This window comes from Thermobia domestica, chromosome 5, assembly GCF_964235325.1.
Source record: "Thermobia domestica chromosome 5, izTheDome1.hap1.1, whole genome shotgun sequence".
NCBI lineage: Eukaryota > Metazoa > Arthropoda > Insecta > Zygentoma > Lepismatidae > Thermobia > Thermobia domestica.
In genome coordinates this window covers 286,745,063-286,817,151 of record NC_137458.1, presented here as the reverse complement: position 1 = coordinate 286,817,151, position 72,089 = coordinate 286,745,063, and the positions used below count along the sequence as shown (strand labels likewise).

The 72,089-nt window shown below is 35.9% G+C and overlaps 2 protein-coding genes and 1 pseudogene across 3 annotated transcripts in view; all 3 read left to right on the top strand.

The window, feature by feature from the left end:
- The window catches only part of LOC145685577 (uncharacterized), a 25,406-nt gene extending 24,006 nt beyond the window's left edge, over window positions 1–1,400 (top strand). The window contains exon 4 of the mRNA XM_081757966.1: window positions 1,146–1,400. Coding sequence (XP_081614092.1) covers window positions 1,146–1,400 — 255 coding nt within the window. The remainder of the gene's footprint in view (window positions 1–1,145) is intronic.
- Window positions 1,401–38,426: 37,026 nt separating this feature from the next.
- On the top strand, window positions 38,427–45,422 carry LOC145685576 (cuticle protein 19 pseudogene; annotated as a pseudogene). Its single transcript, XR_014131458.1, has 3 exons — window positions 38,427–38,441; window positions 41,808–41,870; window positions 45,174–45,422. The product of XR_014131458.1 is annotated as a cuticle protein 19 pseudogene (transcript).
- Window positions 45,423–63,786: 18,364 nt separating this feature from the next.
- LOC145684903 (uncharacterized) overlaps window positions 63,787–72,089 on the top strand; it is a 23,692-nt gene continuing 15,389 nt past the window's right edge. The window contains exon 1 of the mRNA XM_081757256.1: window positions 63,787–63,923. Within this exon, the coding sequence (XP_081613382.1) occupies window positions 63,873–63,923 (51 nt within the window). The 5' untranslated portion in view covers window positions 63,787–63,872. The remainder of the gene's footprint in view (window positions 63,924–72,089) is intronic.

The window sequence follows — 72,089 nt, the reverse complement described above, 5'->3', positions numbered from 1 at the left end:
TTATTATTATTATTATTATTATTATTATTTACTTAATATATATTCAAAATGCCTAGTTTCATCACTATCGAATGATTTTCCTGAAGAGTCCTGAATAAACCAAACATTATAATTAATGAATCATTTAATCTTTGCCTTTCGCTACCGACACAAAAAATTATACTTCCAAAATGCACGAACGTCTTATATTTGGGACGGATTGGTTTTCACCAAGGACCAGCGTCCCATATGTGAGACGCTCGGGCTCGTTCTAGCAGATGGTCTGTGGGTAAGGTAATTTTCTTATGACCGGTCTATAGTGGCGGTTTATGTATATGAATCGGTCCCTCGTAAAATCCGCTGTGTTCCATATATGGGACGTTGGTAGCCAACGTGTTAAAAGAAAACGTTGCTTTAAAATATAAATTATTTTACGCAAATAAAAAAAATGTTGCTTTAACATTGTACCATATTCATAAAAAAAACACTCTTTTTGAGTAGAGTTGATTTCGAGTTTAACGTTCCTTTCAGTAGCGAAGCTATATGAGGCGAGGCCTACTGATTAACGTAGAAACCCAACTATATGAGCTCCCGCCGGGAATCAAACCCTTGTCTCCCAATAAGTTATTTTGTGTTTGATTTATTATTATTACTATTATTATTATTATTATTATTATTATTATTATTATTATTATTATTATTATTATTTAAAAATTTTATTCCAACCGCATAATAGAAAACATTTTAATCTGTAGGATTTTAGAAAGCTATAATGAATGCATATCTTAAAATATGACTTTATTTTAGAATTTTAAATATAACTTAGTAGGGCTTTTTTTACTTTTAATTTTTGACACTTCTTTGTTTTAATAATTGACGTACACTACACTGTCAATGTTTTTATTATTAATAATTTATGATATAGGTGTAAACATAATTTTATCACTGGTACTGTATATTCATTGCTAAAATATTGTAGAATAAGACAAAGTGCTGTATTTTTGCTGTATTTTAGCTGTTCTCAGCACGTAAAATAAAGTTTATTATTATTATTATTATTATTATTATTATTATTATTATTATTATTATTATTATTATTACTATTATTATTATTATTATTATTATTATTATTATTATTATTATTATATTTTCTATTAATTTGCCAGGCCTACCCCAGATATCAGTTCGGATACGCTGTAAGTGACCACCTGACAGGAGACAACAAACAACAGACTGAAGTACGAGATGGTCCTGTAGTGAAAGGCCAGTATAGTTTGGTGGAGCCTGATGGCAGTGTACGAGTAGTTACTTATGGAGCTGATGATATTAATGGATTCAATGCTATTGTCAAGAGATTAGGACCTAATCTTCATGCTGGCTACGGAGGTTATGGTTATGGGGGATATGGATATCTAGGATAATCATAATGCTGATTAATTGTTAAAGCCAATGTTTATGTTTCAATAAAATTAAATAAATTAAGTTTTACGCCAATTGCTGTTTTATTAAGGTGAAATCTTTTTATAAACTAACAGATATGGTCATACAAGCTAAACCCTACTGCAATAACTATGAACGTTTTTAGATTAATTCATGGGCAAAGTAGAGTAAATGTAAGTCGAATTCTCCTTCATCACACACTATAAGTTGAAGGAATTTAAAAATTAGTCCTTAGATCCCGAAAATGTTTTTTTTTATATATTTTTTTAAAATATGTATTCCGCATTGAAATTATACTGGAATATGTTATATACGTAGAAACTAGTAGGCATTTTAGCGAGTATCGAAATCTTAAAATCTGGATAAAGGACAACGTTCAGTTATTACTGAAATTACATTTCAGAAAAGAAAGTTGGTTTGTAAGTATTACATGCTTCATAAACATATTTTTATGTGATACTATTGCTAACATATTTCTTACATAAAAGATTAAACGTAACTCACTAATCAACATCGATACCATGCTACTATCCGTAAAAAATTAAAAATAAAATAAAATAAAATGTGAATAGCTCGTTTGTAGCTATATAAGATTAGCGTACTTGTCTTTAGTTAGGGAGATCCCATCTTTAATCTTGGTGCAACCTAATGTGGTTATATTCCAAGTTAATATGTACTTCCACGCCATATATAGCCTTGGTGCTTAAATGGAGACAAAAAATCTCAAACCAACATGCCAACATAAAAATATTTTATTTCTACAAGATACTTCGTTTGTCACGAAAACTGGGATAAAGTTGAAAGTTTTAAAGACGTATCTGAAAGGACGTAAATGGTGGTTAAATATTAAAGCAATAAAGGATTCCCTGAAGCTACGATGATGAAACTCAGCACTCATCATAGCTCATATACTTCTCATTAAAATTACAATATGTAAACAAACGGTACTATTAAAATAAAAAGAAAGTGTTTAGAAGGTATTAGTATTAATTAGTAGAGGTTTGGGACTGATACATGATTGCAAGTTAATGTACAATTGTGTTTATGTATGATATTTACATATATGTTTCTTTGACACTTGGAGACAATACGTATTATAAAATCGAAATTTGAAATATTCTGGAATAGATATCCATAGTTGACAGATATTTTGAAATGACATACGACAAAGAACTTAAATTTATAGATAAAATTACTCCATAGGTCATCATATTTTAAAAATCAGTATTACAGTAATTGAAGACTTTGGGGCAAATATCCGTCAAGTTCAAAAATTGAAAATGTAGAGGAGATAACTTCACAAGGGTTTCTCGTCATCCGATTTTTTCAAACTTGGCACATGTATATTAGTCCGAAAATAAATCGACCTGTATTTTTTTGTTTCTTTCGGAAAATAGGTTAAGGGGGCAAAGAGAACCTTTTCAAACAAGGGTCCTCCTGATTAAAAGGGCTACTTTAAAGGAAGGAAATTCTGCTGATGCAAAGATGGCGTCAAAGTAGGAAATATGGGTTTTGTTGTTTCTGCGAGAAAAGGGTTGCAGGGGCAATGCCCCCTTCGAAATAACACAGGACCCCGCATAATCCTTATGGAAATTGGTGTTCGGTGGAATTACATAAAACCATGATATATTGTAGATATGGTGTTCCTGAGAATAAGTCTCAATGGGAACAACCACAAATCATTGACCGTTTGGCCACTACAAGCCACATTTTTTAAAAGAGCAGAAGGTAACGTTATTCTGGATTTCACGTAATTTCTTGAAACCTTTATATGTTGTGAATATTGTGATCCTGAGAAAAAATCTGAAGAGGTACAGCAATCCATCACTGACCGTTTGGCCACTATAGGGCCACTTTCTTTTAAAAAAATGAGCAGGAGGTAACGTTATTCTGGATTTCGGTGTAATTGATTGAAACTGTGATATCTTGTAGATTTTGTGATCCTGATAAAAAAAAATCTCAATGAACACAACCACCAATCAGTGACCATTTGGCAACTACGGGGCCACGTTAAAAAAAAACATCAGAAGTTAAAGATACTCTGGAATTTTGATAGAATTGTATGAAACCCTGAAAAGTCCGATTCCACAACCCGGAAAAAGAGATGGGGAGAGTAGCAGCCAACATCATATAAGCATTGACAACATTCAGAAGTTCAACATGTGGGACAAAGGAAAACCCTGAAAAGCTCTAGACAATTTTTCTCAGGATCACGGCATCTACCACATATCCCAGTTTCATTCATTGACATCGAAACAAAAAGATATCGTTATATCCGGCTGTATTAAAAAATCTGGACCTGTCGTAGCCAAACGGTCATAATTCGATAATTCGATGGTTGTGTCCATTAAGACTTTTAATCATGATAAGAAAATCTTCAACACATCTTAGTTTTACTCAATCTTACCGAAATCCAGAACACTGTTATACTCTGCTGTTTTCAAGAAAGTAGCCCTGTAGTGAGGGAATTCGTGTTACTATTCGGTTCAAAATCTCTTGTCGTCGCGAATTCTGTCGAGGAATTTGAAGCTTAAAATATATAAAACGATAATCATGCCTGTTGTTCTGTATGGTTGTGAAACATGGTCACTTACTCTGAGGGAAGAACATAGACTGAAAGTATTTGAGAACAGGATCCTGAGAATATTCGGACCCAAGGGGAACGAGAATGGGGAATGGCGGAAGCTTCATAACGAGGAACTACATAGTTTATACGGTTTACCCAACATTGTTAGGGTCGTCAAGTCTAGGAGGCTTAGGTGGGCAGGTCATGTAGCTAGAATGAAAGAAAGTAGAAACGCTTTCAAAGTCTTGACTGGTAGACCCATCGGAAAACGACCATTAGGAAGACCTAGGCGCAGATGGGAGGACAATATTAAGATGGATCTCGCAGAGATAGGAATACAAAGTAGAAACTGGATGCAATTAGCTAAGGATAGAAGTCAGTGGAGAGCTTTTGTGAACGCGGCACTGAACTTCCGGGTTCCATAGGCCATAGAGTTAGTTAGTTAGTTAGCCCTGTAGTGACCAAACGATTGTTGATTTGTGGTTGAGTCCATTTTGTCTTTTTCTCAGAATGATAATGTCCACAACATTTCACGGTTTCGGTCATTTTCACCGAAATCCAGATTCAAAAAGGTAACCTTGTAGTGGCCAAACGACTGTGATTAGTGGGTGCATCCAGTAAGACCTTTCCTGAGGATCACAATATCTACAACATGTCATAGCTTCAGTCATTTTCACGGAAATCCAGAATATCACTATCTTCGGTTACTTTCAAAAAAGTGGCCTCGTAATGGCCAAACGGGTGCCCATTAAGACTTTTCCTCATGGTCACAATATCTACAACATATCACGGTTTCAAGCAATTCCACTGAACTCCAGAATACCGTTAACTTCTGTTTCCAAAAAACCGACCATGTAGTTGCCAAATGGTCAAAGATTTGTGGTTATTCCCGTTAAAACTTTCTCTCAGGATCACAATATCTACAACATATCACAGTTTCGGTCATTTTCAGCGAAATCCAGAATATCACTATCTTCGGCTGCTTTCAAAAAAGTGGAACTGTAGTGTCCAAACGATGAGTGATTTGTGGTTGTGCCCATTGAGATTTTTCTTAAGAACACAATATCTACGACATGTCACGGTTTTAAGCAATTCCATCGAAATCCAATTTCCATAAGAATTGTGCGAAGTCCTTTGTCATTTCGAAGGGGACCATTGCCCGTGCAACCCTTTCCTCGCAAAATTGACAAAACCCGTATTTCCTACTTTGAAGTCATTTTTGCATCGGCAGTTTCGTTTCTTTAAAGTGGCCCTTTGAATCAAGGGGCTCTTATTGAAAAGGGCCCCTTGCCCCTGTTAAAGTATTTTCCAATATATATATATATATATATATATATATATATATATATATATATATACGTATATATATATATATATATATATATATATATATATATATATATATATATGTATGTATGTATGTATATATATATATACAACATACATTTATTTTTGGTCTAGTATATATGCGCCAAGTTTGAAGAAAATCGGATGAAAAGAAACCCTTGTGAAGCTATCTCTTTTACGTTTTAACTTTTTGGACTTGACGGCTTTTTGCCCCAAAATCTTATTCCTGAGACTAAGATAAGACAAAAAGGATATACAAGGATGGGATCACAATTGCTTTCTTTCGACTATGGCCAGTCGAAACTTTGTCAGAAAATGTAAAAACAGTCATAACTCGAAAACAATTTTTTCCAATCGTAGTCGACTAAAAGGTAAAATCCATTTTTTTTATTAATATGTTCCATTAAGGTTTTATTGAACGTACTGTAGAAGAAGAGGGTGCGCAAGGGTGACCCCTCAATAAAAGTGGAAAATTTCAGGGGTATTTCATTAAAAGTTGAATCACGAAATTAAACAACAATCCAGTACAGTATTTCAAGAAACCACAAGAATATTATATTGTCTAATTTATAGAAGAAAACCGTCAGAATTCTTTAAAAAGCGGAAACACACATGTTTGTTTGATCTTGATTCCAATACAGAAAAACTGTCAGAAGAACTGAAATGAATCAATATCTTTAGCATCTCATGATTAGATTTTTAAGGCCAATTGAGGCAGATGATAAATGAAAGTTAATTGTTCCAAAATAATTACTGTAATGAAAATGCAGGAGAGATTTCAAAAATCCTGAAAAATCACAAACATTATATTGTCCACCACAACTTTATTGGTCTGAGATTATACAACGGACACATCCAGGCCCGTATCCAGGGAGTCTAAGGGGGGCCGCCCCCTCTAAAATTTTCACGGTAGCTTTGCAAATGGACTATAATATGGTGATGAACTATAAATGGTTGGATCGGGCATCCCTAACTTCAGCCGGACCCCCCCTAAATTTTTGGGCTGGCTACCGGCCTGGACACATCACACCAGAAAGGAGCTTTCTATTACTGAACAACTGTACACCTAGTTTGTAAAAATCAAATGGATTAAAATCTTTCAGTTTAAGTTCCATGATTATGCCCTTTAGGCTAATGGAGAGAAATGATTGAGACAAGTAAATGATAATGGAAGAATTAGTGGAATGAGAAATTGAAAAAAAGAAACGGGAGCACCCGAGAAAAACAACGGACACGATGTTGTCCTCCACAAGCTTACTTCGCCAAAGATCGAACCATGGACCAGAGGTAAACGCTCTACCACTTGGTTACCGTGCTTTCATCCCGCAGTATGAGAAAGAAATATGATTCTACTGAGACGCATTGCTCAAATAAATGCTATGGGTGATAAATCAATGTAAAAAAGTACTGACGCTAAATGTGTGTAAATATTTCTTCGTTAGGAGATTTTGAGAGGAGCGGGTCAAAACTCCCACACTCAGTTAATGTTAAAACGCCATGCAAACGATTATAACTCCCACACAAATGAACAAATCTCTCAAATTCACGAACAGTCTTAACTCCGACAGCCAAAACTCCCACACATAGCAACGGTCACAATCCCTACATAAATGGACAAATCTGCCACACAAATGGACAACACTCCCACATGCAGAAATTGTCACAACCACCACAAAAATGGACAAAACTCCCACACTCAAGAAATGTCAAAACGCCCACACAATCGGTCATAATTCCCACACAAACGGACAAATCTCCCAAATGCACGAGCGGTCAGAACACCCTTGGACTTCTTTTTATTATTTTCAACCTCTTTAACTTACAATACGTGCAACCAGGATCATTTCAAAGTGTGGGAGATTTGTTCGATTGTGTGGGACTTTTGTCCTTTTGTGTGGTGATTGTGACAATTTCTGCGTGTGGGAGTTTTGTCCATTTCTGTGGGAGTTTTGTCCATTTATGTTGGGATTGTGACCGTTGCTATGTGTGAATATTTTGGCCATTTGTGTGGGAGGCATGACAAATTCTGTGGACGTTTTCACATTTCTTGAGTGTGGGGGTTTTGGCTGTGGGAGTTATGACCGTTTGTGCATTTGGGAGATTTGTCCGTTTGTGTGGAAGGTATGACCGATTGTGTGGTCGTTTTGACATTTCTTGAATGTGTGAGTTTGGGCTGTGGGAGTTTGGACTGTTCGTGCATTTGGGAGATTTGTCCATTTGTGTAGGCGTTTTGACATTTCTTGAGTGTGGGAGTTTTGGCTGTAGGAGTTTTGAACTAGACCTATTTTAAGTACATTTGCTAAGGTGAATTATTCTTAATTGGTAGACCATCTCTCCTCATCGGGTCGCGGACAGATTCTAAAGTATTGCAATCAATATTTATATTTCTACTATTGCTATAGCAGTTGCTATAACTACTGCTTAGCCTGTAAAACATTCAATGAACAGTAATTTAAATTCAAAAGAATTTGAAACATGAAGTCACTTAACAGCGACGATGTCAGCTTGGTAGAGAAAGTAGAGAGACATTTTTTGTTGTTGTTGTTGGCTTTAGGGGAGAACAAACTCTTGTATATCGAAAAATGCACATTTGCATATTTGTATTACTTGAACTACATTATAATACAGGTCTGAGGGCAACTGTCGTCACCGAAGGGCAGCGTCCATCTTGTTTTACCTCTGATGTTGTTATTGATTCCTATTTGTTTCACAAATTCAGGCATCTAGAACCAAGAAAGTAGAAGTGCATCGCGAAGGAAACCCAACTATGAAACTGAAACTAGGCAAATGTCAAAATTGAGAGAGTAAGAGACACTCAGATAATCATGAAGGAAAATGTCATATAATAAGAAGTTCAATAATGCATTACTTCAGGAATGTAAACACATCTCAAGGAAATATTCTACAATTAAAAAAGGGAAGAGACAAATTAAAGTGACAGATTACTCATAAAGTACAAAATATCCCTAATAATTACACTTACAAAATCTGTGTTCCCCGCATTATACATGTTTTATGATTTTTCGTAAATGATGTTACACACTTAAAAGATGTATCAATTGGAGGGACAGATCCTTCCCAAAAAGAACATTAGACAAAGTTGACCAATCAAATGTGTGTAACTCAGTATCTAACTAATTAACTAACTATAGGCCTATGAAACCTATGTTCAATGCCGTGCTCACGAAAGCTCTCCATTGACTTCTGTCCTTAGCCAAATGGATCCAATTTCTACTTCCTAAATACTTACCCATTTCAAGTCTGACTAAAATTGTATTTCCATTATTATTATTATTATTATTATTATTATTATTATTATTATTATTATTATTATTATTATTATTATTATTATTATTATTATTATTATTATTATTAATAGCTTGGGGATTGAGATTATCAGGAAAGTGTATTTTGTCGTTATCCTGGTTGTCAGGGAGAGAGAAAAGAGAACATATCTAAAGATCCCTGTAAATGTTATAAGGGGAAAAGAAATAGTGAAAATAATAAAAGATCAGGAATATTTTATCAATAGTTTGTCCACTTTTCTTACTTGTTGCTTTTCTTGTTCGCCTTCTCTCTTTCTTTCTTTTTACTTCGAAGTTATTTATTGTGTCTAGCCTGTGTTATGAATTTAAAACACCAAGTTAAACCACAAAAATGACCAGAAACTGACCTCCTAACTTCTTGAACTGAAAATTGTTTGGGCCTAAGATACGCTTTACTTTCAGTTTATTTCAAAACCAAAGTTTTGAAAAAAAAATGCTCATCAAATATTTTGTTTGCTGAATAATAGTTTTCTGCATCTAGGTTATAATAGACAGGAGTTACTGTTTAAAGTGAAATCTGAATAAGTAAATAAATAAAAGGTTTTATTCAATGTCTCGTACACTCAACAGAAATTTCTTAATTTATGTTAGCATTTGCAACTGGACAAATAACTACCAATGTTGTTTTCTGTTTGAGTGGTCTGGGAAAAGAAACTATCTCGATATTTAAGAGAGTTACCAAATCCATTTACAGCCATGTTTTGTAATCATTGTACAACCAAAACGTTATACTTAGTAGATGGAAAATTAATTATGTTACGGATTTTATACATGATTATTAAAAAATGTGTCAGTATTGTAGAATACGTCTATTCTTTAAAAATGTGTCAGTATGATGTGGTCCATAGTCGCACGAAACTTTGTCGCGACTTCACATGAAACAGGCATTGGATCTGTTTCTAACCTACCACGCTACTTATATTTCAGTCCTAGTTGCATGGATACTATCTACAGAAGGATCATGGCGAGCTCAGTACGGACATGGAAATATTCTACTTATATTCGATTTGCAACATGCCAGCCAATTGTGCCAGCCAAGAATGCTACGATATCCATCGTTTGTCAAACATAGGATCCTATTCCGAATATCGAATAGACGAAAATGATTTGTTGGTGTGGGTATATCCAACATACTACCTGGTTGCGGCAGTTCAGTTACATCTTGAACTTGGGTAAGAACAGAGTGAACATGGGACCTACACAGAGCGTCATAAAGTGGTGTATGCTGTACGAAACACTCAAAGACGCACCACGTGCCGAAAGACTAACACATGTACAAAATGAAGATCTTCGGGTAGCAATTGAGGCAAAAAATGGCCATACATGTGAGGAACAGGGACAGTGTGAGTGGAGAATCCATTCAGCAGCACCTCTATCAACTTGGAAAGCACTACAAGTTGGGTCGATGAGTCCCACATGATTTCACCGCGAGGCAGAAGGCAACGCGAGCAGACACCTGTGTTTGTTTGCTATTTCGTTTGAGGAAGGAGCCATTTCTGGACAAAATGTTGACATGTGATGAGAAGTGGGTCCTGCACAAACCTCCAGGACACCATCATCATTGTTAGCATCCCATGAACCGCTCCCAAAGCAGCCGAAACTAGCACTGCACCAGAAGAAGGTTCTCGTGGGTGTTTGATGGACTGCTCGCGGCATCGTGCATCAGGAACTGCTACTAGCTTGTCAGAGAATCAATGCAATTGTGTACTGTCAGTATTTGAGGCGTTTTGCAGAAAAATTCAAACCTCTGAAGCAAGCAGTTCTGAATCGCAAAGGGGTCATCCTGTTACAGGACAACGCTAATCCTCACGTGGCTAGGATGACCTAAGACACCATTCTACACATTGGATGGAGAACACTATTGCATCCGTCATACTCCCCGGACATTGTACCGTCCGATTATCAACAGCTCCATTCTTTGGACAGTTACTTTGCAGGACACCAGTTCAAATCTCCGGTAGAGGTGCAAAATGCACTTGATACCTTCTTCACTTCATGGCCTACCAAGTTTTACCGCTATGGAATCCATGCCTTTCCAGATCATTGGCAGAAGATGCTAATGGTTAGTATTTTTGATCTTCCAGGTACGTCTTATATGACATATCGCTATGGCCTACCAAGTTTTACCGCTATGGAATCCATGCCTTTCCAGATCGTTGGCAGAAGATGCTAATGGTTAGTATTTTTGATCTTCCAGGTACGTCTTATATGACATGACTGAAAATTAGGATATTTGTTCCATTTGGTGGCCTACATAATATATCAAAAGTACTAAACTTTATCCTGTATGCGTCAAAGATTTCCAGGTGAGAATGCCTGGAGCTATGAAACCTAAGTTATCACAGGAATTGTTGTTACATGCAAGTGACTAAGCGCAGAGATCTTAAATGCTTGTGTAATTTTTGGAAATAGGAATTAATACTGGAAGATTTACTTATATAATGCTGTATAAGTCAATGGTTCGTTCTGAATAGTCAACACCATCAGGACAACCCTTCCCTCACATACACCGTTTCACATATATCTCTATGAGCCATAGATTCTCTTTAACTGGTCATTATTTCTTAAAGATAACAGTTTATGAAAGTTCACACAAGTGTAATCTAAGTTTATTGCTGTAATTAACACAGAATCTTAAAGTTTTGACTGAGAGAATAAATTTTTAACTTGTCCAAATATTATTCATGATGGAGTACACTCACTCTGCCGGTGCATTGGTTCCTGGCAAACACAGGAGAAACTCGACGAGGTTGATCAAATTCGAATAGGATATTTTAAAATGGGAGATAGGCGTATTTTCCATATATCGCTCACCTGATTTTCGCTGAATTCCTCTCATCCAACTTATCAAGTGTGGCAACTGATTTATGCACACAAATTCATCATTCAGCGCACATTCATCAATCGTGAGTGAAGACAGAAGTGTTTGAAGGAATTTAACATTTGTCTTTTCTATTTCTTCCCACCTAAAAGCAGTTCTGAGGGTTGAAAGCTTGCAAATTTTCTAAAGATCCAATCCACTTGATCAAATAATCTAGTGTAATTTAATAAAATACATGGTCTATTGGCAAAACTTGTGAACTTCGGACTGAAGCCCCTCCTCTAACTTATTAAGTATTGTTCTTGATGATGACGAGAGAAAGCGATCTTCAGACAGAAAGGAGGTTTGGTTTCAAGTTGTTGTTGCTTCAATAACTTCAAAAACAGTGACACAATGACTCGCAGGTTGCAGGTTGAAAAATGGAGGTCTGGTTATGAACGAAAAATAACCAACCATCCGACGAAGGGTTTTCGAAAAATAACTTTAAGAAAAATTAGCATTTATCTTGAGACTGAAAATACGACTTCAATGGCTCAACTATTTTTAGTAGTCACTCTACAGCAGGAAGAAAGGCGAGTCATCTTGTTTTTCTTCAATGAAATACAAATTTATTTAACGTAAATTTGATACAATTAGATTTTATTGGTTAGATTACAATTTTTTTTAAAGAGATAAAATAGAATATTTTTTTTTATAAAGTTTACAATAATTTACATAGTTCATAGGTTATCTTCCCACAGCAAATTGTACGTGTTGCTTTTTCGTCAAATAGACCTAGAAAAAAATACCATCATCTTCAGAGTACGATATGGTGACGATGACATAAGTAAACTTAAAATTATTAGGTTAGAAGATCTAGATTCTTCTATCAATAACCTTAAGATATGAGTAAGAATTACAATCCTAAGGTTCAATAAACTTTAAACTAAAATGTGGAACACTTGTCTTGGCTTGTCTCTTTAAAGGTATTTTTCTTTCCTGGATTCAAAACATTCTTCAGAAATTCTTCAAAATGGTGTCAGCCTCCTAGGATGTGTATTTTCGTCTTATTGTGGGTTATAGAAGAAAGTAATGTGCCTAAGATCGATGATACTTTCCCTCGCTGGATGGCAATGCTGATGCGTTGGGAAAGGAATGCAGTAGCTCGGAGATCACTAGCTTTGATCGCTATTCAATGACCAACTTCATTCATGAAATTAGATCCCTCGTGACTCCAAGACGCAGTAGTTTCTATTGCTACTTTTACAAACCAATATTGGTCCAATAGGTTTGTGTATTTTAGTCTTTTGTCGGATTCTCTGTGAGCGGCGACGAGACCTGCCTGAATTGAAGAATGGAGTATGTTGGAAGGAGCAAACGTATCGGAACATGTGAAATCCCAGACCATTGCTTTTGCGTTTTTCCACGATACCAAGGTCGTGCCATCAGGCCTTTTACCATCAGAGCGGCAACAACCATTTGGTTCTTTTATTGAAGGAACTTCCGCTGATACGAGGGCTCTACAAATGATGTCGTTCACATTATGATGTCGAGATTGTCTTCCTGCATTTCTTTTTACATGAAAGACCACGTAATCCTTTATTATCAACATATGCGTTGCAAACAGGACAGTAGTGAGGCTCACAAATATTAGCACCTAAGCACAGAGCTGTAGCAATTCGAAAGCTCTCATTAGCAAGGTGTAGGTCGAGTGTGTGAGCAGGTAAGGCTTGAAGTTATGCTCCGTTTTTGAAGGAGGAGACAGCTAACAGCCTGGCTTTGTGATCTGGGTTATTAGTCGATGATAGGAGGGAAGATAAATGAAACTTGACTATAGGTTCATCCCAAACAGACTGGACATGCCTTTTGTCGTTAGGTGGGGAATCCATTACAACCAGACTAGTCCATTTATCGATGCATTCTTGTTTATCTCGAATCGAGTCGAAATCAATTTTCTGTTGAAGAAGAGATCCATAGTCTCGTGAACTATAGAATGATGCGAGAAAAGAAGGTATGGCGATATCCATGGCTCGATGAATCCCAAGGCCTCCATTTTCAATTGGTAAGGAAGCTTGTAACCATGAACTGTCTTTCGAAGAACAATTTAGAATGGATTCCAGTCCTGTTCTAAGAGTGTGGATTTGTTCTGTTGTATCCTAAGATTTTTTATATTACTGTTCCACAAATTGACATAATTTCTTGAAGTGTTCTACTCGCACGATGAATAAATAAATAAATAAATAAATAAAAGATTTTGAAAACGATGTACTCAGTCTCAACTGAAAGTATGTCAAAAGCAATTCGAATTGTGTTATGAATAATGTGAGCTGAACATACCACACCGAAATGAAAATGAAATGAAATCTTTAGTTTTACGTCCCACGATTATGCCGGTTAGGCCAAAGGAGACGGTGATGATGAGAAATAAATGAATTGGTGGAATAAATAAAGTATAACCCCGAGAAAACCCACGAGCACAGAGTTTGTCCACCATATAGTCCACTTGGCGTGAGCTGGGGTCGAAGCAGAGACCCCAAGCACCGGAGGTGAACGCTCTACCACTGAGCCAACGCGACCCCCCGTTCCATACCGCGTATATTGTCCCAAGTCCTGTTTCAGTTTCTTGAACACGTTGTACACTCCTTTCCTAGAGGCGCCAAAATTACAATTAATGTTAACAGCACAAAAAACAACAATTTTCTTACTTGCATGGATATCTTTCAAACACTTGATTAAGTATGTACACGCAATATCAACTGTTTCCCTAAATAATGATTTAACTTCTAATAGTTTTACCTGTACATCTTTTTCACTGTCAAAATATCTCAGTAACAATGGAAATATTTTAATGTTTTTATAGTTTGATGCATCCGTCAAAACAAATGATGTCGGATTTACGTTCAGGTGTAGCATTGGATGTTAAAATGTTCATCACAATTGCCTCGGTTTCAGTGTGCGCACAACTAAATTTTGGTTCAAACACATACTAAATTATTTTGGAAATGCAGTCCATAGATTTAAAACTATAGTTGTATTTTGCAGTGTGGTACGCGAGCGTCCCTTCTATTGCAGCTAATTTGAGCTCCTTTTCGCTAAAACGGGAGGAAACGGGAGAACCCCGAGAAAACCCACGAGCACGGTGTTGTCCACCACAAACTCCACACTTCCAAAAAGCCACTGTCAGGAAGGAGCTGACACTGTAGCACTCACAGCATTTCTGTGCTTTATAGTGTTCACTGTTTAATGTCTGACCGCTTGCCATGACTAATATTGGATGTTGAAGAACATGGTTACAACGTACGTCAGAATCAGAAATAGTTCTCTTCAGAAATGGATATTTTTTCTGATGGACATCGTTAAAATCACACATTTTGGTGCCTTGATTGACACGCCAAGTAATTCAGCAATTGTGAGATCCTTGTAATTGTCGTACGTAGCACAGGTAAATGAAGAAACAAAGAAAGAGAAGTAGTGCATTCGCAGCACGAAGCTTCCAATAAGAAGGAGTAATTAATTGCAAAGCCACTTATTCCTTTCTCAGATACTTTCTGATTACAATGTTTGTTTTTGGTCCTACAAAAATCAGCAACACAGTTGCTTACAGACAAAGGACACTTCAAAGCTGTACACAGCTCGGTGTTTGTATACGATACAAACAATGATTTTTATAATAAGAGAGTGGCTAGTTTTGTTTGTTTGTTTGTTTGTTCTGGAAAGCTTTAGAAACAATAGTTAAAAACAACTATGAAGGATTCTTTTCCAATTTAAAGTATTTTCTATACAAAGAGCACTCAACGTGTCCCAATGAATGTTTAAAAAGTTCGGGACTTTCTTACGTTCCGACTGCAGTCTGAAAAGCTCGGGACAGAGGTTGGAAAGAAAGAACTGTCCCGGATAAATTGCTAGATGCCTCTGAGCCAATATTGGTAGGTTTCCGTAAGAAAAGTTCCCTCGACTGACAGAAAATTCCCTTTACTCTTTTAAAATCTAATTTTCTCTTCTTCGCTGGATGTTTAATTCCTATGACATATATTATGTGATAAAATTAATTTATAGGGAGCATTTCCTTAGCTATATTGATGCAAATGCTAAACACATTTGCTTTTTACTTCTATTTCTTTTATTTTTCTCCATCACTTTTTCTCACAAGAACAGATGCACACAAATATACTCAGTGTACAATGAATGGATACACAATAATCTAACTTAATTGACACACTTAAATATCAACAATTGTCCGCAAGAATTTCCCGATGTTTCATTTTTTTTTTTTTCTAAATTTACATACGAAATTTCCTTAGATTAGGACTATTTTGCTCAAACTATGAACACTGTTCTAAGCTCATTAGTTTCTATGGACGTTGATCAACAATTTTTATCTTCTTTCTCTTCGAAAGTGCATGTGAATGAAAGAGTGTGACTGATGTTAATTACAATCTAACCGGGGGAAATATGCTACGAACAAAAGTGTCATTTTATTTTTATTTTAGCAAGTATTTTTATTACGGAATCGAGTGATTACATGTTTATTTGTAAGCCTAAAAGACAGGATAATAATTGTGGATTTACAGTTAATACGGTAACAAAGGGCCTTATTCCGTATCAGCCTTTACACAATTTACGGACCGCAACTCAATTATTTTTGAAAGATTTGTTGATTGGTCGGTTGATAAGAGTTTAGAGAACGTTTTAACAAGGAGGCTATATGAGGCTATATCTACAGCTTAAGGTAGGATCAGAACACAGGCTTCTACAGAAAGTTAAAGTCAAGTCGTTTACGCCGAAGACGTAAACACTAACGGCCGTATTCAGAGTCGTTCTGACGGGTGAGTAGCGCCATACTAAAGAGTTCGACTAATAGGTTTAATGCAGTAGTCAGGTCCTTAGAATGACGTTAATCACACGCAAAAATGACGCTGAATACGGTCCTAATTGTCTAGCCACCAGGAACAGTTTCCCTTTTCAGAGAACTATTGTGTTTAGTCTGTGATGGTACTTGCGGAGGATGGATTACTGTAAAAGACTACATTTTCGTTGCTAACGTCATATCGCAAAATCAGTATGTAATATGAAAGCTAGAATGCGAAGTTTGTGTTACGTGACGCAAACCTTTACTTAATGAGGTAAAATATGGTAAGTGTATTATTACTATTATTATTATTACAGTATTATTATTATTATTATTATTATTATTATTATTATTATTATTATTATTATTATTATTATTATTATTATTATTATTATTATTATTATTTTCAGTGTTTCAAAGTGATAACGAATATCTACTTACTTGACCTTTTTCCGAATGTCGAGATTTTTAAGTCACATTTTTTTCCTCGTATAATTTATTATTTCTTCTGTGTGGTGTAACATGTCACTCTGTTAGTTACAAAAAAAAAAAAAAAAAAAACTTGTAAGATATTATATAACTTCATTCTATTTCGAGTCTTCGATAGACTTGTTTCGTTTGTCAAATTTTGAATTTAGCGCCTCTAGTGGCGAGTGTTGATACTTCACCCAGCACTTGAGTTATCCTCATCAGATGTGTGCTGGAAATGTACTCGGTAAAACCTTGAAATGGTTAGCTCTATTTATCGGAAAATTAGTAAATTATTCTATTAGAGTTGTGTGTATATTACAAGTGAATTCACTTTGACATTCCAAAGTGTGGATTGTTATTTACTTAATAATCTGGTGAGTTGTATAATAATTTTCTTAAATTTAAATCAAATTCATATATGTTCTAATGGAAACTAATCTGTTTGATTAAACGGGATATAGACAGTTGTGTGTTAACCATACTTATAACTTCCTGTATTCGATATATGTATATACGTATATTTGAAAACTCGGTACAATTATCCAAATCTTTTTGGTTGTCGAAGAACACGATTAAGTTGAGATTTATTGGGACTCATATTAATTTCACTGGCATTTGATTTAATGTGTCCAATCAGTATCAGCGAGTTTAATGACTTGTTAAGAAATTTGTAATTTTCGATTGATTTTGTTATAAAGAAGAGCTTCCTAAATCATTGACTTATTACTTAACGAAACTAATATCAAAATCCTTGACCTATTTATGGATTTGCGATTGTCCTAATTTTGGGGAAGGTTATATGGTATTTATATTTAAGTTGATCATATGGAAGTACTTAGGATTTGTAGTAACTATTCTTAATTTGAAATTATGTACATTGTTTCTCAAATGTGGCGGGACTTCACCGGTGGGAGACCCGTACCGAGTAACGAGCTCCTATCTAAATAGGAACGTTACACAATTTTCCAGCACACATCTCACTCCGTTCTTTAGATTAGGAAAAAAAAAATATCGTTTCAATTTTCAGACTTAGTGACGATACGTTATATAGGTGGCAGTAAAATAGATTATTTTGGTCGTACTGTATATTGGACTGTTCTTTAATGACAGGTTGTGAGGTGTTAATAGTTACGTATTTTGTAATATTCAGTTATTTAAATTGTGAGTTAGTTTTTGGGTCTAATAGCAAAATGCACCGTGTGGGAGATAGCCCAATTAGGCCCCAGTTAGTTTTGAATTCGTTTCCAAATGGAGATACCGGAATCATAAAACATCCTGTGGATTATTCTATGCTGGATTTGTCATTTTTTGAGAGTAGCCCGGTCATGACGTAAATGTTGATTCCAGTATGTTTAACACAAACGATCGGGTTGTGGACACTACTGCATATCATGATATAGCTAATTCACGATCTTTATCTACCAAGGTCGCAGGAGCAGGTGGCATTGAAGGCGATAAGGAAACGCATGCCAAATCAACTTGTTCTGTATTTGTACAAACTAGTACACCTGACGAGGTCATTGCTTTCGAAGAAAAAGAAAAAAGAGTGGGGGAACACTTCAGCCAGCGGACAGCTGATTTTCGTAAGCCATTCTTTTGCGATCTGAGCAAAATAACTGTGAATGCGGCTAATGTTGGTTTTAATGAAGCTTTGAAACGAATACCATTTGGCGATGAAAATGATCATTTAAGTTTGTTTAAATTTTTGTGTGCGGTGTTTGATATCATAGATCAGGATGTGTACCCGATCCATGCTGTAATCGTTGGGGTTTTGGGTAAGTCTTCCACTCGATTGCATGCTAAAATATTGGAATTGTACGAGTTAAGTTCAGACTGGGTATTCATTAGTAATAATATTATAGAAGAATTGATGTCAGATTTAGGAAAAATGGATATTGAGAACAGGTTTATCAATAGATTACAACAGCCACATGAAAATACTTGGCAATACATACATAGTGTAAGGAAAGCATATTTATTGTTGTTTGGAAGGTTTGATTATGAAAGGAAGGTGCTGCGGGTTGTGCTTCGAGGGATGAGGCCTCAGGTTCGTTACGAACTTTTTCGTGGGAACTTACCTAATGATTTAGATGAGTTGTTATCTGTTGTGGAACGATATGAACTACATTGCCGAGACTTATTAGTGTACGCTGGACTTACGTCGGTAAATGTTGTAGAAAAGAAACCCAAACAGTGTTATGGTTGTTTTGGAAATCATCTTTATAAACAGTGTCCCTTAAAATATGAAGTAAAAGGAGCTTCGACAGTTAATGAACCTATTCTGAGCCGAGCTTGGAATAAACCTAATTCCGGGATTCGACGCTCTCAGCCAGTAGTGCAGTCGACGCGACCAGTGATATCGTCAGCGATTAATGTAAATAAACAGACTGATAGTGAGTTACCTGATACTGCATTGAGCGATAAAAATGTTGTTGCTGTTTTTGTGTGCGGATTTATTATGGGAAAAAGGCAATTTGGGGCTGTAGATTCTTGTGCCTCTATTTCAATGTTACATAAACAGCGATTTGTTCAGTGGAATGAAACTCTACCGCGTCCATTGCAGATTAGGAAGGAACATTTCAGTGGTATTGGTGTTGATAATAAAACTATCGAGTTTAGTGAGACTGTAATAGTTCCAATTAAATTTCGTTTTAAGGTTTACCATTTAAAGTTCTTTTTGGTCGAAAACTTAAAACCAGTGTTTATAATAGGAATACGTGAGCTTCGTCAGATGAAAGCCAATTTGGATCTAGTTGCTCATAAATTATTTTTGACTTTAGAAGGAAGACAATTTGTCCCCCTAACTTATACTCCTCCCCCTCCCCCTCAAAATGAAGAAAGTGATCCTGCTTCCAGTTTTGTTTCTCATAGTGGTCGAAAGAAGGGAAATGAGGAGGAAGAGCGGAGTAGCGTTCTTCAACGTACCAGTCTGCAACGTAAACATACCCGGCAACGACAACACAAGGGCGGCTCTGAGGCACGTCAGCCAGCACAAAAATCAACTGACGGGAGTTTGGAGAGTACAGGGAAGGAGGCAAATATTTTTGTTAACCCGCTTATGGTGGATCCCAAGTTTTTGGAGCAAGATGCTTCCTTACAAAGGTATGTAGACAATTTAGTGGCTGGGTATTCCGATGTATTTACAAATAAAATAGGTTGTATTAAAAATGTAATGTATGATATACAGTTAAGTGATGAAACTCCGATTAAGCAAAAAGCATATCCTCTCTCTAGGAGTGATCAAATTAAAATGGATGCTATTTTAGATGATTGGCTTGAGAAGGGTATTATACGTCCTAGTACGTCCGCTTGGGCATCACCCTGTTTTTTGGTGAACAATAAATCGGGAGATAAGCGTTTAGTTATTAATTTCCAAAAAATAAATGAAAGATTACATGTTAACCCACAGTATACTCCTCGGATAGAAGAAGTATTATCTGAATTGTCTTATGGTGCTATTAGATCGTCCTTAGATATCAGGAAAGCTTATCTACAAGTAAAATTGACTGAGAGGTCATCTAAATTCACTGCCTTTCTTACTCACCGTGGATTGTTTGAGTTTTCTGTTTTACCATTTGGTTTAGCTAGTGGTAGTCATGTATTATCTAAGGTAATGACTGATATTTTGTATCCGTTAAAATCAGAAGGGGTACAATATTTTTTTGATGATGTCGCCTTGTCTACGCCGACAATTGAACAGCATAAAATTCTTTTAGAAAAGGTGTTGAGTAAATTTCGAGATGCTGGTATAACTTTATCTATTAGTAAATCTACATTATTCCAAACTAAATTATCTTACCTGGGCTATATCATTGAAGGGAATGATATGTATATGGATCCTAGTCGTTTGGAAATAATCCGCCGGTTACCTCCACCGAAGTCTAGAAAGGGAGTGTTATCTCTGTTATCATTTTTGAATTATTATTCTCGATTTATTCCAAATTTTCAAGAAGTTGTTGAGCCTATTAGTAGATTAAGGTCTTCTAAGGTCAATTTTGAATGGAATTTAGAACAAGAGGTGGCTCTTAAGAAAATTAAAGAAATATTCGAGACTCATATAGTTCTTCGTTTGCCAGACTTAAATAAAAAGTTCATTGTGTCGTCTGATGCTTGTACTCGAAGTTTAGGAGGGACGTTAGAACAATATGATGATTCAGGGGTTCTCAGACCTATTATGTATTTTTCGAGAAAGCTTAGAAATCATGATTTTAATAAACCAATATATGTTCTCGAACTTCAGGCGGCTGTGGAATCAATGGAGAGATTTAAGCCATTCTTGCATTCTAAATTTGAGTTACGAGTTGATAATCAAGGTCTCGCTTATGCAATTAGAAATATTAGAAAGATAAATAAATATGGCAGCTTATTATATCGATTATTTGGATTTAATTTCGAGATAAAACATGTACCTGGAATTTTAAATCTTCCTTCAGATTTTATTTCTAGAATCCATGATACGGAAAATTTTGAACCGGTAGAACTGGAACAACCTTGGTCAGAGCAGGTAACAAATTATTGTAAGGTTAATTTATGGAGTCTTCCATTTGCAAATGTTTCAGTGTATGAACATCAAAGAAAAGATGTAGAATTAAGTAAATTGATACAGCAACTTGAATCGGGGGTAAATTTACCAGGATACAAATTAGTAAAGGGCATATTATGTAAACATACTAGGGCAGTTAGAAATCCCTATAAGGTATGTTTGCCTAAATCTTTGGCAAATTCAATTATTGAATATTATCATTCTTATTTACTTCCGGGAAGTCATCTAGGGGTGACCAAGACTACCAGTAAAATTTGTGCGAGGTATCATTGGAATGGTATGTGGAAAGATATTCGAAATTTCGTGTCTACCTGTAAGGACTGTCAATTAAGCAAGAGCTCCAATGTTAAACAGATGGGGCAACTCGTTTCTCAATATGAAAAAGTGATTAATGCTGTGTGGTTTACAGATTTGGCTGGTTCTCTTAGTCCTACACGCTCTGGTCGATATTGCCTTATAGTGGTGGACTCGTGCTCCAAGCGTTTATTTTTAGAACCTATAAAGATTTTAAATAGCAAGACTATAATAGATAAACTGTACAAATTAATGTGCAGATTCGGATTCCCACATTGTTTATCGAGGGATAACCACAGTGTATTTGTGTCTAAAGTTTTTACAGATTTCTTATATAGCCAGGGTATTAGGGACATAAGGATTAGTCCTTATCACAGTGCCTCAAATAATTCGGAAAGGTACTGGCGTTTGGTGAAGGATGCCCTGAAAATATATTTCCATGATAAGCAAACTCGTTGGGATGAAGGACTATCGGAATTGGAATTTTCCATAAATTGTGCAGAACATGAGGAATTAAAATGTTCGCCGATGGAATTAACATTAGCTTATAATGTTTGTGATCCATTGGATATTAAATGGAAAATAGAAGAACTAAATTTACGTAAGCGTGATCCCAATATTTTGGCCAATGCCATGAGTAACATGGCGAAGGCTTGGAGAAGGCGTAAGCAAATATTCGACCAGCGAAGAATTCCTGTCACCTATGAAGTTGGAGATAAAATACTTATTAAATCCCAGTATAAATCCTCTCTAGCTGAAAAGCTTAACAAATCATTGATGTATCGCTGGGAGGGCCCATTTCAGATCTTGCGCCTTTTGAACGCAAATAGCATTCAAGTAAAATCTCTAAGCAATGAGAATGACATTCGTAAGACCCATGTTGCTCTAACAAAACCTTACAGGGAGAGACGAGAACAACATGTAAATAATTGTACAGCAAGCAAATAAAAGGTAAAAAAAAAGAAAAAAAAGAAAATCAATCCATGGTTTAAGGTAGCATTAAAAGTTAAATTTATGTTTGATATAGACCTTTTTGTTTTTAATCGAACTATCGTCACTCTAGTCATTATGAAATTTCAATTTATTAATATATATATGTATGAATATGGACAAGTTTTAATTTTTATGTTTGTATCTATTATATGTGAATGTTAATATCTGTTTGTTGTTTCCAGGCCTGGTATTGTAGCTCGTCCGTATATGTATGTTTAATATTGTGATCGGTTGGACTTCACTTCTCTATGTAAACTTGCTGTATGGAAGAATAGATCTGCCGGACGGAGTCTATTCCCGCATAGGTATCACAAAAAGAATTGTCAAACTGTAGTGTTACTACTGTTATATATTATTTGTTTTAGAAAAAAAAATATCCCATTTGTAAAGAATGGTTAAATTTAAATTATTCTTGTATCCACACTTTCAATATAAGAGATTGTAAACTTATAAATTATTTTGGATATGGACTGCCGACTTTAGACCTACTAATCATGGTGTTAGATCGGGTGAATGAGAAGGATGAGTGATGGTGAATGTTTTATTCGGGGGAATTTTTTATTTTTAGTTTAGTTTTGTTTAGTTGGTATGAATCCTGAGCGGAAGGTTATTAGTAGAGAGACTTAGACTAACTTACACCTGGACAAGTTTTCAAAATAATTTATAATTCAAAATAAAAATAATTAGCATTATTTTTATTTTTCCTGGCTAGGACGAGTGTGTAACATGTCACTCTGTTAGTTACAAAAAAAAAAAAAAAACTTGTAAGATATTATATAACTTCATTCTATTTCGAGTCTTCGATAGACTTGTTTCGTTTGTCAAATTTTGAATTTAGCGCCTCTAGTGGCGAGTGTTGATACTTCACCCAGCACTTGAGTTATCCTCATCAGATGTGTGCTGGAAATGTACTCGGTAAAACCTTGAAATGGTTAGCTCTATTTATCGGAAAATTAGTAAATTATTCTATTAGAGTTGTGTGTATATTACAAGTGAATTCACTTTGACATTCCAAAGTGTGGATTGTTATTTACTTAATAATCTGGTGAGTTGTATAATAATTTTCTTAAATTTAAATCAAATTCATATATGTTCTAATGGAAACTAATCTGTTTGATTAAACGGGATATAGACAGTTGTGTGTTAACCATACTTATAACTTCCTGTATTCGATATATGTATATACGTATATTTGAAAACTCGGTACAATTATCCAAATCTTTTTGGTTGTCGAAGAACACGATTAAGTTGAGATTTATTGGGACTCATATTAATTTCACTGGCATTTGATTTAATGTGTCCAATCAGTATCAGCGAGTTTAATGACTTGTTAAGAAATTTGTAATTTTCGATTGATTTTGTTATAAAGAAGAGCTTCCTAAATCATTGACTTATTACTTAACGAAACTAATATCAAAATCCTTGACCTATTTATGGATTTGCGATTGTCCTAATTTTGGGGAAGGTTATATGGTATTTATATTTAAGTTGATCATATGGAAGTACTTAGGATTTGTAGTAACTATTCTTAATTTGAAATTATGTACATTGTTTCTCAAATGTGGCGGGACTTCACCGGTGGGAGACCCGTACCGAGTAACGAGCTCCTATCTAAATAGGAACGTTACAGTGGGTTATAATTTCTAAGCCTATCTGCCTGACGGGAATCCTGATCCCCTTTCCCTCAGCATTGTTGAGCAACAATATAAGCAAAATATATTTTTATATAGCCTAATGTACCCTCAATTTAACGTAGTGTACTATAACTTACTATCGTATCAAATTATAGTAGGAAAATATAATTCAGTCGGAAAAGGGTTAACAAAGGGAAATCTTGCATGATAGGTCAACAATGAAAGAAGCTCTAGAGGGAAGAGACATCGGTAAAAATTAAGATTTTATCCTTACTAGCTACAAAATGTTAACTGACAGAGACACTTTAGTTACGACAGTCAACAGTAATTGTCTACGCAGGGCTGCAGTTACTCAGCGGTACAGTGCTTCAGGTATAGGTGGGGTCCCTGGTTCGATTTCAAATCAAGCCAGATAATCTTGGTGGGGGGCAAATGCCATTTGCATGAGTTTTCTCGGAGTTTTCCAATTTCTTTCCATTTTCGTTATTTCGATTTTATTATTACCCATCTCATCATTACCGTCTCCCTTAACTTAAGTGAATATTCAAGTGATGTTAAACTAAATAATGATAATAATAATAATAATAATAATAATAATAATAATAATAATGTATTGTCAAGTTCAGTGGTAGTCCAAGACGTGACAACAATGTATTTACTGATATATATTAATGTCCCGACGTAGACCTTCATAACGGTATACTTCAGTATTATTTTTGTCGGTATGGTTTCTCAATATTCTCAAAAAATCTGCATGAGCTTTTATACTAATATCATTTTGTTCAGCTTAAACTTTTCTATCGACTGGAGTATGCCTGATCTTTGAACACACACACACACACACACACACACACACATATATATATATATATATATATATATATATATATATATATATATATATATATATAAAACTCTATGGCCTATCGAACCCGGAGGTTCAATGCCGCGTTCACAGAAGCTCTCCACTGACTTCTATCCTTAGCCAACTGGATCCAGTTTCTACTTTGTATTTCTATTTCTGCGAGATCCATCTTAATATTGTTCTCCCATCTGCGCCTAGGTCTTCCTAATGGTCGTTTTCCGATGGGTCTTCCAGTCAAGACTTTGAAAGCGTTTCTACTCTCTTCCATTCTAGCTACATGACCCGCACACCTAAGCCTCCTAGACTTGACGACCCTCAGAATGTTGGGTAAACCATATAAATTATGTAGTTCCTCGTTATGAAGTTTCCGCCATTCCCCATTCCCGTTCCTCTTGGGTCCGAATATTCGTCTCAGGATCTTGTTCTCAAATACTTTCAGTCTATGTTCTTCCCTCAAAGTAAGTGACCATGTTTCCCAGTCATACAGAACAACAGGCATGATTATCGTTTGGTATATTTTTAGTTTCAAATTCCTCGTCAGAATTCGCGACGACAAGAGATTTTGAACCGAATAGTAACACGAATTCCCTGCTTTTAGTCGACATTTAATTTCTCCGTGAATATGATTTTCCTCTGTTAATATTAATCCTAGATATTTGAAAGTATCCACTTTATCAAAGTATTATTTAGTATTTTAACGCATCCATAATTTGCTGTATTTCGGTCCCGACGCACTTCCATGTATTTAGTTTTCTCTGCATTTACTTCTAAACCCATGTCCCTGCAAGCGTTTAGTAAGATCTCTGCATTTATTTCTACTGTTCTCCTATCATCACCTATTAAATTTATATCATCAGCATATGTCATAACCTGGTGAATACCGTTCAACTCTAGGCCCTGGTTGCTATCTTTGATTTTCCTTATAGCGTATTCCAGAACAAAGTTAAATAATAATGGCGACAACGCATCTCCTTGTTTGAGGCCATTTTCGACGTGAAACCTCATGGACAAAAAAGGTCCTACCCGGACTTTACTTTGGGATTCATTTAAACATACCTTAATTAATCTAATTAGCTTTCTCGGTATTCCAAGTTCTGTAAGAACGTTGTATAATGTTTCTCTACTAACCGAGTCGTACGCCTTTCTAAAATCAATAAATAGTTGATGTACCGGGGTATTGTATTCCCATTTTTTTTTTCGAGTATTTGGCGAATGGTAAATATTTAGTCTATAGTTGATCGATTTCGTCTAAATCCGCACTGATAATCTTCAATAATTTCATCTGCGTATGGGGTCAATCTTGCTAATAGAATATTTGAAAGGATTTTATAGGATGTTGACAGAAGAGAAATGCCTCGATAATTATTACAGTCAGTTTTGTCGCCTTTCTTGTGAATTGGAACAATGATTGATTCTTTCCACTCTTGTGGCAATTCTTCCTTGTTCCAGATAAGAAGAATGAGTTTGTGTATCTTGTTCCACAATTTTTCGCCTCCAGCTAAAATTAAGTCAGCCGGAATTTCATCTACACCCGGAGATTTGTATTTCTTTAATTTCTTTATAGCGGTTTCTACTTCAATTCGGTTGGGTTCTGAAATATACGGTTCTGCGGTGTCTATCTCCTCTTCTCCACGCACACTAGTTTTTGGTTGCGTGTTAAGCAAATCGTCAAAGAAATCTTTCCATCTAGTTAGGATGCTATCCGTATCAGTGAGAATTGTACCATCAGATTTCTTTAATATATAAGGACGAGGTTGGTAGCCTTTCTTAAATTCGTTGATTCTCTTATACATGTCCCGTATGATTTTATTTTTACTATTATCTTCAAGTTTTTTAATTTTAGCTTTCAGAAAATCGCGTTTCTTTGTTCTAAAACAACTTTTGGAAGTTTTCCGCCTGATATCTGTGCAATTTGTGTAGTCATTTCATTCGGATTTTGTAGCCAGCTTAGTTTTGCCTGTTCTCTGCTAGTTTTATGCATTCCTGGTCGAACCATGGTTTGTTGCTACGTATTTCCGCGTGTTCGAATTTTTCTTTTGCTGAAATTTTAATGCTATCTCTAGTTTCAATTCAGGTATCCTCAACACTAGTGCACTCCGAATCTTCTAAAGCCCAGTATCTATTCGAAACTTCAATCTGGTATTTCTCTCTTACCTGGCTCTCTTCTAATTTCTTTAAATTGAATCTCTCCGTTTTTGGACAATGAATACCTTTATTCAACTATAACCTCTCTCGTATTATCGCTGCTACCAAGTAGTGGTCAGTGTCACAATCAGCCCCTCTAAACGACCGGACGTCAGTTATGTTAGATTGCCTTCTTCTATCTACTAGAAAGTGATCAATTTGATTATGTGTTTTCCCGTCTGGTGATGTCCAAGTGTATTTATGAACGTCGCGGTGTGGGAATTTTGTACTCTTCACGATTAGGTTTTTGGATGTTGCTAAGTTCGCGAGTCTGACACCGTTGTCATGACTTTCCTTATGCAAACTTTCGTTCCCTATAATCGATTTGAAAATATCCTCTAGTCCTACCTTCGCATTGAAATCCCCTAATAAGATTTTCATATGTTATCGCGGGAGTTGGTCAAATATCTTTTATATCATGATCCTTATCTTCAGTTGGGGCATGCATATTTAAAACAATAATATCACACCACCGTCCCTTAAGAGTAATAAAAGAAAGTCTGTCAGTAAGAAATTCAACCCGTTTAATTGCTGGTAATATACGTTTATGAACGAAAAACCTGTTCCGAACTGGTGATTTTTATTTCCTTCCCCGTAAAAGAACGTAAAATTTCCAGAATTCACAGATCCATTTCCTTCCCACCTAACTTCCTGAACTCTTACTACGTCCATCCTGTATTTCTCTAACTCTCTCGTTACGGATTTTAACGCGCCTGCCCTATAAGGACTCCTAATATTCCATGTTCCAAATCTCATTTTCCTTTGCTGAGGTCGTGCCAAGTTATCAGTCCCTGTCCGAGGCTTTTGTGAACAATTCTAAACATTTTTTTTTTTTTTTTTTTTTTACAGGATGAGGTTGTTAGTTCTACCCAAAGTTCCAAGCTGGAATACCACTCCTAGTCAGCTGTCCGCGACTGCTTATTCAATATATTCGCAGCTAACCTCTATATTAGCGTTTCTCAACCTTTTTCAACTTGCGGCACACTACTGGTGTTACTTGGATTCTTGCGGCACACTTATAGATATTATTATTTGTAAATATAAAACAAAGAGGTATTTTGTCTATGATTATTAATCTCCTTCTCACAGAGAAGAAATTTCTATCACTGGCTTTCCCCGTGGAAAATCATTATGCATATTTTTCATTCTAATTTAAAAATAGAAAACAATTGCAATGAAATAGTGGGCTCAGGTTTTTTAAAAATACGCTTTCTTTTTAAAACCTGTATCCAACCTTTTACGAAGAAGGAAGATAACTAAATAACGAAAGAACAAACAAATCTCTTTTACTTTTAAAACACAAATGTAGGTAACTTATCGAAAGGATTGAATGATATTTTAAATTTTCAAGTTACGAAGTAGTCTGCAACAATAAAGAACCAATATGGTCATGACAATGTTAACAAGTACTTTTTTGAACATTAGAAATGTATAGAACAGTAACACGATATGAAACAAAATTTTAGATTCATAGTAGTGGTTCATAGTAATGTGAAATACAAATGTACATTTTCCCCTACGTTTTGCAACTTGATTGCTATAAAATTAATAATTTTGTTTCGATTCCTCGCGGCACACCAGCGGCCCATTCACGGCACACCAGTGTGCCGCGGCACACCGGTTGGGAAACGCTGCTCTATATCTAGAGGCCTTCTCGATCCGCAACCTGAGGACGCGCCATGCCGTGGTGACAGGAACCCACGTTACCCGTATATACAGGGTGGGCCATTTTAATTAATCCACGGAAATATCTTAAAAATGATAAAACATAGAAGAAATGTTTGAAGTAAACGTTATGTATTGCTAAGGGGGAAAACCATTTCCGCCAAAAGTACCCCTCCCCACCCCCCGGAAATGGGGGTAACTTTGAAATGTCAAATGGGAACATGGATCGAGTAATACCTCGTTCGAAAGGTCTTCGAAAACTAAGTAACGCTGTACCAAAATTTGTTTCATATGGAGCACCAGTTTCAAAATGGCCGCCATGATATAGTTCGGAAACTCCAGTAGCCGTAGTATGAAAACCATGGGAGGTAAATGAATGGAACAAAATTGAAATACGTAAATATCATAGGGCATATCAAATGGTGTGGTCCCTGTGCTCCCAGTGGCCTCCCTGAAGGGGTCTTGGGGCCTAACTTCAAGATTTCAAATAGTAACATGAGTCGAGTGGTACCTCGTTCGATAAATCTTGCAAAATCAAACATCTTGTAAGATTAAACGATTGAGGTGAAATGGAAGTGTTCTCAAAAGGCCGCCGAAACATAGTGTCAGAGAAAAGGTTTAGTATCCGTAGTATGAAAGCGATTGGAGATAAATCAACAGAAGAAAAACTAGAGTAGGTAACTGACGTAAGGCACATCGAGAGGTGTTGTCGGGGTGACTCCACTGAAAGGTATCCGGGGCCAACTTGAAAATTTCAAATAGCAACTTGAAGCGAGTAACATCATGTTACATAGACAAATGAATATCAAACAGCTTCTGTAAGAATATTTTCGACATGAGACACCGTTTTCAAAATGATCGCCAAGACATGGTGAACGTGTCTAAGAAAACGTCTAGTGCCCATAGTATGAATACGGGTAGAGATAAATGAAAGTAACGAAAATTAAATAGGAAAACCACGAAGGCGTTCCAAGGCTCGAGAATGATACAACAGAGATGAAAATGTTAGAGTAAAATTTTCATAATGTATAGAGAGATATCCAAGTCCTGCAAAATAATCTTTTCCTGTGCTCTGTATGTGAGTGGGGTGGAAAGTAACAGTGAAAGTTCAAATGAGAACTCTACTTTAATTCGCAAATTAAGGCTATCGTACAAATAGGTATGGTATGGTTGAAACATTTGTTTGTAAGGATGACGCTGTAGTGACTAAAAAAAGGTGAAATTTTATTTGAATGGTAACGCATATCTGTATGGCTAAGTATGATTCGATGCGAAAACAGAAGGAACGTTATACGAAAGAAGTTGTCGAATAATGCAGTTACTGGAACTTACAAACGTGTGAATTTGCTAATCTCCGTCGCCACAGAAACTTTTATGCAATGCGTGCTGGTTATTCGGAAAGCATTTCGGGGATATACGTACACACTGTTTCGTCCCTCAAGCTCACAATATGACATGAGTGCTAATAGTTAATCAAAATGTAACTGTGGCCAAGGGCGCCCATGTTGTGGTTTCCAAGGGAGGCAAGAAAAAGCGACATTTCAAATGTAGTTTCAAATTTTGCTGTAGCTATTCTAAAAAATTCTATTGAGTTTTCGATATTCCGAAGCACAATTTCCTCTAGTGGGGCGAGAGCCCCACTTGTCCCCTTTATGGGCGCCCTTGACTGTGGCTATCCGCATTAACTGAGTGCACTAATTCTCTATCCCTGAAGTCTGCCTTCCAAACAGCATTGGGTAGGTCAAGCGTACGTCCGAACCGTTGTCCGGTCGGACATTGAAATTTTGAAGTTAGGACACAAGATCCCTTCAGGGAAGCCGCTGGGATCGCAGGGGTCACATCATTCGATATGCCCTATGATATTTACGTATTTCAATTTTGTTCCATTCATTTACCTCCCATGGTTTTCATACTACGGCTACTGGAGTTTCCGAACTATATCATGGCGGCCATTTTGAAACTGGTGCTCCATATGAAACAAATTTTGGTACAGCGTTACTTAGTTTCCCAAGACCTTTCGAACGAGGTATTACTCGACCCATGTTCCCATTTGACATTTCAAAGTTACCCCCATTTCCGGGGGGTGGGGAGGGGTACTTTTGGCGGAAATGGTTTTCCCCCTTAGCAATACATAACGTTTACTTCAAACATTTCTTCTATGTTTTATCATTTTTAAGATATTTCCGTGGATTAATTAAAATGGCCCATCCTGTATATATATATATATATATATATATATATATATATATATATATATATATATATATATATATATATATATATATATTCATTAAATGATAAACGTATTTTAGAACTAGCAGCGTTCACCCCGCTTCGCTGCGGTCACCCCGGAACGCAATAAACTTTGTTACTTAGATAATTTTTACTTTTTCGCTTTCAAGTGATATGATAAAAACCATAGAAGATTGCAGTAAATCTTAACATTATATCGCCTGTCATTTATGTTAACCCGCCGAGTTAACGGTCATGCGGGTTGCATATAAATACGTTTATTTTTACCTATGATGAACTAATAACAAAGGATTTGTACGTTATGGACACTTGAATGGTCAATTATCTCAAGACACTGGTAATTAAAAATTAAAGTGATATGATAAAAACCATCTAGGGTCCAAATCCTAATAACCCCCCAAAAATGAAAGAAATTGGTTCAGCCGTATTAGCGTGATGAGCGGACAAAATTTTGTACGTTCTCTTTTATATATATAGATTTATGAAACATTGGAAAAAGACGAATGCTGTCTCAAAATTCTTTGTCAGCATATGGAAACAAACAATTTGCCTCATTGTATAAAAGTAATAGATTATCTGGTCTATACATTCGTCAAGAAATTGTAAAGAACACGTACATTTGCGCGAAGCATAAACATATTGCGCTTGAGTAGTAGTCCGTGACACAATCCACTGATCTTCCCATTCACGCTTGAAGAACATGCTACGCTGCATATGTAACAGTAAGTGATATTGTTTTATTAAAACTAGAACAAAGTCTTCACAGATTTTTTTCGTATTATTTTAAAAACATATATTGCGTAAACTTACGATATATGATTATTAATTTTATGACACATAATATCGTAGTAACCAGTGTGTTTAATTACATTTCCCCAGATACACTGACAAATGTATTTACCTGTTTGCATATAATATTGTTCTAAACGTTGCTAGCAAACAATTATACATGGTAACAATTATACATGGATGAAATCCCATCTGGCTATATGATTACCGTATTCGATCTACAGCCGAGACCTGGGTTCAATTTCCATTGAAAGCTGCGGTTTGACTCCCACGTTACGCTACAGATCCACATTTCAAATTGAGTTAATGCTAGGAGGGATACTAAACTCTAAATCCACCATCTAAACAATTAAGTATGAATAGTGGGATATTTCGGAAGGAAAACAAATCGCCACCGGAAAACAGAAAGATGCTAAGTGCCAAACTGGAAATTTCTCACGAGAGCATAAAAACGAATGAAATACTAATTAATTCCGATTCTTTTATTTTTCTATAGAATTCAGTTTTCACTTAGTTGGAAATCAAGAAGAATGGCGCTTAGCACCTTTCTGCTTTCGAGGGGCGAAATATATTTTGTTAAGACTTCTACTGAAAATTCGATTGGTGGTACTAAGAATAAAAAACCCTTTAGAGATGTTTTTCTACAATGTTTAACAATCAATGTGCTCCCGATTCTCGTATATTTACGTCCTAGACCCGTAGCTAAGAGAGAGTTAACCTCCTTTGGGAGCCCATTTAACCCCTGAAACTTTAAGCTCTAAATTTAGATCACAACATGTTCAAAAACAAGCAGTGGAGAATGTAAGATGAAATAAAGTTATCCCCTCGCCCTCTTTTAGTATTCTTGCTATGGACTGCTACATTTCTTTTGTTCTTCTCATAGCAATTATAAGTTACTTTTCTTTTCTTCTTGCTAGAGATGCGCACGAGACAAGATTTGTGGATGTCTCGTCTCGAAAATGAGCTGTAAAAGTGATGTCTCGACTCGAAAGATCTTTATTTCTCTATTGGAAGAGCCGTGTCTCGACTTGAATTTTCTCAGGAAAATCCTATCTCGACTCGTCTCGTGCGCATCCCTACTTCTTGCTATCTTTCTGCTTGCTTCCTTGCTGCTTGCTATCATTATGTCTTAACAGGTAATTTCTTTTAACAACCAAGAGTAAAAAAAAAAAAACGATGAAAGAAAAAAAGAAAGAGAAAGTATTGCTTTAAAAAATCAGTCCTAAATAACTGAAGAATGAAATTGTGCATATTCAAATAAATTTGAGATTGATCTAATTAAAACAGTACTTATCTATTGACAAAACTTAATTTTTGTTTTGTATTTTTGTTCGCTACAAAAATTCGCAACGTCAGCTTCGCATAGTTCTAAGGGACTGCACGCAAAGGATCGTAGACTATTTAAAAGTTTTAAAATGCTTATCTCTTGTGGGAAGCGGTACAAAACTTCTAATAAATTTGTCATAAATGGGGTGCTTATCTCACTACTCTCTCAAATTATTTTCAGTTTCATATGGAAGGTGTTAGGGAATGAGTTTTACGAAGTCTCATATTTAGAGATGCAAAGGCTCGAAAAAAAAACGGCTTTTTTGAAAAAAAAAAAACGTTTTTTTCTGCTTTGCTTTTTCGCTTGGGAAATTTTGGGCTTTTTTCAAAATTCTGCTTTAAATTGATAAAGCAGACTTTGTTTCGCTTCTCTATAACACAAAAAGTCATTTAATTAGTGGTTGATGCCGATAATAATATAAAACCTCGAAAATAAACCATGAATTTCGAAAAGATATTTCAAACAATTTTACTTCAACATTTTTACACTATGAATTCCAAAGGATTAACCAGTGTATATAATAAAACTTTTTTAACCTCCTATATACAAAAGCAAGCAGAGTTGGCAAGAACCATGGTTGTTTCTGAAAATGCCAAAAACCCGTTTTTTGGGGGGGAGTTTAAACCAGTTTTTTGGGGGGTTTAAACAGTTTTTTTTTATTTAGATATTTTGCTTTATGTATTTATATTACATATTCACAGAAATAACTTTGTTTCGCCTTGGTGTTATTATGCAACAACGGGATTATGCTGGAAGAGGTCCCATAAGCTTAAAGAAGTCCGGTCAGTAAATTTCTTAAACTGAGAAACTCCCGCCCTAGCCACCGGGAAAATCCCGTCATTATTTTAAATGTAAAACAATAACGGGAAAATCATGTTATTGCTTTCCATGTAAAATTTATAGATCAATGTATCATAATCAGTTCGCTACAACTGAGGTATTAAATTACAAATTTAGTATGTAGATATCATTGAAAGTTTAATCCAAGCCAATGTTGGAAGCTACGTAGGCAATCGATAAATTTTACCAATTTCTATCAATATATTTAAGCAACCTTGGCTTCTTTATAAAACAACAGGCATGCAGAAATATATAATTTGGTTTCGTTTCGTATGTTTAGGCTTAACATCCTTACGTAATACCGAGGTTATTAAGGAGAAGACTTTCGCTTAAAGAGACCTCCGAACCGCTACTTTGTTTACACATGAAAGAAGGGCTGTGGTTCGACCGAGAATCGAACATGGGACACCTTGATTAAAAGGTGGAAAGGAAATAAGACTAATGCAGATGATTTGATATGTGGAAACGTCACCATGAAGTTCGCATTTTTGTTCTTTTTATTTTTTGGGTTTAAACCAGGTATTTAAAAAAAAACAGCTGGTGTAAACGAGCCAACCCTAAAAATAAAAACTTTTTTTAAAAAAAATATACAAATAACTAGCAAAATTGTATGTAGTATTTTTACTTCAAAATATTCTATTCCCTCTTTTTGAAACAAAATAAAATTAAAATAAAACACAAGAAAAATACTTAGATTTAAATGATACACTTAAAGGCTGCACATCTAGAGCTTTTGGTTCTGTATATTCTTGAAATTCTAGTTAAGTTTTATATAACCACCATCACGGTTTACCCAATCCTCAAGTTTTCCGAATTTTTAACAAGGGGGATTCAACATATCATTACGGACCCCCTTCCCCTACCAAAAAAAGGACTACGAAATATATTTAAACTAAATACAACTGCACAACAAACATGACTGAGTGATAAGCTTTTGCGCTTCTATCGGGAAGTCCGGGATTCAACCCAGCATTCGACCATTCTGACAAAGCTTTTCTTCATTCCACCATTGAATGTAGAAATAGTGCGTGTACTGGTCGACTAGGAGTGTAGGAGTTGGCAGATTTCCTTTGTTATTGTTTTTAAATTGTTATTATTACTAATTACCAGCAGTGACGGTTTTGCGAAGGTTAGGGGTCGGTCTTTTGGACTGAAGCTTGTTCCCTAAAGTTGCGGAATGTCTAAAACGAACGAAATATCTATTAGTTATGCCTTTACTCATAAACTTTAAGTTCCCGTCAAATACAAATTACGAATGTTTAGAAAAACTAAACATTAGTAAGAAAAACCCCTCCCAAAATACTTTTCTAAATTCGCCACTGATTCTCAGTATAAAATGATATTCAAGGTTGTATTCGCAAGATTATTGCTAAACATATAAATGAAACGAAATATTAGTTATGCCTGTACTCAAAAACTTCAAGCACCTCCCAAATAAAATTTGGACTGTTTAGAAAACGAAACAATTAGAGAAACTCCTCCCAAAGTACTTTTCTAAATCCGCTACTGATTATTTGTATAAATTGGAATTCAAGGTTGTATCCGGAAAATTATTTCTAAATCATTGCACAACTACAGTATAACAGAAATGTGGAAGTACGCTTAGACGGACATATTGAAAAACGTATGCTTTGACGGATATATAGAAAAACGTAAGTTTAACTTTTGTGCTAGAAGCTAGAGTACTAAGCTCTTAGAAATGAAACACGGATGACAAACTAAAATGATCTAGAGAAGAAAACAATGTCGATAGCTTAAAAGTTAAAATAAAGTTAAATGGCCTCTAAAATTGCCCTCAAATACTACATTCTTCATGTTAGCTTTAATTCGTAAAACACGTGCTCCATCCATCTTGATGGTGAATTACAGAGCTAAAAATGGCTTTTAGGTCATGGAATTCTTATCTAACTATTGAATATACTAAAAGAAAGCTATTTAAATAGAAAAATCATGAAAATAAAAAAAGCCAAAATTTCCAAAATTCTCGTTTTTTTCCAAAAAAACCGGCTTTTTATGTAAAAAAAACATCAATTCAAAAAAGCCGGCTTTTTTGCATCTCTACTCATATTAGAGAAGTCAAGAGCTAGCGAAATATCTTTGTAACACTCGAAATGTAATATAACACTCAAAATGGTTAATTGTGATTGTTTTACAATAATATTAACCTCGAAAATCATATTTATCGAATAAAAGTTACCAGATATATTTTTTTAAAAGGAAAATAAGGCATATTTTCTTCGACATTGCTTCCATATAGTAGAAATCACTGTACTTAACATATTTTATATTTTGTATATTTGACATCTTAATTTGAAAGACCTCTCGCTCGTTTTAACCATCGAGCTGGCAATTTGAGTTTTAACTCTCCTTTCTAACAAGAGAGAACGGTGGCACAGTGGAAACCTCCACGCTAATCTAGTGCTAGCACGTGTGCCTTTGGTGCACGGGATCCCTGGTTCAATTCCCGATGGGAGAGCCTTTGGAATTTTAACTGACCTCGATGTTTCTGTATTCGTGTACCTGTCGTTCTAAGTTATTGGAAAAAGTAGAAAAAATCAAGTATAAACCTAGTAATAAGTAGTTAAGCGAGTTAAGAAGCCGCATCACGGCGAAACTAAAATACCGCTAATTTTACAGTAATTATGGAATATCTTGAAATAAATAAAATATACTCAAAATGTGGAACAAGATCGTCCTAGACAATACTATTTTGCATGAAATACCGTTATCACGACTCGCTTATCTTTTTTCGATTTCTAGCCATTTTCAAAATTGGCATTTATTTTCGCGTTTCTAAATGTCTGCAAACGAAAAGGTACTAGCTGACTCGTGATGACGGTACCTCATGGAAAATAATATTGTCTAGGGCGCTCTTATTCCGCGTTTCGATTATCTTTTATCAATTTGAAGATATCACATAATTACTGTAAAATTAGCGGTAATTTAATTTCGCAAGTAATTAGCTCTCTTAATGAGTCACGTAACACAAAACGGTAGAGTGCTTATCTTTGGTGCTTGGGGTCCTTGGTTCGATCTGCGGCCTTGTAAGTTTGTAGTGGATAACATCGCTTTTCTGAGTATTCTCGAGTAGTTCCATTTTCCCACACTCTCATTCCACCAATTCTTGGTTTAATCATTTGTCTCCTAACGGGCATATATGTGGAACATTAAACTGAAAGATTTCATTTCATTTTCAATATCGAGGAGGCGGGATTTACCACAAAATTAAGATCCTTGTAACATTCATGTTTGCGTCCAAGGGGATCACACTTATCGGCAGTCAATAGCACCGATCACGGGAGGAGTGGCGAGTAGGGCCACCTCTGAAAAATCTGCCTTCTTCCTTTATTTATATTTAAATCCCTATTATTGTTTTGTTAGTTATATCAAACAAAGAAGCTCACATTGGCCTACGTATTAGTCTTCCCAGAACATTTATATAAATCACCGTCAGAGCAGGGAATCGAACCCGAGGACCTTATTCTATAGCAGTCTTAGGAAATCTCCAAATCGCAACGCAACACAAAAATATACAGTAATCAGTTGAAACTAGTATATCAATTGTCGTAAAATTAAATGCAAGTTTTGTGTTTCGTTAACGCAAACCACTATGGCATATAGTCCCGAGGTCAACCATTTGACAATGGAGGCTAGTAATTACTAGACCATGATATTGCAACTACATGTTAAGCGACATATAACTAAGTTCGATGTAATATTTGAAGCGGGAATATTGCATATTGTCGTATCTACGATATTTAAATCTACACGTGCATGGTTTCTTACATGCTTGTTGATGTGCTAAAGGAAATAATGCAATTTATCATCAGTTTCCGACATTCCTTAGGATTGTTCACTGCAAAAATTAAGTCAGGAAATCAAATGTTTTAAATGACGTAACCTTCCCCCCATTCCGTGATCCATTTAATATATGAACAATAACTCAGTGTGAAGTGGTCAGCCATCCGCATCTTCGAATTATTATTTTCCGACCTTCGATGATTCTGCCGTAACTTTCCATCAATTTTCACTTTCAGCAAGAAAAGGAAGTTTTCGATCATGCTAACTACGCGAAACTATTTCTTCACTTTAATTTCAGTTTCTTTTTAACGTTCTCTTCGAAAATTTCACACCTATACTATATCCTTAATATTTCTCTTCCGTTGAATGGAACCTATATAAAACGATAGCACATACTGATCTTCGTAGTGTTCGAGCGTCTATAACGGAAAAGTTACACAAACCTCTTTCAACTATAACAATGAAGGTTTTCATGGTAAGTATTAATAATCAAACTGGATACTTTTTGTGTGTATCAAATTACGTAGAAGCATTTTTTTCCTGGTCACTAGCGCTTATCGAAATATTCTACAGTCCATTCTATAACAAAACTGATCAAACAAATGTATCTACTCTGCATGAGTAAAATCTTAGTTTTAAAACCAATTAAACTACATTTGTTTCTATACTGACACCAATTCAGATTTTTAAAGAGCGCTAGGGTTCAGAATTTGATGAACTAAAATGTATTTCTTTATCGAGATAACGCCCAAGTGCACATTTATTGATTTAATGCCGTCGCACACTACGCCACTTTGTGTGTCGAAGACGCGCCACATACTGTGTCGTCGCGTTACTGATATTCGACACACACTACAGACGCTAGATCTTACATAAAGAATGTGACACTTTCTTTAGCCATCTCCCAAATTGTGCCTGAAATATGCATTTACATATAATGTTATATGTGGGCTACACCTTTTTTATACTTCCTTAAGCGGTAGATTTAGAGACTTTCAGGCCTAAGTCCAGGTTTATTGTGTGACCCCCCTTGTTCTGTGAATTTGAATAAATATTAAGTAATTCATAATTTAGTAGTACACGTAGTACATATAGTGTTACATGTAGAGCTACTGATTCTTCTCTTTTGATGGTATATCTATGAATCCACTATGAACTGCACAATACATTTTTTTCCATGCTTTCATCTTTTTAATTCTGCTTACATAGAAATCACTGCTGAAGTTGCATATATTAGGTTGTGTCTAGGTTTCTGCAATGAAAGCGTCTAAGTCGGAAACTTCCATTGAGCTCATCTTTCAGAATGAGTACCGGTATCTGATTACTGAAAATACGAATTATAGCGCGTCTTTGACACACGAAGCCACGAAGTGTGCGAAGGTCTTAGCTTGTGTCAGATGGCTACTTCCTGAGACAGCCTGCCGCAGTGTCACGCTTGTCGCTTAGTGTGCGAAAGTCCCGCGCCAGATCCATTTTAACAAAATTCAATACCCCGCAACAAGCCTGTCAGAGAAAAAAGAAATTTGTGGCGCATCTTCGACACACCTTAGCTGAACGAAGTGTCGTAGTGTACGAAGAGCCTTATTTATTTGTTCTCCTTTCTTCTCTGGTTTCAATTTTGAACCGATGTTAAGAAGGAATAAGATGATAGCGAAAAAGACGTATGCAACGGCGCCCAATGTCCAAAATTTATGTGAGTGCACATCAATCGCTTGACGTGTTAGCCTATATCTTTTCAGAGAAGTCTCGATATTTGATTGATTTAGTTTTAGTTAAAATCTTTTATGTACATTATCATAAAGGGCTGTGCTGTTATAAAGCAGAATATGCCGGTACTAGTTTGGGCTGTCCTAGCTCAGTTGGTAACACGGCTGACTTAAACGCAAGAGAGACGGGTTCAAACCCGGGTTCAAAATAAAATCTTGCGGGTGCGACGCACCCACAAGATTATTTGTGTGAGTGCCAGAGTACCCATGTAGTCAGCGCGCATGGACATATGTATTTGACATTTGAACGCATTTACATGTTTCATGGCGCCTACATATCAAACATGCATTTTTCATTGCCTATCCATTTCTTTATCGTTTTTCCGTCCTTATGTACACTCCCTTAGAGGTCATGACGTTCACTATAGCTGGATCAGATTTTAAACAGTGATTTTACATGATTCTTCAGAGGTGTTTCTTTATTTGTTCCCCATGAACCTAAGGTCAGCTTACTGAAGAGTGAAAGTAAAGAAAGAAAGCAAAGAAAAAGAAAAAAGAAAAGAAGAAGAAGAAAGAAAGGAAAAGAAAGGAAGAAAAGTTAAATTCTCGAAAATGGAAATTGACATTCCTATAATATGTAGTTTAAGCCACTTGTCTGGAAAGATTCCAGGAGGAGTAGTTTACCCTTTACCGACTCAGCTCATTAGCAAATCGTTCATCACGGACGCAAAGAGGTTTCTGGTACTATCCTAACTTACTTGAAGGAATATTTGTGGTGGACAAACATATGTGGGTGGATTTTCTTAGGATTCTCCCGTTTCCTCCTACTTTCTTCATTCCAGCATCTCATTCATTCTCATCATCAAAATCTCCTTTCAACTATAAAACTGAACGATGTCATTTCGTTTTACCGACTAAGGTATTTTTTTTCACATTTCATTAAAAAATATTCCAAATGTACAGTAACAAATGCAACAAATTTACAATACAGTCTAACTCATTTTTCATAATATCACGAAATCACAAGGGGTAGTATATTCTTTTCGGACGATTTTCTCAAGAACGACTCAAGCGGTTTTATTCATATTCCATACACTGAGAAAAATCCATTATCCGGACGGCGGTATATTGTACAAATATACGGAATCCTCTTGCTTATTACAGAAATCAGTATGGAGCATACATCATCCATATGCTACATACGCGTTGCCCTTAGATGTTACATCACGCCGTTGCAGGATGTCTGACATCTAACAGTTTTCCGTATATCACATGCATATACTTATGTTACATTTTTCAGCTGTATGTCATATACGTCCATTTGTATGTGAGATCTTGACCGCTATATTGTTTCATAGGGAAAGTACGTATAAATGGAACACTTATAGAGAAAGTATTATAAAACATGCGTTTTCAGTTATACGTCTGCTGTACGTTAAGTCCAAAAACTACAGGAATTACGCATGTAACTTATCTTTTAAGTACGACACCTACAATTTTTCTTCTCAGTGTAGACAAACGTTTCATTAAACAACCTTATAATGTGCTAAATACTAAACCATGACAAATTTTCAGAGATATTTTAGTTTAGGGAGGTTTAAAAAACGCTTTTCTCCAAAAGTGGTCAGTTAATTTCTCCTAATTCCATAAGTAGAAATCCTAATGATCTGAAGGCATCATAAGTAACACTTTCAATATGACTATTGAACATATGCTGTATAATGAGACAAATATTAACAGGGTACTCACCAGAACCATCAACTTCGTTTGAATCTTAAGAATAGGTTTCTTTGATATTCAATGTTAACTTTCAGCGTGCACTATGTTTTAGGATTTGAATTTGTTTTATGATAGAATATCCGATGATATCATTATCATGTACTTTAGCAAAATGAAACACAACTTCATAGAACAATTATGCATAGGCTATAGGAAAACTACTTCGATAAGTCAACGATTAGAATACATGCAAAAAAATTGGCTTAAAGAAACAAAATGGAAAAGTACATTACCAGGAAATAATGGATCAAACTTGGTTTACTACACCCCCCCAAAAAAACTGCGCTTTTCTAAAGTTGCAAATCTTGTTTTATATGATTTATTGATAATACAGGCAATTTTAATTAATTTTACAGGTATTAGCTGCCTTCTTCGCTCTTATAGCTTCTACTCTAGCAATTGGTGCCATCGATTATTATGTAAGTAGTTCATTTCTTCAGTTTATAGTTTAGTGGGTTGTTATTTTTGTATTATTTGTAAAAGGGCGGCAGTGGCTCAGTAGCACAGCATTGACCTCTTGTGTGAGAGGTCTTGGGTTGGATTTCAGACCATAAGAGTTTGTAGTGAATAATATTGACTTTTAGGATGAGACAAACAACAGATACTTTCTGCTACGTAACAAAAAAAAGTACTTAGAGTGTACAGGAATAAATTATGTAATATAAAAAATAGAAATGTCAGTTATTGTGTTAGTGTTTTGGATTCGAATTTAGTGACCCTTTCAGCAGAGAGGCTATATGAGACGTGAATCTCCAACTAAATGTAAGATTCCAACGACATGAGCTAAGGGCATCAAACTCGTGTCTCCTGTGCCACAGACGCGTAATTTATGATATAGCCACCAGTGAGTAATAAATACAAATTACTGTTGGTAAGGAATGGGACACTTTATAGCACCATAAAAATCCGTCCTTTTCGATTTTCTAGAAAAAATATGTATTAGCATTCATCCCCAAGCATGTTATATTTTCCAGCTTGATGTGGCAAATTGACAAACGAGTCTTATCATTGGAAATATTTGAGATAAACAAAAACTAAAAATATAATTTTCGGCTATCTATTACTAACAATACAATGTACTGTCTTCAAACTATTATGATAATAAAAAGGTAATTAGTTTCACATCAATAAGTGACATGGTTTTCGTAAAGCATCAACATTCAGGTTTAGAAAGAACTTATCTTTCCTCTAGTTTGTCAAACAACACCCATGAATTAGAGTACCGTCGTGTGGATAACCGGTTAGCGTACGTATCTTTGGCGTGGAAGAACCGGGTTCGATTCTCGGCGGGAGCTCACGTGGTTCGGATTCCACGTTTTCAGTATAGCCTAGCTGATGAAAGTGACGTTAAACTCAAAATCAACTCGACACCCATGAGTTTTGCACTGATGCGTATCATTTTATTTAGCTCAACAAATTCTGGTCATTAGTATATCTAATGTTTTGGATTTTCTTTGCCCATTGAGAATCACAATACTGTAGCACTATTAGATTTCTGAATATAATTTATCTAATCCCGTAAATCAAAGTTGCTTACTACGATTCTCAAGTACTTTTGCCTCTGAATATCGTCACTAAGCATGCAGGTTCTTCTTGTAGCATTGATCGTATATGTGGATTATTTGATTGTCCAATTCAAAGAAAAAATGAAATGAAAATATTTAAGTTTAACATCCCACGGTTATGCCGGTTAGGATAAAGGAGACGGTGATAATGAGAAATGAGTAAAATAGTGGAATGAAAAAAGTGGGAGGAAACGGGATAACCACGAGAAAACCCACGAGCACGGTGTTATCCACCACAAAGTCCATTCGGCGCGAGCTGGGATCGAACCAAAGTCCCCAAGCACCGGAGGTGAACCTCTACCACTGAGCCACCGCAAACAGCAGATGGCGGCTGCAAAAGTTAAAATATGGCCGTTTATACTGAATATTCTCCAAGCATGCGTTTATGAGTCTTATTTTACTTTGAGCAACACCAAAACACCAGATAACGTTGGTTTTTATTGCAGTATTTCTAACAGAACTTCAAGCAACAAAAAATTCCAAACTAAAGCGATGTTCGGAGGAATGGTATTGGTTTGAGATGCTATTACTTCAAACGTGATATTTAGTGCACAAATTCGGAAATCTATTTTCTTCATCAATGCCCATGCCTACGCGACTAAAAGGGCTGTATTCTGGTTGGTTTAATTCATCATATATAAAAAAATACTATTTAACATCGTCTTACGATTTCTCTTTGAGGCTAAAGGATAGGAAGAATTAGAGAAATGAATGATGATGGAAGAATTGGTGGAATGCAATTATGGGAGGAAACGAGAGTACTCCATGAAAACCGACGGTCACGGTGTTGAACACCACAAACTTACTTGTCCGGTTGTCCAACTAGGATCCCAGTCACCAGAGATAAGCCTCTGCCACTGAGCCACTATTCAATGACAATTATGTATTTTGGCTAGATTTCACTTGTTTACATTCTGCAAAGATCATAAAGACAGTGGTGTTATTCTAACTTTTTAACAACCGGTTCTGTCTAAATATATACAGAGTGTAACATAAATGCATGGCCAAAAGTGACGAGGTGAATACTGACATCCAAATAAGTTAAAATATTCCTATAAAAATGAATCGTTTCCGAGATACAAGGTGCCGTTTCGTTTCCGAGATACAGGGTGTTCAAATGTGTAGTCCCACCAATGGCTCATTACGGGAAAATGAATGGAAACGTTCAATATTACAGGAATAATGCAATCAAGTGGAATTATGCCTGTGCAAATACATGTATACTAACATATACTGTATATAGCGAGAGAGAGTAGATCGATATTTTTCTGGGTAAATTAGATAGATAGATAGATATAATTGATGTAGGGACCAAACCATACAAGATAGACGAAAGCAAAAAAATTTACTGGATATCACAAGTGACAAGTGGAGATCTACACTACATTCTAATGTGAGGTGGTGTGAGAAAATTAGGTAACACTGCGAATATCTAAAAACGAATTATGTAATGGATTGACAATTGTCAAAATGGTATGTATGGGAACCCTCATCATTACACTCATCTTGTTCAGTTCTCAATCTTGATACCTTAGCATTTGAGATTAAGAAATAAATGCTTATGTTTTGTTCTGAGAGATCGTATGTTTAACCCTATAGCTGTAAGAATTTCTAAAAACAAAAGTAAACTAAAATTTACTGTTCCTGAGTAAAATTTACTGTTATGTTTGGGTATAGCAAACGGTTCTGCAAACTCGATATATTTTCACAACCAGTTCTAGCGAACCGGTGAAAACCGGTCGAATAGCATCACTGATCGTAATTAAACATTTCCTCCATTAAAAGCTGACCTCCGTGGAGAAAGAAGGCAATGGGGCAATGTCTCTGAAACTAGGCTGATTGGACCTATCTACGCAATTTTGAAATAAAGAGTATACGCTAACAACTAGAAAACACAGACCAACTCATCACTTGCGTCAAGGGACCCCCCACCTGATATGCACAGCGCTTACCAGCAACCAGTATAGGCCGACTCGAATTTATAAAAGCCAAGGGGCTATTAGGTTTGTATAATATGTTAAGTCAATTTCTTTATATGTTAGGTAGCCTACTTAGTTCCTCATTTTAGTTTTTGTAACGTTTAGTAAAGTAAGTTTTTATCTAATGTGGTGACAATTTATTGTGGACGCAGCTTACTTTTGCAATGTTACTTTTCAGGCTTATCCTAAATACCAGTTTGGATATGCTGTAAGTGACCACCTGACAGGAGACAACAAACAACAGACTGAAGTACGAGATGGTCCTGTAGTGAAAGGCCAGTATAGTTTGGTGGAGCCCGATGGTAGTGTACGAGTAGTTACTTATGGAGCTGATGATATTAATGGTTTCAATGCTATTGTTAAGAGATTAGGACCTAATCTTCATGCTGGCTACGGAGGTTATGGCTATGGAGGCATCCTAGGTTAAAATAAATTTATAAGAATTACTAATTCATTGTATCATCATTTGTAGAAACTCTCATATCTTCGATTAAAAATAAATATTCATTTTAGAATACTTGGAAGTTTATTGTGTTATTATACTGTTACATGAAACTGTCCCACTTAAAATTAAATTACGGTGCAAAATGAGTTTAACCCTTGTGTACTACCCCGGGGTCCTTTTAGGATCCCATAGATATTTCATTTAGTATATCTGTTAACTGAATGCGAGTATCTAAAATTATGTTTTTGTATTTTCTTCTCAGTGTATATTTAATATATTGAACACAATATATCATTTCCTCTGGCTTTTCCGGTAATGTAAAAAATATTTTTACCACTGAGATCTTAAAAGGATTCCAAGGTAATACACATGTAAGTAATCAACTATTTATCATTTTTGTTTCCTCTTACGAAACGAACAAAATTAGTAGTTTACAAAATGTTCAATAAATCACAGAAATTACTAATATATTGTGCCCGAAAATTACTTCATTATTATCATAATAAAGTAAGTTGGGGGTGTAGTAAGAAAAAAAATCATTCTTACATTACACTACATTGTTTGTGACCTTGTCTCTTTCTTCCTCAGGTTACAGTTTGAGTCAATAGAATCTTAAAACCTACTTACATTTTTTGTACAGCTTGTAAATAACGAAGTAGCTTGTTACAAAGGGCTTTGCTGACTATTCCCTGTTCAGAGTAAGCTCTAAACTCTGATAAAGAAAATATGTGTATCCTTTCGCTCGTCACAAATACGATTGGCTAGTGATGTATCACTCCCACTCCCCACGGGGAGGAGCAAATTATACATGTGCATTTTGACAACACTGTGTCGTGTTGTCCAGATAATTATAGCAGCAGCAGAAAAGAAAGAAAAAACTCGAAAGATAAAAGAAAAATGAATTTCGCTGGTAAACAATTGTAGCTTAGTGAGTAAAGGTTTACGTTGTTGGTGTTTCACCACAACACTCGCGGAATGGGGATTCATGTCAGCCGTCTTTTAGGCTTGAAAGCAGAACTCGCCTCCACATTTGAATTGGCGCCATAATTACTGCGCATGCTTAGTACTCATTTCTATTGTTTCATTAACTACACTCGATTGCAGTTTTATTAGATAATCCGTATTATATTTTTGTCATTTATAATAATGTAGCAGTTTTATATGGAGCTTCATAGTAAAAGTAATAATCAAATTATATGAACTATTTTGCGGAGGAGTACAAGCGTCGGAAGGCCAAGCAAATCAGCGAGATTTAGTTTCACGTGGCTTTGTTTATCACAGTTTAGAGCTTAGGCCGAACAGGGTTTAGTAATCTTCACTACCTGCTCTCTATACACACTGAAGCTTGTTTGCCATCCACATACTGTACATATTGCATAATTCTTTCAAACAATCCTCGGACCAAAGAGAAGGCATCACCTTCTACTGCCCCTCTATCTTCTGATGAGAATGAGACAGTTAAAAAAAGAAAGGACTAAAGCCTGTTATTTTTAGCATAAACCCCAAGAAGATGACATGACTATTCAGGGTTGTAGTTGGGCCAGTTATCTTGTGTAAAGGTCTTCAAGTATTGTTTTTTCTTTTGGATAGCAATGTTGCCAATGACATCGAAAGTGACAGTTTGAGTTGGAATGCTATGCAATAAAGTATTGTTTGAAATGTATTTTTATAAAATTCCTGTACAAAACACCAATAATTGCTTATTTTTAATTGGGGGTCTCAAAAGAATCCCACGGCATCTTCTATGCTATATTTTTCATGGTAATACACAAGAATTAAAAAAAGCATGCGAACAATACCTTACAAAATACAGGGTGGTCCAAAACTAGGTAAACAGTCCCGTACTGATCGGTCATGACATTTTATATAATTTACTTATTGCAATCGCTAAAGATATTGATTTAGTCTCTTCCTTATTTATTGTTAATTTATTTTCACTTATATCTTAAGCTCGGAACAAACCAAAGCAAATAAATCCATTATCTTAATAAATTAAAATGTCATACTTGATCAATGCTGGTCTGTATACTTACTTTTGGGTTATAATATATATAGAACCGGTTTCCTATTTTGTAGATGATTATGAAGAAGCATGTTACGAATTAAAGTATTGGCCTAGATGCGTAACTTTCACGTTTGTAGTGTAACTTGTTGTAAAAGTTCTCATTTTAAGACTCTTTTAAGCTATATTTACCATATTAGAATCTTAGAAATTTAGTACAGGCATTTTACTATATTTGCGGGACAAAATTGTAAAAGAAATGTTACGAATGTTTCTTATACTATTAAAGTATGTTGAAAACAATGGCATAAAGTCTACCATTGAATTCCATCTGATAAGGCCTGAAATCCAACATGATACAAAATGTGACAAATGGCATATTGATCGAAGTTTCATACTTTAGACATATCTCACTATATTGCTATCATTGTCATTTGTCTTGTCATTTAGTGAGCTACATACATGCATACAACATATGAAAATTATTCAGTAAACTAGATGAAGCTTTTACGAGAAACGTTACTCAATCTGTCACAGATAAAGTTGCATCCTCGTAACTAACATTGATTGCAAACGACTGACGTAAACGAAGGGGTTGGGTCTCACGGACCACGAGCAACTTTAATCCTTTGTTGTACACAGTCTAATTACAACTGAAATGACATGTGCATATCCCTGACATCTGGTGACATTACTTGAAAGGTATAGAGAAGGGATTAATTTTAGCTGAAAAATTCTTCAGAAATGCAGCACTTTTACGTATGTGTGGTTCTGAGAAACCTAACCAGTCCGTTGTAGGTCTAGGGATTGAAATCTGAAATTAGAGCTAGTTGTAATTATTGTATTACTAAAGCTATCTATATATATAAAAGAGAACGTACAATTTTTTGTCCGCTCATCACGCTAATACGGCTGAACCAATTTCTTTCATTTTTGGGGGGTTGTTAGGATTTGGACCCTAGATGGTTTTTATCATATCACTTTAATTTTTAATTACCAGTGTCTTGAGATAATTGACCATTCAGGTGTCCACAAATCCTTTGTTATTAGTTCATCATAGGTAAAAATAAACGTATTTATATGCAACCCGCATGACCTTATCACTCGGCGGGTTAACATAAATGACAGGCGATATACAGCGGAAAATAGCTTGAATCTTCTGTTTAAAATTTTTAAATTGATTTGCTTATTTTTACAGACACTTTTACAATATGCCAGCACCGGGATGACCGCAGCGAAGCGGGGCGGGTTAACATAAATGACAGGCGATATAATGTTAAGATTTACTGCAATCTTCTATGGTTTTTATCATATCACTTGAAAGCGAAAAAGTAAAAATTATCTAAGTAACAAAGTTTATTGCGTTCCGGGGTGACCGCAGCGAAGCGGGGTGAACGCTGCTAGTTAGTAATATTCTTAACTAGAATATAATAATAAGTTGTAGGTATACACTCAATACAAACTCAAATATATACTCAAAAGTAAGGGTAATTTAATGGTGAAAGGTGAAAGAAATAATCTTTAAAATACTGAAGACATCTCATGTTTTCTTCAAGTACTTCACGATGAAAGTTTGCAACGTATTTATGAACAAGGTGAGAACATTTTAAGACTTGTTAGTAGCCTATACTGAAACTGTAGAAATTTTCAACATGTACGATATCGACGGGGAAAATTTCACAAAATGTGTGAACTCTTTGAATTCAGCTTCAAAGTTTGTCATGCATACAGCGGTATTTAACTTATTACTTACCTAATTGCCTTTCTAGTCTTTTTTTTTTTTTTCGTTTCATTGATTAGAAATAACTATTTTTTTTTTTAATATTTTACTCTAATTTTTACAATCCTCAACACATCACAGTTTTAGATTTGAAGTTAAATCCTTTAGGTATTTAGGCTACCTTTTGTGTAGAAACTAAAATGGCGATCACTATGATAATGAAAAGGATGTGACGTCACACTATTTCAGTCTATCACTGTTTTTTGCTATAAAGTGATCAACAACAAAATAATAAACGGTTGATTTCAACTAATTAATTATCTCCTACAACGAACTCGGATCTTAACTTTGGGGGGGGGCGTGGTGGCTCAGTGGTAGAGCATTCACTTCCGGTGATTGGGGTCCCTAGTTCGATCCCAGCTCGCGCCGTGTGAACTTTATGGTGGACAAACACCGTGCTTGTGGGTTTTCTCGAGGTTCTCCCGTTTACTCCCACTTTCTTCATTTCACTCATCTTTTATCATCACCGTCTCCTTTAGCCTAACCGGCATAAACGTGGGACGTGAAACTTAAAGATTTCATTTCGTTTCATTTTGGACTCCTACGCATTCTAGCAAAAGTGATAGTGAGGGGGCGCAGTCGCTTAGTGGTAGAGCGTTCACCTCCGGTGCTTGGGGTCCCTGGTTCGATCCCAGCTCGCGCCGTGTGGACTTTGTGGTGGACAAACACCGTGCTTGTGGGTTTTCTCGAGGTTCTCCCGTTTACTCCCACTTTCTTCATTTCACTCATCTTTCATCATCACCGTCTCCTTTAGCCTAACCGGCATAAGCGTGGGACGTTAAACTTAAAGATTTCATTTCATTTCCAAAGTGACAGTGACCCATTGGATAAAAATTTTGTTCTTGAGATTTCTTTCCTCCCGGACAATCAAACAGATAAGGTGATAAGGTTAATATATAAAGAAGTTTTGATATACCAAACTGCTTAAACTTTCTCCTTATAAATCTTACAACGAATTTAAACTCTGTTCAAAGTATATTCTTATTGCTAATTATCTCTTTTGTTTAACTAACTAACTAATTAACACTATACGACGTAGCAAATGGAACCCAAAGGTTCAATGCCGCGTTCACGGAAACTCTCTATTGACTTCTGTCCTTAGTTAACTGGATCCAATTTCTACTTTGTATTCCTACGAGGGCAAGTCAAAAATTATCTACACTTTTTATTCTACAGTTTATTTACATGAAGCTAATGTTATACTATGCACATCAGTTTTCGACGTAATCTTCCTCCTTATCAATGCACTTGACCCAAAGGTGACGAGCTTACGTATTCCGTCGAAATAAAAGGTTTTCGGTTGGTCGTGAAGCTACTTTTGCACCGCATTTTGCACGTCTAAATCTGAGATAAACCGAGCTCGTCGTGGATGATTTGATGGGCAGAGCCATGACTGATGTTCAAAGCAGCTGCAACTTCATCGATAGTGATTCGCCTGTTCACCAGAACCATCTCTCGAGCTTACTGAATGTTGCCATCTGTCGTGGAGGTTGATGGCCGTCCTGCTCCCTCTTCATGCGTTACACGTGTTCGACCACTTTTAAACTTCTGGAGCCACAAAAACACAGTACACTTCTCCCATATCGCGATGATAGTCTGTGATGAATGGGCCCCTTTGACACCCTCCGACCAGAGGAATCAGATCACTGCTCCGTGTTCCTCTTTAGTTCAAACTTCTAATGGAGCAGCCATGGTATATCTGCAACAGAAGGAAGAAGAAGAATGGAGGAATTAATATCACAGTTTCACAGCTTTACCGCAACAGTATAACAATAAAATATGCGAGGACAGAAGACAAAGTGTGCAATGTAAGAAAAGTTATGACAAAAGTGTAGATAATTTTTGACTCGCCCTCGTATTTCTGTAAGATGTATCCTAATATTAACCTCCCGTTAGCCCCTGGGTCTTCCAAATGGATGTTTTCCGATTGGAGTAAACCTTTGATAACGTTCCTACTTTCTTCTCTTCTTGCTACATGATCTGCTCTCCTAAGGCTCCTAGACATAACGATCCTAACAATGTTTGGTAAACCGTATAAGTTATGCAAGTATTCGTTATGAAGGTCCCATACTCATTCCTCTTGTTCCGAATATTCATGTCAGAATTTTATCCGTTTCTTTAAATAGTTTCCAATAATGAATATTTACAAATTCCACTTCTTATTCGTGTTTTAAACTTTTATATGATTATTGGTACAGCAAGTTAAACTTTTTTCATGCTTTCATGAAGTAATAGCTTCCCAACAGTGGCGAGGCAGCTGCCCCCGCAACCCCTGCAGTGCGGGGGGGGGGGGGCCAACGTATTGGGGGCCCCGAAGTCTTGCGATGAATAAAGATTTAAAGCAGTAAAACTTCAATCTTACTTCTATCGGCTTTACAACTAGGGCCCCTTCTCTATACTTTGCGGGGGGGCCCGCAAAAGTGTGCTATGCCACTGCTTCCCAACACATAAATTATAACTAATAATAAGTCATAGCATCACGAGATTGCGTGATTGTAAATATCGATTGCAGACAACTAAATTTGATTTGAACTCATAATACTGGCACTGCGTAAAAAATTGCATTAGTTATAACATACGTTACATAAAGCATTTTTATCTCTTCATCAGATATCCATGCACTATGGAATCTTTATTGTATCTTCGCATTGAAGTATTACATTAGGATTCATCTTACCGTTTGCAAAACGTAGCATTACCAATTTTTTTTAAACCAACATAAGATAAGGTTATATGGAATAGCGAAGTATTGTAGGTTTCAGAGAGAAGGCACCACTAATTTTTATTATACTTTAACACAATACTATAAACTTTAGAAATGTTATAAAACTTTTATGTCCGTTTGTTCATCTGTCTGTCTGTCTATAGGCCTCAGAACAAAATGAATAAGTGATATCGGAAACCAATTTCTTGGAATCGATTCGACGTCCGAAGAATGAGCACCATTTCATCCACTTATCCTCTATTCAAAATGAAAGTGTTTCAAATTTCCGGTTTTGGCTCATAGAACAAAGTAGTTAGCGAGAAACTGTTTTCTTGAAATCGGTTCAGCGTCTCATGAAAATATATTTTACCCGTATGTTTGTAGTAAAACCGAAAGTGATAGAAATTTATTCAGGATTACCTATCTCTAACTACTTCCAGTTTCATAGGTATATTTAAATTGCACAATTTTGAAAGAAAAAGTAATTATTTCCAGTGCCAACAATTTTATAATTTAACCCTAATGTATGACATGTGTCTGTGAAAGCAGGTATGTTAAAGAAAATACATTATTTCTGATAAACATCGTATGTACTAATAGATGCCTGTGACATGTTTCGAAATATATTTAACAGATTAAGTCACGGAACCAATTCCCTCCGTTAACAACAATTAAATATTCATTGGCATTTACGTCGTTTGTTAATCTTTCTCTCCAATTTATCTTCTCCATCTTCTTCCAACACCAAATGTCAAAGCTCTCTAAATATTTCTTCTCTTAACTTCCGTTATTTATTTATTTATTTATTTATTTGTGAACAACAACACAACAGCAAAGCCCAATTATAGTGTTGGTGCATTACAAAATAAACTTACAATAAATTTCTTGAACATATTATAGTTCATATTACATATATCAATTTCGTTGTGTTCGATACATAATTTGTTATTCTCCAGATTAGTGACTTAAATAATACGTTAGTCCTAGCCTGTTTGCAAGCACGTAGCCAGGATTTCGTGAAGGGGGGGGGGTTAGTGACATGAAATACTGTGGTAATAACACCAGGGGCTCGATTATTCTAAACTATTTTACTGGAACATACATTAGTTCGTTTAGCCAGTTTTTTCGTAACTGTTGGGAGGGGGTGACATTAAATTCTGAAGACCCAGGAGCTGAAACAATCTAAACTACTACTATCAACATATTTTGGTTTGTGAGGATATGTTGGTAAGTATTTTAATAAACTATGAAGAAGTCTCGAGTAAAATTAAAAAAAAAAACATATTGAAAAAGATTTTACAATATTTATAACCTTAATCTGTTTATACAAATATAACAATTTTCCTTTCATTATGACCTCAACTATTATAAAAAGTACATACTCAATAATGTATTGTAAAATATTTTTACAATATCTGCGTTCCTTTTTCTGTTGAATCAAATGTTAACAGAACTTTGTTTCCACATATATTTTTGTTTTTATTATTCCGTCAAATACCGTGTGTTTCAAATGACAGGTTAAAGAAGCAGTTGAAAATTGTTTTTGAAATAAAATGTTAGATATTGCAAGGATGCGATGACGAAAAATTATGATAAAAAATGTCCACGCTGTTACACAACGGCACTATGCTTTCTTAAGCTTGAAATCTCCCTGACTAGTAGCAGAAATTCTGAAAATTCCGCAACTTTTCTAGAAATTTCAAATTCCCTGACTCTTCCAGGATATATCGCTCAACTGGCAACCATGTATTGTAAGTAATACAAATTTTCTCGTAAGAAAGAGTAACCAAAAGCTTTCTGTAGTTTATTTTTAACGCTGATCCTCCTTTTTCTCATTTTGTTTCATCCTTCCTTAATTTTTTCATTTCTGGTCTCAAAGGAGGGGGGGGGGTTCGGACCCCCGGACCCCCCCTTTGGCTACGTGCCTGCTGTTTGCAATATAACAGGCCAGAGTTTTCAACACGAGTTTTAAGAGTCGGGACATGAAAATTTAGTGTCGATATCAGATCTATACAATTAAACTCGTTTTGTACTATTTTACGAAGAAAGATCAGATCTACCACATTTCGCCTTTGTTCTAGTGTAGGGATACAGAAGCTGTCTAATAATGTAAGATAATTTTCGTGAGATGGATAGATTCCAGTACTCTTGTATACTAAGTATTTGATAAATTTGGATTGGACTTTTTCGAGATGGTTTCGGTATTGTTGTTGCGATGGGTTCCAGATCACAGCAGCATATTCCAGTTTTGATCGGATATAAGAGTATACATTTTTGTTAGTGTTTTGATATTGTTAAACACTTTTTTCGTTCTAATTATGTATCCTAACATTTTAAAAGATTCATTAACTATGTTCACTGTCTCTGAGAACCATAAAGTCCAATACTCCATATATAGCACTTGACCAATTTCTTCCTTAGTCCAATATTGAGCCTGCTATCTAAGAGTGATCTCTTTCTGTTGAATGCTCCTTTGGCTATGGCAATTGTTGATCTGATCTTTATGATGCAGAAAGCGTCTCTCGTCAAAATACTTCCTACATACTTGAAATAATCGACCTCTTCAAGTATCTTTTGTTCTACTCTGACCTGTAAGGGCGCATTTCCACTGAATAATCTGATGACTTTCGATTTTTCGATGTTGGTTTCCATTCCATATACAGGGTGACACACGGGAGACGGACGGTTTTGAACTGCGTAGTACTAAGAGTGCGGTGGTGGGAGGTGGTCGTGGTGGGGATAGTTCTGCTCTACAGAAGACGCCATTTCATTTACTCAGTCACTGCTCAGTCACTATGGAGCAGTGAAACTTACAACGTCGATTGTTTGGCTATGACAGTTTCGTGAGAAGTGATGAGTCTATTGCAGCAACGCAGCGATTGTTTTTTTCGTGCGTGGTTTAATGTAGGTCGACATGGAGCTGTTCCGAGCCGTAACACAATCCTCAAATGGGTGAACAACTTCAAATCCACTGAAAACATACTGGATAAGAAGCATCCTGGCCCGAAACGCAGAGTAACGACACCAGAAAATGTTGAAAGGGTAAGGGAAGCGGTAGTCAGAAGCCCAGGAAGGTCAGCTGGACGCAGTGGCGTAGCAGCTGCCCCCGCAACCCCCGCAGTGCGGAGGGGCCCCGAGGTATAGGGGGCCCCGAAGTCTTGCGATGAATAAAGATTCAAAGAAGTAGAACTTCAACCTTACTTCTGTCGGCTTTACAACTAGGGCCCCTTCTCTATACTTTGCGGGGGGGGCCCGCAAAAGTGTGCCACGCCACTGGCTGGACGTCATGCTATTGAGCTACGAATCAATCGTGAGTCGGTTAGACGAATTTTGCATAAAGAATTAAAACTTCATCCCTACAAAATTCTCATTGTATGACAAAAGCAGGCACGTAGCCAAGGGGTGGGTCCAGACCCCCCCCCCCTTTCAGTCAAGAAATGAAAAATATTAAGGAAGTATGAAACAAAAAAGATGAATCAGCGTCAAAAATATAAAGCTACAGCAAGCGTTTGGTTAGTCCTACTCTTTCTTATGAGGAGTTTTGTGTGCAGGGAGCGAAGGCAAGTTGAAAATGGATATTATTGTAACGAAGCATTCCGAATTCCATCTATCTCCATGCTAATCCTATGGACTACAAATGACAATCGATAAACATGTTAGATCAAATAGACTCTGAGGTAGTCCTTAAGAAATGCCCAATATCACCAATAATATGAACCATTTTGAATTTCACGGCAACACTATTATAGGATGTCATTACTGCCGAAAGAGATCTCATTGCAATCCTTGACGGTATTAAACGAAGATAAAAAAAAGGAAGAAAGAAGACAAGAAGAACCGAGTTCGAATGACTTTGGATCTTTTTCCATACTTTTTTATATTCTTTTACTCAATATTTTTTCATAGCTTTTTAAATTAAAATACTTACTAACATATCCTCATTTTATTGTCGTAACAAACCAATATGGGTATGTTGCCAGCAAAGTAGTTTAGATTGATCGATCCCCTGCTGTGTAACCACAGTATTTCATGTCACGTCCTCCCCCATTATGAAATTCTGGCTAAACGAACGCATATATATCTTGCCAGCAAAATACTTTAGAATGATCAAACCCCTGGTGTGATAACTACAGTACGTTTTCACGGACCCCCCCCCCTTTCACGAAATCCTGGCTACGTGCCTGACTTAAGGCAACTGATTTTGCTGTACGCGAAGACTTTGCTTACAGAATGCAAGTGATTTTGGGATCGAATGAAAATGAAATTTTATTGATGAAGCTCATTTCCATTTAAACGGGACTGTGAATAAGCAAAACCTACGTTACTTTTCTCCAGTTCATCCACCCTTATCCACCAGCGTCCTCTACGTTCTGAAAAAGTAACAGTCTGGTGTGCTCTTGGCTCTGTTAGCATTATTGGATCTTATTTTTTCGAAGAGAACGAGGCCACAGTTACTGTTGATTCTGCTCGATACATTCGAATGCTTGAAACGTTCTTGAAATAAGAACTAAGAAGACGACGAATCCCCTTAAAACGTGTTTGGTTCCAGCAGGATGGACCAACATCACACACCGCGAACACTTCAATGACAGTTCTTAGACGCATGTTTCCTGGACAGATTTGGCAATGTTCCTTGGCCTCCCAAGTCTCCTGACTTATCAGTGTGTGACTTTTTTCTGTGGGCGTACCTTAAGAGCTGTGTCTATAACCACAAACCACGAACTTTGGACAAATTGAAGAATGCAATCATTCAAGAAATTGCTGCCATCCCTGCAGAGATGTCAGTCCGTGTGATGAAGGATTTTGAGAAGAGACTTGAGTCCTGCATTGAAAATGAAAGACATCACCTTGACGACATTATTTTTCACAGATAGCTGAAATGGCAGGTAATGAGCTTTGTTAACTAAAATGACAAATAATAAGCTTTGATTTTGGTAAATAAACACGCATTAATTTTCAAATTGGCTGAGTATTAATTCATTAAAAACCGTCCATCTCCTGTGTTTCACCCTGTATTTCCCAGTGAAACTATTTTGTCAATGATCTCCTGTAGTCCTTCGGTTCTAGCTATAATAACGGCTTCATCTGCATACCTAATCTTATTAATGATCTGTCCTCCAATTTTGAAATCCCCTGTTCTCATTAATGCTTTCTTTATTAAACATTTAGTGTAAATGTTGAATAATTGGGGAGACGACATATTACATCCTTTTCTGATCCCTCTTCCAATTTCCACACTAGTGGTTTCTCCTTTATTCAAGCGCAACTTTTCTCGTTGTCCTATGCGCATTCTGCGAATGAATATTATTAATATGTTTATAATTTCCAGAGGAGAGGGCATTTTCTCCTTTGGAGACCACAAGAGTAGCCTAATGATTAATCTCGTCTCCAGACCAGTAGACAACGGATTAACCTTCCCTAATTTTTAATTCCATTTTGTATTAAGTAACCTTTGTCAACGATTTAGAACCACAAGAAGGTCGAGTTCTCTTAAATTTCCCAACGCACTGTCCTATATGTGTGACTATTGTCTTCTTGAAAGACAAATAAGCATAGGTTCAAATCGTTGGTGAGCATTAAACGCTAAAAATTGATAGTTCTCGTTTTACTAAGTTCATGTCCAAGCGGCGATCCCAGTGTCGGACTGTTGGTACTCAGGACAAACGTTATAATACCTGAGGAGCACTAGGACGGCAGTGTGGAGTGTACTGAGTAGATGGCGATAGTTGTAAAATGGGCGACCCCACCTGTTTTGGAATAATACTGATAAATGTTACGAAGAAAGTAAACGTCAATACCAAAAATATTTTTCAGTAAAAATTTTTGGGGATACATCAGCCTCCTGCAAACCAGTGAGAAAATGCAGTAGCCATGGAGCCTCATTATCAGATGTTATACTCTGGGATAGTCTCTTCAAAGATTGACTATCGATAGCTGCTTCGTTCAACGAATGTGTTCTTACTTGTAACGGATTGCAACCAGACCACTAAAAAAATATAAATATATTCTACGAAATATGTCTTTGGTAATAAGCATACACTGAGAAAAAATTACGGGTAAAAAGTACATAAATTCAAGTGATTTTTAGGACCTTTCAGAAGAATGACTTTTCAACATTATTGAGAATCTTAATTGTTCTTTTCCTTTCTACGTATATTTTCTCCTTACTTTTACAGATAAAATTGATGACGTCATAACTTATTAAAGATATGACGTCATAGTTAATAACAGTAATAATGGAGCGACACCATTACCAGTCATGTTGAAATTAAAGTGGAATGGAAAAAATCACAAAACAGGAATGTTATATTTCCAGCTGTTGGTAGAAATTTACCGAGGCAAACATGAAAAAAATCACATGAAAGAATGGTAGGAACTCCCTCCTTGATTGCATTTAAATCTGTATGTGGAGTCTTAAGCACTGTATATTCCAGTTAAATCTGCATTCACTACTGTGAAAATGCCATGACGAAAGGATACGAATACATGCTTTGACTGCATTGTTTTCCTTATGCATAGACTTTCTTACCACGGTATAATGAAATGTTTATAATCAGTCAGGAACGAAATTAATGAAAGGAAGACTACAACCCAATCGAGGATTTTTTTTTAACTCATCTGCATACAGACTATTTCTCCAAGCACCGGAGTAAAGCTTGCAGTAAATAGTGCACGCAAATACTAATAGAATGTAGACTCCACTACATAGAATCGAAATATGATCGTTCGGAATATGCAAATTGTAAGACGAGTGTGAACTTAGCAGGACCACTTTTGAAAATTATAAATGTTTGCACACCATACGTTTGTACTGCGTTTGTACCGGTTTGTACCGTAAAAATTTTCGTTTGTACCGGTCTCAAATTCGAAAAAATCGAAATATAAAGGGGTCCTGCTAAGTTCACGTGAACTTAGCAGGACCACTGATAAATTTCTACAAATTTGATAATTTTTCTGTACAATTCGTTTGTACTGCGTTTGTACCGGATTGTACCGTAAAAATTTTCGTTTGTACCGGCCTCAAATTCGAAAAAATCGAAAAATAAAGTGGTCCTGCTAAGTTCACGTGAACATAGCAGGACCAGAATACAAATTTCTGCAATTCTTAAGATTTCTCAGTTTGAATCGTTTGTTCTACGTTTGTACCGGATTGTACCGTAAAAATTTTCGTTTGTACCGGTCCCAAATTCGAAAAAATCGAAAAATAAAGTGGTCCTGCTAAGTTCACGTGAACTTAGCAGGACCACTGATAAATTTCTACAAATTTGATGATTTTTCTGTACGATTCGTTTGTACTGCGTTTGTACCGGTTTGTACCGTAAAAATTTTCGTTTGTACTGGTCTCAAATTCGAAAAAATCGAAAAATAAAGTGGTCCTGCTAAGTTCACGTGAACATAGCAGGACCAGAATACAAATTTCTGCAATTCTTAAGATTTCTCTGTTTGAATCGTTTGTTCTACGTTTGTACCGGATTGTACCGTAAACATTTTCGTTTGTACCGGCCTCAAATTCGAAAAAATCGAAAAGTAAAGTGGTCCTGCTAAGTTCACGTGAACTTAGCAGGACCAGAATACAAATTTCTGCAATTCTTAAGATTTCTCTGCTTGAATCGTTTGTTCTACGTTTGTACCGGATTGTACCGTAAAAATTTTCGTTTGTACCGGTCCCAAATTCGAAAAAATCGAAAAACAATGTGGTCCTGCTACGTTCACGTGAACGTATCAGGACAAGAATACAAATTTCTAGAAATCTGAGGATTTTTTCTTAACAAATCGTTTGTATTGCGTTTGTACCGGATTGTACCGTAAAAAGTTTCGTTTGTATCGGCGTGAAATTCAAAAACTCGGAAAGGAAAGTGTTCTGCTAAGACAAAATGAGACATTCGTGTAATAGTTTTTGAAACAATTTTCATTATATTCTATTGCATTATCTGTTGCTAAAACGCTAGGTGTCAAACTATGGTACGAATTTAAAGATTAATTAATAATGTGTCGCTCGCGATTGAGCCGAATCTTTTGATTACTTTTTTGGATGAGTGAGTTTGTCGTCTCTGACTAGGAATGATCGACTGTACTTTATGAGTCGTGTTTCTTCGTGATTCGTGTATTTTCAGGAGTCGTAGTTTCTAAGGAGACGTGGTTCTTCTAGGGTTATGGTCTTTGGCAGTCAGGTTTCTTTAGGAGTACGGGTTTTGAGGAAGACACGGTAGTTTGGGATTGACAATATTTGTAGCATATGAATCTTGTACAGTCAGTAACAATATTAAGTATAGATTGGAGCTTTTTTTCTTTATACTGGTCCCTCCAACCTATACCTTAAATTTTTTCTAACTGAATGTTGCTAATTCGCGAATCGCCTCTTGCCTCTCGATCTTCGTGGTCCAATCAGTTGCTTTTTTTGAAAAGGTGGTTTCAATGATTCGTGCGCCTTCTCAGCAGTGTAGGCAGATTGGGCTACAAGAAGCGGATTGGGCAATTTTTGATCCAAAAGTTCCTACCAAAATTTCAAATTGGGCGACCCATTACGTTCTCGGCTACTTGCAATTATCTGCCAGTTTAACTCAAAAAAATACTCTACTTTCTTATTTTTATATTTGGAATCACAAATTTATATTATACAATAAAAATTTTGTTTGTTTAGTATCCTATTCACAATGAACAATAGTTTTACTGAAACTAAAACGTTTGATACTAACTCAATTCTTGTTTTAGTAGATTTTAACCTCAAGATCTTACAAGACCAGTCTTTTGTTGACTTTGGGCTGTAGAAGTATCACTGACCGTGTTTCTGTCTCAGTTAATGCTCAACCTAAGCCCCAACCTCACGTGAACTTAGCAGGATCACTTTATTTTTCGATTTTTTCGAATTTGAGACCGGTACAAACGAAAATTTTTACGGTACAATCCGGTACAAACGCAGTACAAACGAATCGTATAGAAAAATCATCAAATTTGTAGAAATTTATTAGTGGTCCTACTAAGTTCACCACTTTATTTTTCAATTTTTTCGAATTTGAGACCGGTACAAACGAAAATTTTTACGGTACAATCCGGTACAAACGCAGTACAAACGAATCGTATAGAAAAATCATCAAATTTGTAGAAATTTATCAGTGGACCTGCTAAGTTCACGTGAACTTAGCAGGACCACTTTATTTTTCGATTTTTTCGAATTTGAGGCCGGTACAAACGAAAATTTTTACGGTACAATCCGGTACAAACGTAGAACAAACGATTCAAACAGAGAAATCTTAAGAATTGCAGAAATTTGTATTCTGGTCCTGCTATGTTCACGTGAACTTAGCAGGACCACTTTATTTTTCGATTTTTTCGAATTTGAGACCGGTAAAAACGAAAATTTTTACGGTACAATCCGGTACAAACGTAGAACAAACGATTCAAACAGAGAAATCTTAAAAATTGCAGAAATTTGTATTCTGGTCCTGCTATGTTCACGTGAACTTAGCAGGACCACTTTATTTTTCGATTTTTTCGAATTTGGGACCGGTACAAACGAAAATTTTTACGGTACAAACCGGTACAAACGCAGTACAAACGTATGGTGTGCAAACATTTATAATTTTCAAAAGTGGTCCTGCTAAGTTCACACTCGTAATTGTAAGCACTCGTTTAGAAGTAAACATGGAGCGCATAGTCTTCCGAGCATATCAGAAATAACCTTTCTACTGGCTGTGAGAATTAGCATGATTTTATTGTTTGAAATAAGCAAAGATTTACGCAAAATCTTTGATATTTATACCAACTAACAAATAACGTTATATGTTTTCTGTATGCCCAATCTGTCTCAATAATAATTTTGTAAACGTGTAAATTGTGGGATAAAAGTTACAAGACAAGTTGAAAACAAGTGCTGCCATTTGTTTTCAATATCTGTTATTCTTGTGTCCTAGCACAAAATATTCTGGTTTTGTCATGTAGTCTGGAATTATGGGTGATGGAAATTTTGCGTTTCTTTTTTCCCCACCTATTATAATTCGAGTAATGCGTTACTGTCTGTATGGTAATATGAAAGTAACATTACAATACAGACTTTAATACCAAACAACTGTATGATTACACAGAGTTTCAGGACTTTTTTCATTACTTCCTGTAAATTACTCGTTCTAAATATATTTTTATCCATTTTCTATGATATATAACATTATAATGACTTTCTATAATATCTTTACGTACTTTATTTGTACGTAATCATGTTTTTCTTAGACTATCTTTTAACAGTAATGATAAAACATTTCGTCTCTTTACATAATGTCTGTACAATACGGATTTGTTTGATCTTTTCAGTGTAGAATGGGCACGTCTCATTATCATGACAAAATTTAATTACTGACGTGAAGTTTGAACTTTACTACGAACATTTTCACATTATTGAGTTTCTTTTAACATTATAATGTAAAAAAATGTATTACAAGGAAAATTTGTTCTTCCTGCGATATTTTCCTTACTCATGTCAAAAAACACGTACTGGATAGGGTAACCTGTAATATTTTCATTCCTGAAAGGCATTTATCTCTCTTGGATGACGTCACATTTTCTGTCCAGTCTGGAATGTATTCTTAACATTACAGAACTGAAAACCTGTCGTTACGTACAGTACATTTATTGCGTCCTACAGATTTTTCATAAAAGACAAAATGCAACATGTTGTATTTACACTTCGCCACATGATAAATTAACATTGTAATGGTTTTAAGTCCAAATTTACGTGATTTAACTACGGAATCACGAAAAAAATCAACTTTACATGTCTTTACTGTTAAATTTTCTATGAAAATTTTTCTCAGTGTACGTCAATGCACACTAATCGCTGAGAGTGATCCTGGATTGATTGCGTATTGGACGCCCTCATTTAACTTTTCAGTTATTAGTGGGTGGCGGTAACATTCGTATTGTGAACTATATCATATAACTGAGTATTCCGCACATTGCAGTAGAACGTTTAGAATATTCTGATCTTGGAGAACGTTTAATCAGGTTTCGGTGGATAATATGATCTTTGTTGTTTTTGATTACACTTTTCAGTATGCTTCGTATTAACATTTCACTTACACATTCGAAATCAGGACAAGTTATTTACTGAGGAAAAATGAAATCTTTCAATTTTGCGTAACACGTTTACGTCGGCTAGGCTAAAAGAGACGATGATGATGAGAAATGAATGGAATGGTAGAGGAGCTCCTTTATGGCTTAGTGGTTAGCACACGCGCCTTTGGCTTGGGAGACACGGGTTCAATTCTCGGCGGGAGCTCATTTGGTTCGAATTCCACTTTAACCAGTAGGTCGACATCTCATATAGTCTCGCTGCTGAAAGGCACGTTAAATTCAAAATCAAATCAATTCAATTGAATGGTGGAATTGAATAAAATAGAAGGAAACGGGAGAACCGGAGAAAACTCACTCACATGGTGTTTGTCCACCACAAAGTTCACTTGACGCAAGCTGAGATCGAACGAAGAACCCCATGCAGACAGGTGAACCTTCTACCACTGAGCCAAACGCGGGCCCTTACTGAGAATTTGCAAAAAATGTAGCAATAAAGATATCAAAATTATTCTTGAATTAAAGAAACCTGTTTTAAATCTTTAAGGAAAGAAAACAAAATGAAACTAAAAAAGTATTTATTTCAAGCAAACACACCTTTGATTTACATATCTAGGTATCTTGTCCTTAATAAAGTTGTTCAGCATGAAATACGAATGAATTTAATTTCGTTATGGTTTGATCTGTGGGGTTTTACTAAAAAGAAATGGAGACAGATATAACACGAATCACCATGTCATGATTCATTGAGCAAGTGTAAAGATTAATTCGTTTGAGTTTGTCATATCTCTGTAAACTAGCAGACCTTGAAATCTAAACCATAATCTAAATGTTTGCAACTTCAAGTATTGTTCCAACATAGCCGTAACAGACTAAGCAACAAACATGTACAAGAAAATAATCATAGGAATTCTGTTGTTGATTTGTGCAAGTCAGGTATGATTATTTTTAATTATTATTTATTTGGTTACTTATTTTTGTGAAATAACGCATTTATAAAATAATAATGATGAACATATAGATTTATCATTATATTACAAGAAAACAATTAATAATTTCAGTCAATCCCAACACCAGAAGTAATAAGTTAATATGAACAAAAACAAAAGAGGTGCAAAAAGTGCAGCCAAGTTCGTCAGCCTCAAAAAGTGTTGAGATGAGGATGGATGAGCCAAGTTCCTTGGCCACTGCATCTGAAAGGAACACTGGAACTTGGCGCGAGGTGTCTAACATATTCGAATACATTAAGATGTCTGTTCCTAGTTTTACAGATGGGACATTTCAGCCCTAAGGCTAGTGGTGACCCCCAAATCCACCACGCTCACAAACACCATCCCTAAGGCTCGTTAACATCATTTACTTTGACGCTTCGTGGAGGAATATAAGTTTTCCTTGTCTGGGTTTCGAACCACCAATCTTACTTCAGTATACTGTATATGTGCCTTAGCGCCTTATCAAAGTTGATATTCCTAAGGTTGATGGTGGTCCCAAACCCACCACTATTCCTAAGGTTGGTATCTTAAGGAATACTATCATCACCACTATTCCCATTTTCCTTGACACCTCGCGCCAAGTTCCAGTGTTCCTTTCAGATGCAGTGGCCAAGGAACTTGGCTCATCCATCCTCATCTCAACACTTTTTGAGGCTGACGAACTTGGCTGCACTTTTTGCACCTCTGGTGTTTTTGTTCATATTTCACTTCTTTTTGTAGTTCACCATGTGAATATCGTATATTGGGATTCTCAACTGTGGCTTATTGCTGGATTTAAATTCAAAATTGTACATTTTTAAAGGAGTCATAATGTGTTACATACAACATTAGTTCCCAAGGGCTCTCCCACCAGGAATCGAAATCAAGACCCTGTACAAGAAAGGCGCACATGCTAGCCACTAGAACGGCGGGGAGGATTTATTCTATTAAATATCTGTCAGAGAGTTATGTCCAAACGAGATTCCAATTCATTTATCCGAACTACAAAATCACGTTCGCTAACATCTCATTTTTCATTACCTAAACACAAAGAGTATCAACAGGGCCCAAAACCCTTGATGCTGAATCCTCGCTGCTACATCACTAGACATAGCTGGTGTTTCAATATACTCAGTTGTTCCCATTTCGAAATTACGAAGTTCATGTACATGACGTACATGACTGCAACATGCGCAGTTTCATACTGCCTCGGGTTTTCCTTCCAATGGTATACACCTTTCAAATAGCTTGTAAACTTAATAATATTTGCCACCAACATATCCTAACTGTATATAAAACTACATGAACTGACATAAATTAAAGGGGTGATTCCGGTTGACGTGGAAAGTTGAAATGATGAAGGGGGATGAAGAATTTTCCCATGCTATTTAAATTGGTCTTTTTTTTTTTTTTTTACATATAATCTCATGTTTTAGGAACTTGGAATTGGAATAAAAAATTGAAATTTGGTATGCGTGTACGTTTTCATTAGTATTACCTAACTAAAGCAGTAAAAATAAGACATTCCAAATTTAGAGTGGTTTTATGGGGAACTGAAAAATCTTTCCCATGGTACGTATTTATATGGGACACCTTTTACACCCAAAAATTATAGGGCACTTCCTGTAGGACTACAGTGATTAAATTTGACATGATTGTAGTTTTTCGGAACCAACCGACAGAAAAATTGCCAAAGTGAATATTTTTAATTTTTAGAGAGTCTAAAGGGGAGATGAAATTCCCCATGCTATTTAAATAGGCCTTTTTTTGGACTTATAATCTAATATTTTAGGTACTTGAAATTGGAATATAAACGTGAAATTCGGTATGCTTCAACATTTTCGTTAGTATTTCCTAAGTAAGTCAGTAAAAATGAAAATTTCCAAATTTAGAGTGGTTTTATGGGGCACAGAAAAACCAGAAATGGATTTTGGGGAATGTTATTTACGTATATTGGACGTCTTCTACTCCCCAAATTGTTTAGGCACTTCCGGCAGGATTAGAATGATGAAATTGGGCACGATTGTAGCCTTCCGGGACTAACCAACAGGAAATTTGCTAAAATTGAATATTTTTAATTTTTAAGGAGTCTAAAGGGAGATGAAAAATCACCATGTTATTTAAATAGGCGTTTTCCTGGAATACAAAATCTTATCTTTTATATAGTTGAAATAGGAAAAGAAACTTTAAATTCGGGAATTGTAAGCTTAAGAGGTGTGAGGAAGTACGCCGAGCAAAGGCGAGGGTGTGGGGGCGAACCCCCGGAGGGCAAATTCAGGAAATATCAAGAGCAGAGGCATTCGAACAATTGGATTTCTCATTTCTTCGAAAACTTCATTAATTTTAAACATTCTCACCTCTACATTATCTTACTTATCAAATTAATTCCAGTATCTATTTAATACCAATGACTGCAATAAAGAAAAAATATTCGCTGAAAAAAGACAAAATATTGGCTTTCCTTGTCTGGGTTTCCAACCACGAAATTTACGGCAGTATGTTCGTGTCTTAGCCCACGTTTTTAAAAGTTAACTGATTCACAGAATGTGCCTCATTAACTTGCTTAACTACTTATTACTAGCTTTCAATTATTTTACTCGCACACTGAGAAAATCTGTATGTGGCGTACGTAAAAACGTTGATTACATGTATAAATCCTGTAGTTCTTGGACTTAACGTACACTAAATGTATAACTGAAAAAGTATACTTGAACGTACTTTCCGTATAAGTGTTCCGAATAAACGTACTTTCCACACGAAGGAAAAGACTGTATGTAGGCGGTCAGGATCTCACATACAGATGGCCGTATGTAACTTATAGCTGACGTACGTAACGTACGGAAGACTGTTAGATGTCAGGCATTCTACAACGACATTGTGTAACATCTAAGCGGGAAAGAGGGCAGTACGTATGTAGCATATGAACAACGTATGTTAAGTATTGATTTATGTAGTAAATATAAGGATCCCGTATATTTGTACACTATACCGCTATCCGGATAACGGATTTTTCTCAGTGACCTTAGCTCGTTTTTTTTATTAACCTAGAACGACAGGGACACGAACACAGAAACATTGAGGAGAGTTAAGATTCTAAAGGCTCTTCCACCGGGAATCGAACCTAGAACTCCATATATCAAAGGCGCTCGTGGTAGCCAATAGACCAGCGAAGAGGGGACCAACTCGATCACTCGGACGATTGACAACATTATCACTATGCACATGATGTGTTCAATAACGGAATCGTTCCCGATTTCTGATTGTAAGGACAGGTTTTTTTTTTTTTTTTGTTTTGCTAATGAAAAAAATTCCATAGCAAATTCCTCAAATTTCATTTTCAAGCCATTATAGGGTACCTTTATGGAGAGTTTCGCATCTTTGTTTCATTAAGAAGTACTTAACGGTTATGAAGAGTTTTTCGCCCATAAAATCCCATAGTACATTCCTTAAATTTGGAAACTTTAATTACACATGTCATTACATAAGGTAGGTACCATTATGCGGAGTTTCAATTCTCTATCTCATTTGGAAGCACCTAGTCAATGATGAGCGAGTAAATGAACCGATCTCTGTTTGAGTAAGGACAGTTTTCCGCCCATAGAAAATTCCATAGCACCTTCCTTAAATTTCGGATATTTTTCATATTCAAGCCATTATAAGCTACCTTCGTGTCGACATTCACATCTTCATCTCATTGGGAAGTACCTAATGGCTACGGACTATTTTTCGTTTATAAAAATTTCCCATAGCACATTCGTCACATTTCGGACTTTTTCCATACTCAGGTTATTGTAAGATACCTTTATGCAGAATTTCACGACTTATCTCATTGGAAATACAAAATCAATGTGATGAGCGAGTGAGTGAACCGATTTCTGCTTGACTAAGGACAGTTTTCACCCATAAAATCTTTCCTTTAGTACATTACTTAAATTTCAGATATTTTCCATACTAAAGTCATTATAAGATACCAATATACAGACTTTTACGTCAATATTTCATAAACAAGTACTTAATCAATGTGACGAGTGAATGAATTAACCGATATCTGCTTGGCTAAAAATAGTTTTTCATCCATTAAAAAAATCCCATTGCACATTCCTCACATTTAAGACATTTTCCACACTTAAGTCATTATAAGGTACCTTTATGCAGAGTTTCACCTTTCTATCTCATTGGAAACTAGCAAATCAATGTCATAATTGAATGAATGAACCGATTTCTACCTTGCTAAGGACAGTTTACATCCATGAAAAATTAGCCATAGCACATTCCTCAAATTACGGTCCTTTTTCACACTCAAGTCATTATAAGGTACCTTTATGAAGAATTTCAAGTTTCTATCTCATTGGGAACTAACAAATCAATGTGATGAAAGACTGAATGAACCGTGCTTTGCTGAGAACAGTTTTTTGTCTATGAAAAATTTCCAATAGCACATTCCTCACATTTCGGATTTGATTCACACTTAAATCATTATAAGGTACTTTTATGAAGAATTTCAAGTTTCTATCTCATTGGGAAGTACCTAATCAACTTGAGTGAGTGAGTGAAACGATTTCTTTCCTGGTTAAGGACAGTTTTTTGCACATAAAAATTTTCCATAGCACATTCCTCAGATTTCGAACTTTTTCCATACTCAGGTCATTATAGGGTACCTTTATGGAAAGTTTCACGTTTCTATCTCATTTTGAAGTACCTAATCAATTTGATGAGTGAGTGAGTGAAACGATTTTTTTTACCTCGCTAAGGACAGTTTTTTGCCCATAAAAGATTTCCCGTAGCACATTCCTCAGATTTCGAACTTTTTCCATACTCAGGTAATTATAGGGTACCTTTATGGAAAGTTTCACGTTTCTATCTCATTGGGAAGTACCTAATCAATTTGATGAGTGAGTGAGTGAAACGATTTTTTTCCTGGCTAAGGAGAGTTTTTTGTCCATAAAAGATTTCCCATAGTACATTCCTCAGATTTCGTACTTTTTCCATACTTAGGTTATTGTAGGGTACCTTTATACAAAGTTTCAAGTTTCTATCTCATTGGGAAGTACCTAATCAATTTGATGAGTGAGTGGGTGAAACGACTTATTTCCTGGCTAAGGAGAGTTTTTTGCCCATAAAAGATTTTCCATAGTACATTCCTCAGATTTCGGACCTTTCCCATACTCAGGTCATTATAGGGTACCTTTATGGAAAGTTTCAAGTGTCTATCTCATTGGGAAATACCTAATCAGTTTGATGAGTGATTGAGTGAAATGATTTTTTTCCTGGCTAAGAACAGTTTTTTGCCCATAAAATATTTCCCATAGCACATTCCTCAGATTTTGGACTTTTTCCATACATAAGCTATTGTAGGATACCTTTATGCAAAGTTTCAAGTTTCCATCTCATTGGGAAGTACCTAATCAATTTGGTGAGTGAGTGAGTGAAACGATTTTTTTCCTGGCTAAGGACAGTTTTTTGCCCATGAAAGATTTCCCATAGCACATTCTTCAGATTTTGGACTTTTTCCATACTCAGGTCGTTATAGGGTACCTTTATGGAAAGTTTCACGTTTCTATGTCATTGGGAAGTACCTAATCAATTTGATGAGTGAGTGAGTGAAACGATTTTTTTCCTGGCTAAGGACAGCTTTTTGTCTATAAAAGATTTCCCATAGTATATTCCTCAGATTTTGGACTTTTTCCATACATAAGCTATTGTAGGATACCTTTATGCAAAGTTTCAAGTTTCTATCTCATTGGGAAGTACCTAATCAATTTGATGAGTGAGTGAGTGAAACGATTTTTTTCCTGGCTAAGGAGAGTTTTTTGTCCATAAAAGATTTCCCATAGCACATTCCTCAGATTTCGGACTTTTTCCATACTCAGGTTGTTATAGGGTACCTTTATGGAAAGTTCCACGTTTCTATGTCATTGGGAAGTACCTAATCAATTTGATGAGTGAGTGAGTGAAACGATTTTTTTCCTGGCTAAGGACAGTTTTTTGCTCATAAAAAAATTCCCATAGCACATTCCTCAGATTTCGGACTTTTTCCATACTCGAGTTATTGTAGGGTACCTTTATGCAAAGTTTCACGTTTCTATGTCATTGGGAAGTACCTAATCAATTTGATGAGTGAGTCAGTGAGTCAGTGAGCCTGAAAACTGCATATTTTGGGGGTCCAGAACTCGAATATGGTTGAAGGTAGGAATGTGAGATTTGGCATATGAGTAAATCTCTGGGATATCTTCTTACATTCTAAATTTCATGTTTCTACTCTTAATAGAATCGTTTTTACAAAGCCTCGAAATCGGCGATTTTAACCAAAACTCTTGTTCGTGTATAATATGCTTACGGCAGTGCAGGCCAGTTTTCAGTTTCTTCGCGGAACTTGGCTGCCATGCACTTCCGTGCATGTTGATTTATTAAAAAGCCTCGAAATCGGCGATTTTAACCAAAACTCTTGTTCGTGTATAATATGCTTACGGCAGTGCAGGCCAGTTTTCAGTTTCTTCGCGGAACTTGGCTGCCATGCACTTCCGTGCATGTTGATTTATTAACAATAGATGTTCCGTAATTACACTCTTTTTCTAATGATAATTCGTTCTAGTTATATTTTCTAAAAGTAAGCGTGTTCTACTTATTAATTGGCGATCCATATTTGCAATTGCACGAATAAAGTAATATTTGATTACTTTTAAGAGAAACAGAGTACGACGCATTGTTTCTTTCAAACTTGGCTTAAAGTTGTACAACCTTAAGAATAAATATTTAACTCTGGAAAAAGTAATTAGAAAATAAAACATCTAAACATGAGATTGCTTCGTTCCAGAAAATACATTTAATACATGAAACTGTTATATTTTTGAATCGAAACTTCCCATACAAGAAAAAAGTTTTAGTTAATCATTCTGCATACCGAATTAATGAATATTTAGTCAATATTGTATTTAATGTTGAATTTACAACTACGGTACTAAGCAGGGATAAAAGTGAATCTGAGAAGGTAGGGGGACGCATTACATCATGCTAACCCCCGTGTCTATTTTTGCCCATTGTAATGTTTAGGAAGTGAAGGAACTCCATAGATATGTCAGGAAGTGAGGGAACTGCGTCCCTGCATTGCTTTCACTTTTACCCCTGGTATTAAGTTCATGCGAATTAAATTCATATCTTCTGCTTTGACGTCTGGTCATCCATTCCAATCCATTCTAAAAGTACAACACAGGAATGTACTGAGATTATATGTATAACGTCACAAGCTCTGTATACATTCACGAAATTGGTAGGATACACAATCACGACTCTGTGTATAGTTAAACAGAGGCGTACAGAAGCGCACCGTGAAAATCACACATCTGCGATTGATTTTTCTTTACGGACTAAAGGTGGAACATTTTGAACGAGAAGATAAAAAAAAAAAAAAAAAAAAAAAAACAATACAATTGAACCAGGAATGGCGAATGAAGTCACAATTCATCGTTTATTTCTCAATTTTAGTTCCGATGACATTTGCACAATAATCACCGTGAGTTTTGACCAACACCATGTTGGGATGAGCTCTAAGGAACATGTTGGAAGTAGACCACTTACAAAAGTGTTCGTTCTCTTGTAGATCACTTTCGCTCAACAGCTCCGTGCGATCGGTAGGCTATGGTAAAAAAAAAGTTTATTTGTGTCAGATGAGATGGCACCAGGAAACAAGAATCATCGTTTGGAGGTGTGCAGCTGTACGAGTGTAAAAAATAGCCAGAAAGTGGTGGTACATGGAATTATCATTTCAGATGAACAATTGATCTTCCATCACAACCCTAGATGGCTAGAACAATAATTGGATTGTGGGGGAGGTTACGCTATTAATTAGAATCATTATAGTGCTGAACTGTATGAAAAGTACTTCTAATATATTTTCGAACATCAAAAGTCAACAGATGTGCTGACTTCATGTTAGATGGCATTGCTTTCACACACGTCGCACAGACGATACAGGCTTTCTGTGAGTTTTGCATTTGTATCGAAAGCCTTGTCCTCAACCCCTACTCTTAGCAAATCTTGAAATCATGCTACTGCACTTATGATTAAACAGAGGATGGGAGAGACACTAACGTCAACTGGTAGGAGGAGCTTCCTTGCGGTTAAACGGTTAGTG